We start from the raw sequence: 60,948 nt of genomic DNA on the forward strand, positions 1-60,948 counted from the left end.
GAAAATGCTTCCTCTAAATAGAGGGGGAAAGACTTCTTATAGAAGATAGAATTTTATCAGGGACTTAAAAGAAGTTAGGGAAGCTAGAAAGTGGAGATGAGGAAGCAGAGAATTCTCAGAGTAGAGTGAAAAAGTCCAAAGTTGGGAAATGGAGCATCTTGTTGAGGGACCAACAAGGAAGTTAGTATGCCCAGATTGTACAGTGTCTGGGGAAGCATAAAGGTGTGAGAAAATAGAAAGATATGAAAGGACCAAGCTTGGAAGGATTTTGAGGTTCCTGGAGGTGATAGGGAGTCACTAAATAAATATGGAGATTATTGAATATGGGGATGATATGGTTGGACTTGTGCTTTAGTTATCAATTTATTAATAAATATTTATAAGCACCCACTATGAACTAGACACTGCTGAGAGCTCTGAGTACAAAGGAGAGTAAAAGACAGTCTCTGTTCTCAAGGAATTAACATTCTAAAGAGGAGACAACTTGAAAATAACTATATACAAACAAAGGGGGGGGCGCGGTGAGAGGGAAAGCGGAACCAAGGACAGTTGCCAAAAGGAAAAAAAAAAAGGAAGGAAAAAGAAAAGAAAGCAAAGAGCATCATTGAAGTATTTTTAAAAATGCATTGAAGAGAACTGAATATGCAAGCAGGACAACTTTGAAAGATACATCTTGAACTTGAAAAACCATAATGGAGATTCCCAGTTTCACGGATGTGACTTTTCTGTTATACTATATATAAAGAGATATCTCTATCTATCTATAGATATAGGCATATAGATATCGTCTTACTTGCCAAGTTAATGAGTTTTTCTCAGCCTTGATTTTCTTGACTCTGCAACCTTTGATTGTATTGATCACCTTTTTCTTCCCAATACTCTCTTCTCTCTAGGTTTTCCTAACACTACTCCATTTTGATGTGCCTTCTCAGAATCTTTCTCTACCTTTATCCAGATCATATCCATTAGGTTCAGGAGCATAGGAAAACTGTCCTTTTCCCTTTACATTATTTTACTCGCTGATCTTATCAGTTCCCAATGATTCTACTATCATTTCTATGCAGATGATTCTCAGATCTATTTATATAGCTCTCATTCCTCTCCTAAGGGCAGTTAGCTGAAGTGGATAGAGTGCCAGGCCTGGAGTCACTGTGTCAGGAAGACTAATTTTTCTGAGTTCAAATTTTACTAGCTGTGTCAACCTGAGCAAGTCACTTCATCCTGTTTGCCTCAGATTCCTCTTCAGTAAAATGAACTGGAGAAGGAAATGGCAAACCACTCCAGTATCTTTGTCAAGAAAACCCCAAATGAGGCCGTGAAAAGTCGGACACACTTGAACAAAACCAAAAAATTTCTTTCCTGACCTCTAATCTACCTCTCATGCCTTACCATGCACTCTGTAATCCAGCGACACTCATCTCCTGGCTGTTTGTAAAACAAGACACTCTATCTGGGCATTGCCCCATCGCATGGAACGCCCTCCCACTTTCTTTCTGCCTCCTGGCTTCCCTGACTTCCTTCAAGTCCCAGTTAAAATTCTTCTACAGGAGGAGGAGGACCTTCTACAGGAGGTCTTTCCTGGCCCCTTAAATTCTAATGCATTTTCTCTGTTGATTATTTCAAATTGATCCTCTAATATACCTTGTGTATCATTCTGAAGGTAAGAATAAGGTGGAGCCATGAATTGGTCCAATATTTCTGGAAAGAAAACTGGAATTATTCTAAGAAAGTAACTACAGGATCCATACCTTTGGAATGATGTGTGGAGAAAAACAAGTAGGACAGTTTGAATGGGACTTGCTAGATATATATCCCAAGTAGGTCAATGAATAAAAAGAAAGGTCCTATATTATATTAAAACATTTGTATCAGCACTTTTCATAATAAGCAAAAAACTGGAAATAAATTAGCTATCCATCAAAATGGAGAATGACGAAACAAATTGCTTATGGAATTATTCAGTTCTATTAAATGCTATTGAATATCTGTGTGTTATAAGAAACAAGGAATGTGAAGAAGAGATGCACAAGAAGATTTAGACTTACATGACATGATATGGAGTGAAGTAAGTAAAATCAGGAAAACAATATACTCAATGAGTAGGACAAATGAAAATAAAAAGAAATAAGCTGAACTCTATTTATAATGATTGAATTTAGTTCTCCTTTCTTTTGTTTTTTATTTGTAACAACTGCTTCCTTCTCTTTCGGAGTAGAACTGCGAGTACAATAGGGAATTAACCAATGAGCCCAGTCTTTCTGAGTATGTTCAACATTTGTGATTTCCAGGTGAACTTTGGAACATGTGGAGACATTCTCGGTTCCAGTCTGCTAACCACATGGTGAGCAGGAATCTCTTGGATTGGCTGCTGTTCTGTTGAGGGGTAAGATCAAAAGACCTTGTTCTTATTCTTTTGGTTTTGATTCTTTTGCTCTGACAACATCTTGGGAAGAGCCAGACTAATTACCTATGAAATCTCGGGCACGTCTTTGAACTTTCTCTGAGTTTTAATTTCCTTACCAGTAAAACAGAGTCAAAGTCCCTTCTCTCACAGGTGGTTATGAGAATCAACTGAGATCCAGTGCATGGTAATGTTTTGAAAACCAAGCAGTGTTTGTTAGGGAAATAAAAAAAGTGCTACTATTATTTTTAACCTAACATATAGTATCTGAACTGTATCTGATCTGTACTGGAGGTCATTCTCTAGCTTGGAACATCATTCTGGGAGCTAGCCGAAAGTCTCTTCCATTCTTCCACTTAGTGATGTTAAGACGGTTTGAAGGAATGTGCCAAGAATAATACTGGGAATGAAGGGGGTCTGTAACTGTGGGGGGTGAGGAGAGAACCACAGAAACTAGTCAAGAAAGAGTCAAACATCAGTGGGAAAGGCTCAAATAGGGATCAAAGGGCACTGGGACAGTTCACTGCTCAGGACACAAAGATGATTCATCTCCTATGTTTAGGAGAGGAAGTGGACAGAAATAAATCTCTTGAGAAATGGATGAGAAAAAAGCCTGAGGTATGAGAAGAGCTGGACAAACCAGGGAGACAATCATTTTTCCTCTGCCCGGGATACTAAGTTCATGAAGTAAAATTTGTCTCGGAAGCCAATGAGTGAGACATGTTGGTAAATGTTTAACAAGAGGCATATTTTATTTTGCCTTTAATCAGCATTAGTAACATTTTCTCTTTCACTTATTTGAGTCTGGATAATCAACAAAGATATAAGTCAAGACTTGATCTGTAGTTGTTGCTGCTTTCTGAAGTGTTTTTGCTCAACCTGAACATTTAGTAATCAGCTTTCCAGAGAAGACTTGACCTCGCCTTTCATCATCCTGCTGAGAAAATTCCAAAAGTCACACGTCTGAAAAAAATGGAGAACTACTGCTACTTGAGAGCAGGAATAGTTTCTTTCTTTCTTTCTTTTTTAGGGTTTTTTGTTTTTGTGGTATGTGTATGTTTGTGTGGGCCAATCCCGGTTGCTCACACAGCTAGGAAGGCTCTTAAGTCGAGGTCAAATTTGAACTCAGGTTTTCCTGAATTCAAGCCCAAGACTCTATCTACTACACTATCTACCTACCCTAATCAGTGAATGTTTTTGCATCCATATCAGCTACCAAAGTACCTTTCAGATAAGTAGATACCTCCTTTTTAAAAATTCAACTGAATTGAGTTAAGAACTTCAATTATCCTCACTTTAATGAAAGGGAACTGTGGCACAACATAACTTATTCAGCCACCCTCCAAATGCATGGGCATCTACTCATTTTCCAATTCTTTGTCACCAGAAAAGAGTTGCTACTTTGAAACATTTTTGCACATGTGGGTCCTTTTCCCTTCTTTATGATTTTCTTGGGATACAGATTGAGTAATGGCACTGCTGAATCAAAGGATATGCACAATTTAATAGCCCTTTAGGCATAGCTCCAAATTGCTCTCCAGAATGGTTGGATCATTTCATTTTCCAATTCATATTACAGATGAGAAAACTGAGGCAAACAGGGTAAAATCTCTTGGTCAAGGTCACACAGTCAGTGTCTGAGATCAGATTTGAGTTCAGCAAGATGAGTCTTCCTGACTCCAGGCACAGCACTCTTATCCCCTGTGGCATTTAACTGCCTAATTGTCCCTCATTCCATACCAAAAGAAAAGCATAAAGATCAGATTTGATTTAGGGATTCACTTCAAGAGAGTGGTTTCTCTCTTTCACCAGTTGTATCACTTGGAATTGCTCCAACAAAGTACACACTCTATGTAGCGTGAATCTAAATTTCTCTAAATATGGGTAAAGACTCTCTTTAAGTCCTATATAAGCATTTAAAGTTTATATGTGAAGTATAAAACAGCTTTTATTTCAACTTACAGAAAGTGCATAAGATGTTTAGAATTCATAGGAACCCATTAATCCAGGGGTTCTCAAAGTATGGTCTAGAATCCTGGGGATCTCTGAAACCCTTTTAGAAGGTCTACAAATTCAAAAATAGCTTTTATTTCCAATATGGTAAATGTCTAGAAATATCATCAAGATTTTTAATAGGATAAAGATACTGAAAACAAAAGTTTGAGAACCACTGCATTAATCCCAGAAAACACAAATCACTCAAAATACCCATCAGCTTTCTTAGAAAGGAAACAGACTTGAGGCATGATATTAGGACAACCTTTTGACATTCTGGTGATTCATTCTTTCCTTAAAAGTCCTACGCAGTATCCACAAGATTTCTATTACTTTCTTGTGCTTTGGATTCCCTGCCAGAAGATAGATCATATGTTGGGGATAGATCATAGACAAACAATCCCTGTAACTGTTTGAGTAAATCTTTGCTTTTGATCTCCAAGTAGTATGTGCAAGAACTATAGGATTTTGTTCTCCAAGATTCTTGTTCTCCAAAAACATTGTAGCAGGGAATTATCTTTTTTCTCTTTCCAACTTGGAAAATCTCAACCTTGGAATTATCCATGGGGTACTGCCTGAGAAAGTCTCTCCATTTGGACTAGGAAGCTAGATTCTAGGTAGGGTCTTTTTTTTTTTTTTAGGGAATTCAAAATCCCCTCCCCATCTCTTCTAACTCTGAACTTGGGTTTTAGAAGTATTGCCTATGAACTATTCTTTCAGGTCACATGCAAGTATATGCCATTCGTGCTATAAATTATCATTATTTGGTCCTGAAGGGGATAAAAAGAAAAAACTTTTTCCCTCCTTCTTTCCACTACCAAAATTGCTATACTTCTAAAGAAGAAAAGAAGAAATCTTGAAGAGAGTAAAGGAGAGAAACAGAGACAGAGAGAAAGGACAAAGTGGTGAGGAGAATATCAGTTTTTTGTTGTCTTAGGGAGAGGGAAAAAATATTAGAATTCAAAATCTTATAAAAGTGAATAATGAAAATTATCTTTACATGTAATTGGAAAAAATAAAATATTATTAAGTGGGGGGAACAAAATACATACCAAAAAATAAAGAGAAAGAAGAAAAGAGGAGTGAGAAAAAAGAAGAGAGAGTAAGAAAAGAGAAACAGAAGAGAGAGAGAGCTAGAGAGAGGAGAAAGAGAAAAAGGAGGAGAAGGAGGAGAAGGAGGAAGAAGATGAAGAAGGAGGAGACAGACCTGAGACGAGAGAGAGAGAGAGAGAGAGAGAGAGAGAGAGAGAGAGAGAGCTAGTCTCCGATGACTTTTAAATATCCCCATGATCAAACAGTCCTTTGTCACACAATGTTACCATCTTGGCTTGCTCCTTCCATCTACTCCCTTTTGCACTCTCTGTATTTCAGCTATCTTGAACTACTGACTGTTCCTTATATATGGCATTCTATCTCCTATCTCCACACTTTTGTACTGGCTATTATTGTCAGTGTTTAGAATGCTCATCTTTATCTCCCCTTCTTAGTTTCTCTGATTTCCTTCAAGACTCAACTCAAATGCCTTCTGCAAACTTTTCCTGATCCTCTCAATCACTAACACTTTCCTCACTAAGGTTTTTCTCCATCTACTCTGTATATATCTTGTATGAATCTGTATATTTACATGTCTCCCCCGTTAGAATGTAAGCTTCTTGAGAGCAAGAATATTTTTGCCTTTTTCTTCACAGTCCTTAGCCCTGTGGCTGACTGACTGGTCTGTCAAACTTTTAAATATAGCAAATAGTAAGTAATACAGCTACTTTAACAATAATCCACCCTCAAGTTCCATTCAGCCAATCATTTAGGCTTTTTAAATTAACTTTTTTTTTTCAGTGATCAAGAATTTTTTTCCATCCTGCCTCTTTCACATTAAAAAGAAAAAGAAAAACAAAGCCCTTGTAATATATATACACAGTCAAACAAAACATCTTGGTCATAAATGTATGTCTTATTTGATATGGTGAGTCCATCACCTCTTTGTCAGAAATTGGGTAACAGACTTCATCATCATTTCTCTCAAATCAAATTTGAACATTATATTGATCAATATTCTTTAGTCTTTCAAAGATGTTCATTTTTTATGATGTTGCCATTATAGTACAAATTGTCCTGGTTTAAATCCTTTGACTCTGCATCACACAAACCTTCCTAGGTTTATCTGAAATTATCTTTTTTATTATTTATTATAGCACAATAGCACTTAATTATATTCATATGTCACAATTTGTTCAGTCATTTCCCACAGATGGGCATTGCCTTAGTTTCCAGTTCTTTGTCACCACAAAAAAAGAGCTGAGTAAAAATGTTTTCCTACATGTAGCATCTTTTCTTCTTTCTTGCTCCTCTTTAGAACAAAAGCTTAGTAGTGGTCTCCCAGCCAACAATTTTGGCAATGCCCATAATCATCTACATCTTAGATTACTAATTGAACTGCTCACTCACTATGAGAGAGTGTCACTCATATGCCTCCAAACCAAAGCCCTCATCCTGTTATATCATCAAGTTGAGGTCTTTTTTAGATCTAGATCTATGACCATATTATCACATGAACTCTTTGCAATGGCCCTTGGCTACAAGCCAAGAATAAAGTGGAGAAAGAGTTGGTATTTAACTTTTTGCACTTACTGCTACCTCTGAGATGCAAGAGTATGGATTGATTCTCTACTGCTTGTGCTAATTTTGGATGATAATCAACACCAAGAAAACGCAGGTTCCCTCTTTACTATCCAAACATGGAACCATTGGTTACAACAAGTGGAGAAATTGTGGATGCTGTGGATAAGTTCACTTGCTTTGGCAGGATATTTTTCAAGGATGTCCACGTAGATGATGAGGTTGATGCACAAATTGCTAGAGCTAGCTCAGTATTTAGGAAGTTCTTGAAAGTGTGAGAGAGAAGAGGTATTAGGCTGTCTTCCAAACTGAATATCTATGGGAGCCATTATACTGACTTCATTGTTATATGCCTGTGAAACCTGTACCATGCCAGAAAACTGATCTGCTTCCATTTCAGTTGTCTTGAGTAGATTCTGAAAATCATCTGACAAGATAAGATGAGGTCTTCTCTAGCACTAAACTGCCAAATATTCAAACACTACTTCCACGAGTACAACTCTGATGGACTGGTCATGTTGTTGGAATGCCAAATGTATGTTTATCTAAAAGACTGTTTTATAGAGAATTCTTTTTTTTCTGTTATTAATTATTTTTATCAATTATAGCTAGTAAGTAATAAAACAATGGTGATTTGGCCATCTCTCGTGAACTAAAGATCATGGTGGCTTCTTTTTCTTAAAATTTTATTGATGCTCATAATTTTCTTTCCTATTTAAGTTTATTTATTTTTAATACACATTGTTTTATGAACGATGTTGGGAGAGTAAAATCAGATCAAATGGGAAAAACCATGGGAGAGATTAAAAAAAAAAAAAAACAGAAAAAAGAAGTAAACATAGCACGTGTTGATTTACATTCAATCTCCATAGTTCTTTTTCTGGATGCAGGTGACACTTTCTATTCAAAGTTTATTGGGATTGCTTTGGATCACTGAACTACTGAGAAGAACCAGGCCTTTCATACTTGGTTACTGCATATTCATGTTATTATTGTGTATAATGTATTCCTGGTTCTGCTTGTTTCATTCAACATCAGTTCATGTAAATCTTTCCAGGCCTTTCTATAATCAGCTTATTCATCATTTTTTATAGAACAATAATATTCCATTTACAGAGAAGTCTAACAAGGCAAATGCTCACATGGAGGTAGAAAAAGCAGTTCAAAGGCACTCTCAAAGTATCTCTGAAAAACTTTGATATTGATTGTGAGACAAAGGAGACGTTGATCCAGGTCCACTGAGAATAATGTGCTACATCAAAGAAGGTGCTGGGATCTAAGAGCAAAGTAGAATCAATCACAGTAACTTAAAGGGAAAATGAGATGCACAAATCTAGAGACACTTCCATCTCAAATGTTCAAACATTATTTGTGCCTTTGGTAGAGCCTTTTGAACTTTTATTGGACGATCAGCCATAAATGAACATACTATATCTTGAACCCAACATTGTAATGTCCTTGGTCCTCTTCAAATTCAGAGAATGAAAAATATACAATATTCATCCCACTTTCCTGCCAAGAAAGATGGCAGGGGCATTCTGTGCTTCCTCCTTTGATACCAAATTTGATCATTATACAAAATTCAGCTTATTTTTTGGTTCTTTCCATTTGTATTGTCATAGTTTTGCATATGGATTTCCTGATGCTCCTTCCTTCATTCTGCATTAGTTCACACATACCTTCCCATTTCTCTAACTGGAATGACAGCCAGAGGCAACTGCTACTGCACCTCATACGGCTCAATGTACTCAGTCCTGGCTGCTCTGTACCCAGCCATTGGGTTGTATATATTCATCATTTGAGGAATCCAGCTGACTTCTCCTCAGGAGATCAGTTTTCATTTTCACATTCATTGCATACTCATTCAAACCCCAACTATTCTAAGGAAAATTCTGGTTTTTGCAATAGTCAAAGAGATCCTTCCCCAAAAGGGAAGAATCAGCACAAAATAGAAAATTTTGATTATATCAAATTAAAAAGCCTTTGTCCAAACAAAACCAATGCAAACAAGATTAGAAGAAAAGCAACAACCTGGGAAAATATTTTTACAATTAAAAGTTCTGATAAAGGCCTCATTTCCAAAATATATAAAGAATTGACTCTATAAGAAATCAAGCCATTCTCCAATTGATAAATGGTCAAAGGATATGAACAGACAATTTTCAGATGATGTAATTGAAACTATTTCTACTCATATGAAAGAGTGTTCCAAATCACTATTGATCAGAGACATACAAGTTAAGACAACTCTGAGATACCACTACACACCTGTCAGATTGGCTAAGATGACAGGAAAAAATAATGTTGAATGCTGGAGGGGATGTGGGAAAACTGGGACACTGATGCATTGTTGGTGGAACTGTGAACAGTTGGTTGAATCTAACCATTCTGGAGAGCAATCTGCAATTATGCCCCAAAAGTTATCAAACTGTGCATACTCTTTGATCCAGCAGTGTTACTATCCCTGGGCTTATACCCCAAAAAGATACTAAAGAAAGGAAAGGAACCTGTATGTGCTAAAATGTTTGTGGCAGCCCTGTTTGTAGTGGCTAGAAGCTGGAAACTGAGTGGATGCCCAGCAATTGGAGAATGGTTGGGTAAATTGTGGTATATGAATGTTATGGAATATTATTGTTCTGTAAGAAATGACCAGCAGGATGAATACAGAGAAGATTGGAGAGACTTACATGAACTGATGCTGAGTAAAATGAGCAGAATCAGGAGATAATTAAACATTTCAACAACAATACTATATGAGGATGTACTCTGATGGAAATGGATTTCTTTGACAAAGAGAAGATCTAATTCAGTTCCAATGGATCAATGATGGACAGAATCAACCATACCCAGAGAAGGAACACTGGAAAATGAATGCAAACTGTTTGCATTTTTGCTTTTCTTCCTGGGTTATTTTTACCTTCTGAATCCAATTCTTCCTATGCAACAAGAAAACTGTTCGGTTCTGCACACATATATTGTATCTAGGATATACTATAACATATTTAACATGTATAAGACTGTTTGCCATCTGGGGGAGGGGGTGAAGGGAGGGAAGGGAAAAGTCAGAACAGAAATGAGTGCAAAGGATAATGTTGCAAAAAACTACCCATGCATTTGTTCTGTCAATAAAAAGTTATAATAAAAAAAAGGGAAGAATCAATAAGAAGGAAACCTAATATACAAATGTGAAGGACCATGGAATAGTTACTATTACCCATATATCACACTTTGTTTAGTTATTTCCCAATCAATGGACACGTACTTTCTTTCCCGTTCTTTACAACTATGAAAATTGCTGCTATAAATATTTAGATATCTATGGGTTTTTTTTATTTTATCCATATTCCTGAGGACTATATCTATCTCTGGATCAAAACGTATAGACTTGTTAGTGTCTTTCTTAGCATAATTTCAGATTGCTTTCGATTAACAGCTTATTTGCTTGTCTTTTTACAAGCCTCCTAGCAATCATTTGTTAAATTTATACTACATGCCCAGAAGATAATTAGGCTTAGTTCTAGAAGTATAAAGTCAACAATAAAATAATAATGGCCTTCAAGAAGCTTACATTCTATTGACATGCATTATTGTAACACACAATGTTACATATTAACTAAGTATATTAGTTTTAAAAGTATGTACTTTGGAGAGGAGGGAAACAAAATCTTTCTTTTTATACAATAGCTTTTTATTTTCAAAATAAATTCAAAACAGTTTCAACATTCACTCTTGCAAAACCTTGTATTCCAAATTTTTCTCCCTCCCTTCCTTCCACCCTTTTCCCTAGACAGCAGATAAACCAATATATTCAGGAAAACAAAAATTTAAAGGAAGAGTTAATCTCTGAGTTGAAGTTTAATAGATGGGCAAAGATGGAGAGCTGTGGGTGAGTTTAAAAATTTAAGAATAGTCTATGCTATTCAAAGTCTATGGTAAACAAAGATGGGGGTAGGACCATACAGATCATGTTCAGGTATGGAGGACTTTCTAAACTGTCTAGAATAGGGAGGTGAGTAACAGAAGATAAATCTGGAAAAGTTAAATGCTGCCAGATTATGGTGATTCTTGAATTCCTGGCAAAGGAACTTGAGTGTTTTTTATAATCATTAAACATAATTCATGAAACTCTAGTAATGCCCAGCTTCAGTCTCAATCCGAGATTTTAAAATAATAGCTTTTTATTTTCAAATTACATGCAAAGATAGTTTTCAACATTTACCCTTACAAAACCTTGTGTTCCAAATTTTTCTCCCTCCCTTTCCTCCTGCTCCAGACAGCAAGTAATCTAATATAAGTTAAACATGTGCAGTTCTTTCCTTCATTTATCAAACTGCACAAGAAAAATCAGTTCAAAAAGGAAAAAAAATGAGAAAGAAAAAAAAATCAAGCAAACAAACAACAAAAAGGGAAAAAATACTATTCTGTGATCCATATTCAGTCCCCATGATCCTCTTTCTGGATGCAGATGTCTTTCTCCATCACAAGTTATTGGAATTGGCCTGAATATAGCCTTTTAAAAACAGTTGCTGTCACCTAAGACTTTTTTTTAAAACTCTAGTTGTCATATATGGTGCCTCTGGTACAGAGTTAGGAAGGCTGATCCTGCTCCCTGGGAGGCTGCCTCCTAAGAGACAGACACTGTCATAGATACAGAGGTAGAAGAGTTCCAAGTAGTTGAATAATGAATGCTGAACAGCCACTTAGTTTAGGGCGAATGTTCACATTTTATAGAAACGAAAAGCTAAGAGGAAAAGAGTAAATAAAAGAATAGTAGAAGCTTAAAAATTGGGATTGGGACCAGTAATAGAATAACTTCATAGAATTTTAAGACAAAAAGGTAGCTCAGAACATAAAAGGATAGAGCTGGACATGATCTTACACTAGAGAAATTAGAACACTGTGTTAAATTATAGGATATAAATATAATGGAAAACTATAGTGTTGTGAGAAATGAAGATGGAAGGGAAGAAGAAAGGAAGAAAAGAAGGGAGGAAGGAGAAAGAAAGGAAGGAGAAGGAAGAGGAGCAAGAGAAAAGGAAGGAAAAGAGAGAAAAGAGAAAAAAGAGAAGATAGTAAAGAAAAGAAGGAAATAGTAAGGAAGAGAGAAAAGACAAAAGAAGGAAAAAAGAAAGAAAATTAAGGAAATAAAGAAGGTCATAAAGGCAGGAATGAAGAAAGAAAAAGAAAAAGAGAAGGAAAGAAATGAAGAAAGAAGGTAGAAAGAAGAAAAGAAGCAAGGAAGGAAGAAAGAAATGAAGAAGGAAGAGGAGCAAGGGAAAAGGAGAGAAAAGAGGGAAAAAAAAGAAGAGAGGAAAGAAGGAAGAGAGAAAAGAGGAAAAAAGGAAAAAGGAAGAGAAAAATGAAGGAAAGAAAAAAGGATAGGAAGACAGGAATGAAGAAAGAAAAAGGGAAAAGAGAAGGAAAGAAATGAAGGAAGAATAAGAAAAAAGGAAGGAAATAAGCAAGAAAGGAAAAGAGAAAGAAAAGGAAGAATGGAGAGAGGGAGGAGAACTAGGAGCAGGAAAGAAAATAAACAAAGGACAAAAAAGAGGGAGGAAAGAACAGAAGAAAGGAAGATAGGAATTATATTAACATAGTCAAGCAAAACAAATTTCCATACTGGCTTCATCCAAACACGTGTTTCTTATGTTGCCTAGTAGTTTATCATGTCCCTGTCACAAGGTGGGCAGTATTCTTCATCAATCCTGAGGAATTAGGGCTGATTGTTTTATTGTTCAAAGTTTAAGTCTTCTGGAATTGCCTGTTTTTACAATCTTGATATTGAACTATAAATTCTTTTAGGTACTGCTCATTTAACTTCATATCAGTTCCAAGATTTCTCTGAAACTGTCTCTTTCTTCATTTCTTAAAATGCAATAACATTTTAGTACATTGGTATATCATAATCTGTTCAAATTGAAATAGGCACCCTCTTCATTTCTACTCTTTGAACATTCCATCACTGGGCCTCTTGAACCCTAAATTGGTAATATAGGTTGGACCTTGCAAACCTTGGCATGGTTTTGGATGCGATAGGGTCAGTGGGGGGCCAGCCAGGTGGCACAGTGGATAGAACACCTAGCCCAGAAGACTTGAATTCAAATTTGGCCTCAGACATGTAATAGTTGTGTGACCCTGGACAAGTCACTTAACTCTGTCTGCCTCAGTCCCTCACCTGCAAAAATGAGCTGGAAAAGGAAATGGCAAGCTACTCCACTATCTCTGCCAAGAAAACCCCAAATGGGATCATAAAGAACCAGACTTGATTGAAATTACTAAACCACAACAGCAACAGTCAATCCTAAACCATGATGAGGAATTGGAGAAGCATTGTAGTAGAGAAATATATGGTTCTTCAAAGTTCTGTTTAAAGACTAAGCTTTTCCCTAAGGAATCTATATCTTGAATTTAAATGCCAGAGATCCTGAGCAGACTTAGAACAAGAGAAGTAGAAGAGCATGATCATACTAACAGCTAACTTTTAGATAGCAGGGCAAGGTTTGTCAGGTCATACAAAATCATTACAAATCTATACAAATATTATCTTATTTTAAGCTCACAATAACCTTGAGATATAACCTGGGGATATCCCCATTTTACATGTCTAATCTCAAATTTGAATTCAGGTATTTTTGACTCCAGATCCTGAACTCTACCTTTTTACCTACCTCTAACTCTAGGTACTTTACAAAGTGATAACAGCTTTGACTGTTTGGATAGGCTAATCGATTTGGAAGAAAATTTCAATTCCATTATAAATTAAATTAAAAAATTATCCTGGTCAATTGAAATTTCAAGGTATGAAGACAGAACCTCACACTTAGCAGGTCTGTGTTAACAACAGAGAACATAGTTATACAAAAAAAAAAAAAAAAAAAAAAGTACAGAGCCACTTTAGTTCAGAGAAATAAAACAGCACCTGTAATTATTATTGAGTCTATCCTATCTAGACACATCTTAACCACCAGATGGCCCATAGGTGTTGGGAACTGTCCAGTTAATATATTAAGTTTTTGTCGTTATTCTTTGTTTTTTGTTCTTGAAAAGGACCATGACATCAAGAGAGTGATGCCATTTACATGCAAGGGAATTGGATTTCAGTGAGAGTGAGCTGTGCAAGTCACCAGCCCCAATCTCTCCTCCAGAGCCATTTGGGTCCTGGTAGCCAGTTGTATATCAGGATGTCTGGAGATGGCCCTGGATGCAGTGGGAGACCTTGGAAAAAAGGCCAAAGTCTTTAGTGCGTCTCGGTTTGATTGATTAAATTAGTGACTAAGGTTAGGTAAGAAATGAGTTAAATATATTCACATCACTAAAATTCAAGTAATAAGACAATAAAAAGCCCCAAGGTTTCAGTGATACAAGCTCAATGGATTTAATATGATTATGATTGTAATTATTTAGCATTTGCAACTGAATCCTACCATTGAATCCAAGGATTCTGACTCCAAATTCTGTACTTTTTCCATTAACGATCAGTCACCTCTAATTTCTACACAGGGATGAGAATTTAAACTAGTAGAAATAAGCTGTTAACATTTTGTAAGGGAATTTGTTCTTGAAAATACACGATCTCATCATAGGAAAATGGCGATAAGGAGTTGTTTAACTGTTAAAAGGAAGCCTCACAGGATGTCACACAAGATGAGCAGACACGGATGGACTGTGATGTGCAGATACCATGACATTATCTCCCCAGACCCAAACCCACTCCACTATCATTTTTTCAGGCACTCTCATCCTTGCAGCCATCTCACAACCTCAAAGCCATCATTACTCTTCACTTTCCCTTACTTTTCATCATCAATCAGTTTCTACATCTTTACCAGTTTCAGAGCACATTTCCACCATCTCTCCCTTTCTCTCCATTCACACAAACACTACCCATAAGTTTAGCTCCTCATCATCTCTTCCTGGACATAATTTTCCATTTGTTCTCTTGGTTTAAAGACGGGAGGGACATTACGCTCTTATTTTCCACTATCTGTATGCTCTTGGTTTAAAGACAGGAGGGACATTACGCTCTTGATTTTCCACTATCTGTGTGCCCTTGGACTGGATTCCATCATCACGTTCCTTGGAAACCTCTTCAACATGAAACAACATCATCATCAAGATTACATGAGCTTTGGTATTCAGACCTCTGCAGAATTGCCGAATATAGTCACAAAGCCACTTGCGTTCCAGGATACTTCTGAGTTCGGTCACAATCAGATTAAAGTATCTTTGGGAAATATTTAACAAAATAAATCAAATGCAGTTTTAAAAAAAAAAAGATGATATTATATTTTGTCTCAGAACCAGTAGGGAGCCCGAGAAGTTGACTGGGGAGAAGAGTCCCACTCAGAGATTCCTTTAGGAAAATCTGTTTAGCAGCCAGCTGAAGGGTGGTTTCCAAGGTGTGGAAGGACCTTAGAGGTACTGGTCCAATCCCGTTACAGATGAATGGGGTCATGCTCAAGGAGAAAGGGGAGGAAGATTGGGATTTGTTTGCTCCCAAAAGGATCTCTGCTAGCACATGCTGACTTGGGTTTAAAATAAATAATATTATCTATGTTTTACTGTATTTGATTTTTGTTAAATATTTCAAATAATATTCATCTACATCTCATCCTTAAAAATGTTTTAATTTCTATTTTTGGGGTTTAGGGTCTACATCTAATGTAGTACATTATAAGTATTAGTGTATTGTAGTAATGTATATTAAATACACAATTTGTAAATAAGTATAATACATATAAGCGTACGCATACACGTGTGTACGTAGGTATCGTGTGAGTATGGGGGTGGGGTCTATATGTATGCATTCATTGCAAAAACCCATTGGGGGGGTTGGATGTTTTTTTTTTGAGTATGAAAATCATGTTTATTTTCTCAGACATAAGTCTTGCAGCTTGATTTTACTTTTTTAAAAAATTATAATAACTTTTTATTGACAGAACCCATGCCAGGGTAATTTTTTACAACATTATCCCTTGCACTCACTTCTGTTCCGATTTTTCCCCTCCCTCCCTCCACCCTCTCCCCAAAGATGGCAGGCCGTCCTATACATGTTAAATAGGTTACAGTAGATCTTGGATACAATACATGTGTGCAGATCCAAACAGTTTTCTTGTTGCACAGGGAGAACTGGATTCAGAAGGTAAAAATAACCTGGGAGGGGTTGGATGTTCTTAAAAAACTAGTTTACTCAAAGTAGCTTCAGATTTGGGAGAAAGCCCCGCCCCTGTCCTGCCCCAGAGTGGCCGCCAGGGTGCACCAGAGTGCCCAGTCCTCCCCAGCTCCTCTCCCGGAACCGGACTGCAGGCCGGAACGTTCGTGCAGAGCTCTAGAGCCGGAAGTCCTCTTTTAAGGGAGCAACTTCGCCGGAAGTCCTCTTTTAAAGGCGCAACTTCGCCGGAAGTCAGGCCCCGTGGTTGGATACGCGGTGATTTCAACATGAGTTTCCCGGGCGTCCTGCGTCTGTTCCCGGGAGGTAAGAAGATCCTCGGCCCGTTGCGGGCGACGCTGTGTCCGTCCTGTTGAGGCTCTTGTGCGCTCCGCTGGCCGTCAGGCCCGAGAGCGAGAGGGGCGTGAATCCCCTTTCTTCTCCCAGGCGAGGAATGCTCACCCTCTGCGCTCCCTCTCCTTCCCTCGGTCCTTCCCCGCCCCTCCTTCCTCCTCTTTACCTCCACGATCCGACCCCCTTCTTTCCCTTCCCTTCCCCCTCTCCCCTTTCCCTTCCCCTCCCCCTCTCCCCCTTCCCTTCCCCTCCCCCTCTCTGACTTTCCTTCCCCCCCCCCCACGTGGAGCGTTTGCACGTTCCCCTCCCCCCCATTTCTATTTATTTATTTTTATCCTTTACTTTTCCAACAAACGTTGGAAATTCTTTCCCTGCTTCCCGCTCTCTCCCCACCCAGGGAAAAGACGCGCGATATTTCCATTATACATATGAAGTCACAGAAAACGTTTCTGTTGTAGCCACATTTAAAGGGCAAAATAAAACAAAAAAAATAAATTAAAAAAGTGAGAAAATCATACTAAGGTTCGCGCTTGGGCTTCACCAATTCTTTCTCTGGAACTGGGCAGCCTTTTTTTTTCCTTCCTAAGACCCCTGGAGCCGCCTGCGTCCTTGTAGTGATCAGAGTAGCCCAGCCTTTCCCAACTGATCATCACACGCCGGTGCCGTTACCGGGGCCAGTGGCCCCCTGCTCTGCTCCCTTCCCCCATAATCCTACACCACAGCTTATTCAGCCGCTCCTCAGTGGGTGGGCAGCCCTTCAATTTCCAGTTCTCCGATAGCACAAAAAAGCTGCTAGAAATATTTTTGCGCATATAAGCTGCTTTCTTTTTTCTTTCATCTCTTTGGATACAGACGTAGAAATGGTATAAGTTTTTATAGTCTTTTGGGTCTAAATCCAAATAGTCTTCCAAAGTGGTCGGAGAGTTAGTTCCCTCCAACAAGTCCTGTTGTACCTGTGCTTCTCTCCTCCCCTCCAGCATTTGTCATTTCTGGTAATTATAAAGTGGTATCTCAGAGATGTTTTAATTTGTATTTCTTTATTCAATAGTGATTTAGAATATGTATTTATATGACTAGATATCTTGATTTTTTTCTGAAACTTCCTGTTTATTTGACCATTTATCATTTGGGGAATGGCTCTGATTTTTATAAATTCGATTCAGTTCTTTATACAGCATATATATATATATACACACGTTTAAGAAATGAGGATTTTATCAAGAAGTATTTGCTATTAAAATTTTTAATATTTCTTCATTATATATGGTATCTTTTAGTATAATGTAGTTTCCCTGACTATCACTTTTAATTAGGCATGTTTAAACTCTTGTTGACTGATCTAGTAATGATAAAGTACTTGGAAGTTCATATATCAAATTCCCAAATAGGAATGTAAACAGTTTAATTTTATTGACCTTATGATTATTCTTTTGTGTTTACCTTTCAATGCTTTCTTGAGTCTTGTGTTTGCATTTTCTTTTCAGCTGTTTTTTTTTTTAATCAGAAATGCCTGAAAGTCCTCCATTTCTTTCTTTTCTTTTTTTTTTTTTTAATAACTTTTTATTGACATAACCCATGCCAGGGTAATTTTTTTTTATAACATTATCCCTTGCACTCACTTCTGTTCCGATTTTTCCCTCCCACCCTCCACCCCCTCCCCTAAGATGGCAAGCAGTACTATATATGTTGAATATGTCGTAGTATAGCCTAGATCCTCCATTTCTTTAAGTATTTTTTCTTCTGAAGGATTAGACTCAGTTTTGCAGAGTAGGTAATTCATGGTTGTAATCCTAGTTCCTTTGCCTTCTAGAATATGATATTCCAAGGCCTGAACATGAAAGCCACTAAATCTTGTGTGATCTTGACTATGATTCTATGATATTTGAATTGTTTCTTTCTGGCTGCTTGAAATATTTTCTCTTTCACCGGCAACTCAAGAATTTGGCTATAATATTTCCGGGAATTTTTATTTTGGGATCTCTTTCAGGTAGATTCTTTCCATTTCTAGTATACTCTTTGGTTCTAAGATATCAAGGGAATTTTCTTGATAATTTCTTGAAATATGATATCTTTCACCGGCAGCTCAAGAATTTGGCTATAATATTTCCGGGAATTTTTATTTTGGGATCTCTTTCAGGTAGATTCTTTCCATTTCTAGTTTACTCTTTGGTTCTAAGATATCAAGGGAATTTTTCTTGATAATTTCTTGAAATATGATATCTAGCCTTTTTCTTTGATCGAGTCTTTTAGGCAATTCAGTTATTCTGTTTTCCAGATTGGTTGTTTTTCTGATGAGAAGTCACATTTTTTTTTCTGTTTTTGCCTTCTTTTGACTTTGTTTTATTGTTTCCTGATGTCTCATCATTAGCTTGCATTTGCCCATTTCTAATTTTTAAGGAATTACATTCTTCAGTGAATTTGTATAACTCTGTCTATTTGGCCAGTTCTGCTTTCTAAGGAGTTCTTTTCTTCAGTGAATTTTTGTATCTTTTTCTATCTGGCCAATTTTGCATTTTAAGCTACTTTCTTCAGTATTGGGGGGGGGGTGCTCTTTTACCAAATAGTTAACTTTCTTTTCATAATTTTCTTGCATTATTCTTGCTTCATTTTCCAATTTTCCCTCTACTTTATTATTTTTTCTTTAACTCTTCTTGGAATTCTCATTGGGTTTGGTTCCAATTAATATTTTTTTCTTTAAGGCATTTTATGTAGCTATTTTCACATTGATACAGTCTTCTGAGTTTGTGTTTTGGTCTTCCTTGCCACCATAATAGCTTTTTGTAGTCAGATTCTTTTTTTGTTGTTTGCTTATTTTTCCAGAATAATTTTTTTACTTTTAACTTTATGTTAAAGTTGGACTCTAATCAGGGAATTTGACATGGAGACATTGAACCAAGCCATGTTTTCTCATTCATACTGGTATTTTCACAGCTTGTACTTCCAGGGTATTGTGATTAGGGAATGATGTGATTTGCACTCTCGTCTTTACACAGGAAAGGCCTCTGCCTGCAATTATAAGTTCTAGTGATCCTTATTGTTTTGGAACAGTGACTAGGGCCCCTGCTTTCTTGTGTCTTTTTTTTTTTTTTTTTTTTGCCCTGGAATTGTGACCCAGAACTGCATATTGCCAATCAGCACTGGCTTCATCCAGTGCTAGCAGAGGGTCCCCAGTATTCTCTTTCTGACTAGTTATCTGATCCCTTCATCATCTCTGGGTTGAGAACTTGGAAAGCTTCTGCTGCTGCCTCTATTGCCACTACCACATGTCTGACAATTCCACCCCAATGCATACCCTTTTAAAAATTTATTTTAAATAATTTTAAAATTATTAAAGCTTTTAATTTTCAAAACATACACATGGATCATTTTTCAACACAGATTCTTAAAAACGCTTGTGTTCCAAATTCCTCCCCTTCCCTGACCCCCTTCCCTAGATGGCAAGTAATCTAATATGTGTTAAACCCAACATATGCATACATATTTATACAATTATCATGCCAATGCATAGACTTTTAAAAGTTTTCTTAAACTGCCTTGAAAATGTCTGAAAAATGTCTTGCTCTAACTTTTGTTGGCTAGGCTGTTCCAAAATTTGATTTGAGGCGATTTCCAGTCATTTAGAGGGGAAGGTGGGGGCGGGGGCTGCCACTAATCCACTCTCTTGGCTCTGTAGGTCCTTTCAGCAGACTTGCCCAGTCCAAGGTTGTTTTGCATTGAAGATAAAGCTCTTTAGAGGGAATCAAATTTAACTTAACAGATTCTCCTCCCTACCATGTGCACAAAAATAAATATATGACTAGATAAGGAAATAAGGTTTAGGGCCTCCACCTAGTGAGAAAGGAGAGAGGAACTTGTGGCAGGGGACCACACACCAGAGTAGTTATCTGGTGAGAAGAATGCTAGATCTGGATTAAGAGGGCTCAAAGTCTGGCCCTGCCATTTATAATGTTGCTACTGGGCGACTTTGGGCAAATTCCTGAAATTCTCTGTTTTGTCTTTAATCATTCGTAAGATAAGAAGGCAATTTTTGACCTTTTTTTGTGTCAGGGACCCCTATGGCAATCTGGTCAAACCTTCTCAGAGTCATGTTTAATAAAAAACATGAGATTACAAAAGAAATGAGATGTTGAAGTATGGTTCAATATCGATATATATATATTTTAAATCACAATTAAATTCACAGACTCTGGGTTAAGAACTCCTGGATTTGATAAACTCTTAATACTTTTGGCTTTAAATATATGATCCTATGATTTCAATTATTTTTTCCCATTTTAGGAAAGTGGAAATATTTTCAGGTTGCAATGTGTCCATCTTTGTACCAGCCTTTGTTCTCCTGCTGTCAGAGAAAATCCATAGCACCAATGAAGAAAACAGACTTTGTTTCAGCTTCCTCAGATGACAGCTTAAAGGACACTGGGGAAAAGTTGGAAGACCTCTACTCTTCTGAACAGAAATCAGCTATTTTGCACGTGCTCAACACCGCATCTGTGAATGAACTTGCCGCTTTTACATTTCTTCGAGGAAGGAAGTCTGTCAACATTGTAAAACATAGGGAAAAGTATGGACCTTTTCAAGACTTGAAAAGCTTAATGGAAGTGCCTTTGTTTCAGTTTAAAATTACAGTAAAAGTGTGTAACTCAATTCTACTGCCAGAATCGAAAAGGGAAAAAAAAGAGAAAATAGTACCAGAAAATCGGTCTTTAGGAAAGGTTGTTAAACCAGTAATAGAAAGAAAGAAGCTTCAGGTATGCCCGTTTCTTAAAATCTGTCTTAATTTTTCCATGTAAATCAGTGTGATGGGTGATTCAAAAAAACAAAAACAAAAAATTGTCCCTGCCCTCAAGAGCTTTTGATCTATTTGGAGATCCAAGATTTATACATAAGCACTTAATATATACCCATAAACTATTCATTAGCAATATGTGCTGAGTACTAAGAAACTAAGTGTCATTAGTGAGCCAGGAAGTGAGACAGAACTGTGAGCTTAATTAGTCAGGGAAAGCTTCCTTGATCTTGAAGCAAAGGCAAGATTTGGAAATGAGAAGGGAGTGAGAAATAAAAATAGCTTGTTTAAAGGATGGCAAATAGAGGATTCAAAGAATGTGGCTGGGACAAAGTGGCAAGGTATTACGAGAGGGGTATTGAGAAACTAAGTTATTAAAGTATATTAGGGCCAGATTTCAGAGCACTGAATGATGCTAAAAGGATAAAAGAAAGAAAGAAACTGTGCCTGTCCTTACGTTTATATTCTAATAGAGTAAATACAACATAGAGTCATAGATTTAAAGCCACAAGAGAGTTTAGCCAAACCCTTTGTATTACAGATAGAAAAACAGGCCTAGAGAGGATATGACTTGTGCAAAGTTACATTTGTGTGTAGAAAATTAGACATAAAATACATGAAGTGTAATTCCTAGGGGAGGGGCACTAGCAAGTGTTGTGACTATAACAGATTTCCTGTAGATGTCGCTTTGGCTGATAGCTAAGGATTCTAAAAGGCAGAGGTGAGGAAGACGTGAACCACAGCCTGGGCAAAATCACAGAGATAGATAGGAGATGGACAGTTGTCGCTGAAATGGAGCGTGAAGGCAGAAGAATAATGCAGGATGGAACCAGGTTAGGAGGGTCCTGGAGTTGATCCAACAGGAAAGACATTAAACAGTCATTGAAAGAGAAACCATTAAAGAATTATTTATCCCAGTGGTGTCCAACTTGATGGCTGTGCCATTACTGCAGAGTGTCTGCAGATCTGTGCAAATTAAGTCTTGTTGTGTTTATCTGAATTGCTAACAAACAAAAACAGGCTAACAGCCTGACTTTCCAATAAGCCCATGGACTTTCTGTAGATTCAATGCCTTGCACATTTTTGTATATGGTTTTCAAATATGCATATAATTGTGATTAATAAAATATAAATTCATAAGGGTTTCTTTTAGTTTCTCTATGTCTTCTCAGTAATTGGTTCCTTATAGGTAAGGATACCTGCCATCACTTGTGGGCATTTGAAATGTTTTGATATTAAAGAGGTTCTGATCTTAAAAGAGGCCAGGACCCACTGATTCTGTCAGCACCCAAGACCTGTTAGAAAGGCAACTTTTCTTTTATATCTCCTGTTTCTCAGTAGAACTTTTGTATTGTTTCCAAAGCAAGATTTAGTTCTTTTACTTCCTACCAATTGAAAAATTAGTTCCTATCCTTTATTTCTGAATACGATTCCAAGGCTTACTACAGTGAAATGAAAGGATATCAATCTTGTGTCTTTCAGTTGCATCTCTGGAGGCAAGGCATGACCATATTCTAAAGCTTATATTGTAGTGCTTTTCAGGCCTTAGAAATGTTATGATGACTTCTTTTTATGCTTGGCATATTATCTATATTATTTGTGAGTAACAAAAGACTAGACATTTAGAAGGTGATTCAGGTGTGACATCTGTAGAAAGGGAATCTTTTACAATGTGTACGATCCTCAAGGATATTAGCAGTTGAACCATATTTTTTTATTTATTTTAGGAAGCTGATAGTATTGTATCTATTGTTTTTGGCAAAGAAAAAATTGCCTGGACTCATCTTGATAACAGACTAACAGTTCTTGGCTGGCAACAAAGAAATAAATTTAAGTTGATGAAAGAAACAAATAGACCATCTATGTATCTGGAAACGGTAAGTTGTCTTTCCCAGAGTCTAGCTCCCAAAGCCTTCTTTGTCCTATTCTTCCCTACATTGTGAAGACACAGCAGAGCGTAGTCAGTCCTTGGATTCCATCTAATTTTTTTATGTTTGTCTTCACCTAAATGGTTGGATCCTCCATCCCTTTGGATCTTCATTCATAGTTGGCTCTAGAAATAGCAATTTTACAATTTAGTAGGGACTAAAGTTTTTATAAATGAGCACAAGAAAAAATGGTACTAAATTATAAAATTGTAAATTTTTCAAAATGTCCTCACCACCTTATATTGTGATAATTGACATTTACACAAGACTTTAAAGTATACCATGCTTTCTATGTATGTTATTTAGTCTAAGCCCCACAGCAGTCTGATGACAGTAGTAGCTGAAGGTTCTGTCATTCCTGTTTTACAGATGAGAAAAATAAATCCCATTTTAGGTGAATTGATTTGGCTGTGGTCACACATTTAGAGTTAAAGGTGGCATATGTTCCTAAATCTTCCTAACTTCAGGCATGTTATCCATGTCTTAACTTTTGAAAGAGCCTCCATATTTTTATTTACTGTTCCTTTTGAATGGAGGAGATGGATAAGATAAGTCTTACTAATCACTTTGTGGTTGTTTTTTCCTGTTACCATTAGAGGCAAGTGACTTTGCCTGTAAATTAAGAGCTGGCAAAGTGAGGATTAGGACACAGATGTCCTTAGTTTTGTCCCATATTTCCTATTTAAAAAAAAAGAAATTAGGAGAGCATGGAAAAATTTTACCTTTTAGATCTGTGGATAAGGGTGCATCATTCCCTGCTTCAAATGAGATAGAGAGGATCAAGGGAAGTAAAATAGATAATTTTGATTTCATTCAATCAAAATGTTTTTAAAATGTATAACATATCATCAGATTGCTTGCTATCTTAGGGGAGGGGAAGGGGAAGGAAGGAGAGACAAAAAATTTGGAACTCAAAATCTTACAAAAATGAATGTTAAGCATATATTTTAACATATTCAACATGTATTGGACTACCTGCCATCTGGGGGAAGGGGTGGAGGGAAGGAGGGGAAAAGTTGAAACAAGGTTTTGCAAGGGTCAAAGTTGAAAAATTACCCATGCATGTTTTGTAAATAAAAAGTCAGAATAAAATAAAAAATAAAACAAGTGAATGTTAAAAACTATCTTTACATGTAATTGGAAAAACAAAATACTGTTAAGTGGGAAAATAAACAAAAATAACATTTTTGTACAAACAAAATCAGTGTAGGCAAGATTAAAAAGAAGGTAAAAAGCTGAGGAAAAAATTTTACAGTGGATTTTGCTGATAAAGGTCTCATTTATCAGATATATAGGGAACTGAATCGAATTTATAAAAATATGACTCATTTCCCCAATAACACTTGGTCAAAGATTATGAACAGTCAGTTTTCAGAAGCTATTAACAATTACATGAAAAAAGGCTCTTAAGTCACTACTAATTAGAGAAAGGAAAATTAAAACCTCACACCCACTAGGTTGGTTATTAAGACAGGAAAACAATAAATGCTAGAGGGGATGTAGGAACACTAATTCACTGTAAGTGGAGCTTATGAATATGTCCAATCATTCTGAAGAAGAATTTAGAGTGATGCACAGAGCTATAAAACTGCATATCTTTTGACTCAGCAATAATATGTGTATATACTGTAAGGTCTGTATTGCAGAGAACAAAGAAAAAGGAAAACGACATTTTTGTACAAAAATATTTATAGTAGCACTTTTTGTGATGGCAAAGAATTGGAAATTGAGGGGATGTTATCAGTTGGGGATTGGCTGAATCAATTGTGGTATTTAATTGTGATAGGATACTATTTATTATGCAGTAAGAAATATGAAGAGAATAGTTCTGGAAAAACCTGGAAAGATTTATATGAATTGATGCAAAATTAAGTGAGCATAACATTCCACATAGTTACAGCAATGTTATAACGATAATCAACTGTGAAGGACGTAGCTATTCTGATCAATACATTGTCCTAAGACGATGAGAAAAACTGGTCATTCTGAGTGCAGACCAAAGCATTGTTTTCACTATTTTTTCCTACTTTTTTTTTTTTGGCAACATATGGAAATGTTTTGCATGATTTCACATCTAACACCTTTTGCCTTCTCAGTGGATAAGGAAGGAATGGGAGGGAGAGAAAGAATTCAGAAAGCAAGGGGCAGCTAGTTGGTGTAGTGAATAGAGCACCAGCCCTAAAGTTAGGAAGATCTGAGTTCAAATCTGGCCTCAGACACTTAACACTTCCTGGCTGTGCGACTCTAGGCAAGTCCATTTAACCCCAATTACCTCAGCCAAAAAAAAAAAAAAAAAAGAATTCAGAAAGAATTTAAAAAAAAAGAATATTAAAATTTAAAACACTTGTTGAGAAAAAAAGAAAGAAAATCAAAGTCAACAAATATTGATTTAGAAACATTTGATAAATAGCCATTTTAGACTGGCATAAGAACCATGATTATATTGTTTAGTTGACATCCTATTCATGAAGTGACTTGTACTCAGGAACTTGCCCATATTTTCTTGAGCTAGTTAATGACAGAGTTAGGACTAGTATGATCCAGACTTGTAGCTCCTATGGTGTTTTTCTTTTATAAATCCACTTATAAAAATTTAGGCTGATTATAAATGTACCATTTCTAGATGCAACTCTGAATAAAAATCCAGTTTTAAAAAAGAATACAGTGTGCAAACAGCACTGATGGATAACCTAGTCTTTTTATCTCAAATATATACAGTTCCTAAAGTCAAGGTGTTGTTAGGAAATAATGCTGTGCTGAAGGAAAAAAGTGACTCGCCAATAATTGTTGATTTCAGTGATTCTTCCTTGCTTTTAGATTTCTTCAGTAGTTTCAGAAATTCCTGAAGCAGATTTCTATGTTTTGGAAAAAAGAACATTTTCTCTTCAGCAGACAGCTCTGTTTCCAGTTGCATTACACTTCCACATCGTGGAGGCCATGCTGTATTCCTTATTAAATAAAACGTTTGCTCATGATGGCCACCATCGGGTGTTGAGCATGAGCCGGAATGTGGTGGGGAAACACTTTGATTTGATGCTTGGGTCTATGCGGACTAGCGGCATGGCTGTGGTGCAGCAGTTTCTCTTAGACTCTACGTTGAAAGCAGAGTCCCGTGTGTTCTTTCCCTCTGAGAGTGTGGTGCGCTATAGAAACCTGATGGAGACCAATGGAGGAGAAAGGAAGGAAGAGTTGTGGGATTCCCTGCTTCAGGCAGTGGCTTTTTATGAACTCTTGGTGTTCAACCCTCATTAACAAAAGTTTTCCTGTATGCAAGATGGCGCAATGAGGAGGCTCTAAAAATGTCTTGCTCACGGTACCGGACTTGGAGTCCAGAATCTCTTTGTTCAAATTCTGCCCTGTACACTCTCCCTGTGCAAACCTGGGCATGTGCCCTCAGCTTCCCTTACTGTGAAACAAGGGGGCCGGACTCGATGGTCTCCAGTTTTAAGCCTTCTGGCTTTACATTGATGGCCTTCCGACTTGGCCCCCTGGGCCGCTTCCTGGAGGGGCCTTGGGATTCCCCACCTTATTCCCTAGCAGTCCTCCAGCAGCCCAGTACATGCCTTCTTACTTCTCTGCAGCTAGAGCTGACCTCCAGCCAGGAAGACTTTTGGGCAGAAGCAAGTTCTAAGGCTGCCTGGCACAGAGACTCAGTTCTGCCAGCTGGGTGGTCTTGAGCAACACTTTTGGACTCAGGGTAGGACCCAGGTCTATCTATGTTGAGAGAAGAAAAAGGCACAGAAGGTTTTCCAGACCTGTCCCTCAGCTTGAGGTGCAGGGAGCTGAGGTCTAAGCAGGTGAGGTGATATTTAATACTGGATCAGCCGAGGCCCACAAATCTAGGGTGTTTTTCCCCTACTCCGTACTGATTTGGGGGTCAGTACGGAGTAGGGGAAAAACACCCTAAATGCTCATTTGTAAAATCAGAGTGGGTGAGATTAGATCATCTCTAAAGTCCTTTCCATTAGCAACATTCTTGATTCTCGGCAGCACTCCTAAGACTGTACAAATTATCAATCTTTTGATTTTTCATGTCAAAGACTGAGGAAATCTGATTAATTGATGTTGGGATTTTAGATACCTGGATGGCTTCTAATTTTTTTTTAGTAATCATCTAAAAAGTAATATCAGATCAGTTCTTTAGAATGCCTGCTAAGAGCTCACTGCTAGAGTCACTGAGGTGCCTTTACCTGTCTGTCTGTCATCTCAGTAATGGTGCCCGAAAAGCAAGAAATAGACTATTACTCTCCTCCTTGAAAGCTGTGCCATAGGTACTGTTACACTACAGATCGACAAATGAAGTGTATTCCCATTGTGGATTTTAATGTTTGTGAGGCTCCAGAAAATACTGAAACAATAAAAACTGTTGCTCTCTAATCATTATTGTGTTTTAATTAGTTGTTTCCTTTTCGCCTTTTTAAGATTTTTGATTTTTAAAAAAACCTTTATAACCTGATTCCTTTCTCCATTTCTGGTTTTATACTTGACTTCTCTCCAGGGCCTCTGTGACAGGAAATTAGGCTCCTTGCTGCGGTTAACAGGAAGCTGTACTTGATGTAAAGAAGACCTGAGTTTAATCTCCTCCTTTTGGCTGTTTAGATCCTCATCAAACCAGTTCATCTCTCTTTGTTCTGGGCCAGACACGCCAAACAGCCTGCTCACAGTACTCTGGAGTGTCTCAGAACAAGATTAAAATATAACTGGGACATATTTAACAAAACAAAAATGCAATAAAATATAGGTGATATTAATATGTGGCTTTCTAGGTCAGTCTGCTGTCACAGGGATCCTTATGTATGGCTGGTTGTTTCTATTTGAGTTTGACATTACCTTAGGTACTCTAAAACCGAGTTCAGGGAAGGTTTGGACATACACTGGTAGAGGGAATTTTCTTACCTGGGGAGTTTCCAATCTCAGTAAAACCATAGATCGAGTTCCAATCCCCAAAATACCTTTTATAGGAGGCCATCTGGAGGAGTGAAGAGTGGAGAAAGAGGTGCAGTAGAATACGTGGCTGATGTGAAAACAAAAGTTATTATTAATCTAAATTTAAAACCATTCAAAAACTTTATGATCAGTAGCAGCTTCCAGTATAGTCTTACTACTGGAGTCCCTGGGAAGGAATATGAACAGTTGACAGCCTTTATTGGCTACTACCATATTGTTCTACCTATAGCATATTGATGAGCCACTTGTAGTTTTATATATTTTTGAAATTATTGTGTTCCGACCCTACAGAATCCACTAGGAATATAATTTTGTTTCCTAAATTTGGGTTCTCTAGGCTGGAAGTGCTGGAACTACTCACAAACTCCAATCTCACTCCTTAAAGTACAGGGATTTTTGTTCCACTGGTTTACCCTGCTTCTTTAGTCAAGCTGGTACATATACACTGATTTAGTCAAAAAACATTTATCTAGCACCTACTATGTGCCAGGTAATATGCATTGACTGGTTAATGCAAATTTAGTATGGCCCACTGCAGCTCAGAATTCCAAGCTCTAAAGATCCATCACCACTCTCGGTTTCTCTTGCAGTAAGTATTGCACCTCCTGTGGAGACAAGGTCCTTTATCCTCAGTCATGGTTACTGAAGACCCAGAAAAGACTTCTCACATCAAAGTCCTTGGCACCGCAAAGTAAGGTTTCATCAATCCAAATATTTAAAAAAAAAAATGACACGGCATATTATTTCTCCCTTATACACTTGCCAACTTGGATTGCTTTCCAACCCCACAACCAGGCCCCACAACCAGGCTTTGGTCTGCCTGGCTCATCACCTTGCTGTAGCTCCATCCTCAGGATCATCGGTCTTTTCCGTCTGCACTGAAACAGAAGCCTTCTTTACATTTTGCTTCTCCCTATCAGAATATAAACACTTTGAGAGCAGGAATTATCTTTTCTATTTGTATACCAAACACTAAACATGGTACTTTGCAAAGTAAGCTTTAACATATATATTTTTTTTATTATTCATTCATCTCCAAGGCCATGGAGTAAACAAAAACTTTAAAAAAGTATCAAATAAAGATTTCAGAACTCTGGTAAATGTAGTGAGACCAAATATGATTTCTGGAGACTTAATGGTAAAGCATGTCCCCAACAGAGGTGCTGGTCAACAGATGTGGAATGAGGTTTAACTATATTTATTAGAAACGAGAGTTCTATGGGATGACGAAGGAAGCAGGAATCATTGGGAAGTGATGATATATATAAAATGCACCAATAAAACATTTTTTAAAAGATATATAAAAAGGTATGAAGGTTTTTTGAACTACATAGTACCTTCATTGAGCCAGTGCTCTATCCACTGCACCACCTAGCTGCCCCTGAAAAACTTTTTCAAAGAAGCCAAGAACCACAATTCACAACTTTGTCATACATTACTGATCAACATTTAAAAAGCTACATTGTTTTTCTCGAGGATATTAAAATTGTCCAAGCCAGTTTAATTGTATCCCTTTGCCCTATTTTCTTTATTTCACTAATATGGCTATTCCTTCTACCAAGGTAAACCTTGCCTTCTCCTCCAGGTTTTCTTAATAATTCTCCTGAATTGCTGTTCCTACCCTCTCCTCCAAAACCCCAGGGAAAAAAAAAAGGATCTATCATTTAAGGAACAAATTTGTAGGTATGAGCCTTTCTGAAATTACCTAAGCTGTTAGGTAAGGAACCTTAGATGCCGCTAACCTGGCACGTCTCTTCAGAACCCAAGCTCATTTCCACATCACAACGATTTAAGGGGCTTGAATGGGGTATTAGGAACCAAGCTGTTCATCTGTAAAAGTATCCATCACATAAGATGCTTTCACAAGATACAGAGAACAATACTTTTTTCCAGATGACATAACATAACCAGTGATGGAATAGAACCTAAGAAAATTGTGTTTAAAAAAATTCTATTAAGTTCTATTATTTTATTAGATCACTTTAAGTACCTTCTCTATCTAATTATTTTACTAGAATTTACTATTGGTCTTCCTATAGCCTTTTATTGTCTTGAGAAAATACTTATTCTTAACTACCAGAGATATCATAGAAAATAGATTGTCCTCGTTCCTGGGAGCCTGGGATTCATGTCCTATGTCTGACTCATGTTGAATGTATAATCCTGTCTAGGTCCATGACCTGTGGAAGCTTTAAGCAGCCTTCTACTATAAGTTTCAAGTAAAGTGCTAAGCTGCTCTTCACTGGTAATATCCTACACTAATAAAATCATAGGTACAGAGAAAGCTCATTTAACAGTATCAAAAGAGACTATTCCAGCGTGTCACTTACTTGTCCTAACCCTAAAGTGACTTGTGCCTCACAAAATTATTACACAACAATAGTTCTTTTCTAAGTACCAACCAAACTTTCTTGTGGCCATTAATTAGACCAATATACTAACTTGATACTTGGATATTTAAGATATTGAAAAGGTCAGGAAATGAGTACAATGATCAAAGATTTACACTATTACATTAAGATCCCTTTCTCCTTTAATATTTAGATACCAACTAAAGAGAGCTCAATTATTCAATTAATAGTAATTTTGTTTCATTACTGGTTTTTGAGGATTACCAATGGGTTCAATTCAGATTTTGGCTGCTTTTTAGTGGAGTTTTTTTTTTTTTTCTTCTCCCAATTACAATACTGCAGTCATGGATAATTTCTTTTATGTTCCCTTTGTTGATAAAAATTTTCCAATGTGTCTTTGAATGGCCCTTATTTATCATCATAACTAATCTAACAAAGTGTCCCTGAATATGAATTTTATAACTGTATAACTTGTTTAGTTAACCGAGATGCCTAAGTCAAAGGGCTGGCACATAGTATTGATTAATAAAGGCATTTTTATTTAAGGGTGAAAATCGGGAAGGTAATTCTAATTTACGATCCATTTAAAAGTAGAGTTGGTTAAACCATTTGCAAAGTAATTTCAAGTAAAACTTGACCATATTTTAAATCATTTAATTACATTTTCTGTCTTTAATCAGAAAGCAAAATCTTAAAAGGAAAAGCCTTAACAATTATATGGAAAAATACAGGAATTCAGTCATCTCAAGATACAGAAAGACTGATCAAGAATAATTCATCCAAATATGACCAAATTCAATTAATTATGAAGATATATAAAATGTTCAGTCACTTGAAATTTTGTTAAAATCTTTGTGAAATATAACACATCAAAGGTAGAAAAAGATAGAAAAATGTACAAAGCAACTTGTAGGTTAACAAAATAAAGCAACACATAAGATGATAGTAGAAAAATATTTATAAACCTCCACTGTCTAGATAATCCAATGGTAGAATATTGCTAAATATCAATACAATAGGAAAAACTTCATTAAAGTCATATTCCTTGACGCTTAAAATTAAATTCGCTTGAAAATGTCATAAGTGACTCTAAAAGTTTTAAATTAGCAACATAAGTGGGAGTGAATTTTGCAAAAATCTATTTTGGAAGAAATTCTTCTGATATTGAAGTTCATTATTAAATTAAAAAAAGTCCTGATCATGTCAGTAGAACAGGGAGGCAGTGAGGGAGAAAATGTTTGAGAATGACTTGAAACACAAATATCTCGACACATATCCATTAAATCTACACTCCAGTTATTTCCAGGAGAAATAACTTAATCCTTTCACAGAAAAACAAAGTTTTAAAAAAAATAAAAGGGTCAAACTAGACAAGAGAAGAGCACAAAAATATCAGCCTATAGAAGAGGTATCACAACCAAATATACAATGTATAAGCCGGACTTTTGGTTATCTTTAAATACTTGCACACAAATATAAAATATACAAAGTCTATTTTTACTGTACATGAAGAAAAAATTTAATGACACAGAAAAATCTATGAAATATTCAAATGTAACAAGTAGCTTTTACTGTACATGGCACCATTAGCATAGAAAACTAGGGGAAGTCAGCTGCCAAACTGCTCACAGTGTCTTTGGGTATGTCGAGATGAATTCCTTCAAAATAGTGCAGGAATCTGTCAAAAGAGAAAGAATAAGAAATAGTTTGGTAATGTTTCTTTTCATCTAATGGAAACAGATCACAGAAATGTTACTCAGAGCTTTCACCTTCTCTTATTCTTTTCTTGCTCTTTTAACTTCTCTATCCTACAGATGCATCGAAGGGTCGGTAAATATTCTGCGAGGCTGGCCTGTCTGCTGCTTCCCAGGTTTAAAAGAGATTTCCCAGAAAATACAGTTTTTACGACTGCCAACCTCTTCTGTGCTTTGCTGCAAGTTAAAAAGGAAATAATTAATATATATATATATATACACACACACACACATACACACACACACACATATATATATTCAATAAAAATGGAACTGTACTACACAAGCTGATTTCTCTCTCATCTTAACCTGCTACAAAAATGAACTTCCATATATTGCTTTCAACATGTCATTCCTCTGCTCAAAAATTTTCAATGGCTCTTAAGTGACTGTTGTATTAAAAAGATCACACATCTACCTAAGACTTGAGGTTCCTCTCTATCTGGGCCTGCTCCTATTTATTCAACCTGGACTCTTATCTGCCTCAGCTCCAGGCAACAAAAACATCAGCCTAAAGAAGAGCTATCTATCACAACCAAAGATATAGTTTATAACCCAGTTTTTGGTTATTTTAAAGACTTGCTCACAAATATACAGTCTTTTTACTGTACATCAAGAACAACTTAGGAAAATCAATGAAATATAAAAATGTAATTAGTATCATTTACGGTACATGATCCAAATTAGCATAGAAAACTTCATCTTCTGCAGTGCAGTAATGAATTCACAATAAATGTCATAATGACCTATGCTTTTGCAGTTTTCAAAGATTGGAAAATTCAACCCAAGGGGTGGATTCCACCACATAATTCTATTACATTCAAAAAGAAATTGGATTCTTATTGTGCCTCTATTATTATGCCCTCTCCAAAGAAAGACCAGGAAGGAATATACTGGAAAACAAAGGAGACAAACCATATAAACCCGAAATTCATCTAAAAAATGGAAAACAGACTTACTCTACATCTGCAGCAGATTGACTGAAGTACACATTATTTCTTTGTTCTGAAATGTACAAAGTGAGGTCCCCGTTTGGATCTTTTCCTAATTTCTTGCAAGAGGCCAAAGAGGTTTCCAAAACTTTTGAAATAGTGGAAGAGCACTTGGTAAAACTGAGTGCTTCCACAACTGCCTTCAGCTCCTCCAAGCCTTGGCAAGTCCAGCCATCACGAGGCTCTTGTCTAAACTCATCACAAAGGCCATTCTTGACCCTGCCGTTTGTCCAGTTAAAGTCTTCGTTTTTACCAAACTCTTTTTGCTCCCTTTGATTAGGTGAAAGGGAATCTAAGAAAGACATATCATCCATAAATTCAGTCAGTGAATTTAAACAGTGAGAAGCAAGAGGACATTTTTGTTGACTGAGAGTTTCAGGAGGACGAGACACAAACATCATGTCAGATTCCAAGGTTTTCTTACTCTTCCCTTTTGCACTCGGTTTGAGGGCAGAGCTACTCTCTTCTGAGCTTGAGGGTGGAACAGCTGAGGGCAAACTAATGTCTTCATCAGAATAATTCAAAGCAGTGTCAAACAAGTCGCTGTCATCCAATGTGACCATCTTCTTCTGACGCTTCACTTTCTTGGCCTTTACCAAAGAAGGGTCTTCTTCAGAACACTCAGCATTCAGGTGATTCTCATTCTTCCTTGCTGGGGAAGCATATGAAGTTTCAGGCAAAATACAAAGGTCTTTTGACTCTGGGATGACGTGAACTGGCAATGGCAGAATGAATTCAAGATTACTATATAAAAAATCAACATTCTGTTTTTGGAATTCGGTGAGGAGCTGAATGAGTTTATTCCATTCTTCCTGTGTTGTGAGTTTATGCTGAAAAACAAGTGTATGTTAACAAATGTTTACACAATCACGACATATACAATTTTCAAATTTCCTACTAATGGCAGGTGTGCTCTGTTAATCCACCTTCCTAATGCTTGACAACGTCTTTCTGCCATATATTCCTCTGCACGCCAACAAAGAACTGTAGCTCAGGCCTAATTTTTGTCTGGTTCTTATCTGGTGATGAAGAATAAACATTGCTCCATGGACTTCACAGTGATGAGCCAATCTATGTCAAAGTGAGGTTTGAAATGACTTTTCATAAGAAACATCACAGCAATTTTATCCTAAACATTCTAACTCTGAGGTCCAACCCTGGAAAAATATTTGACTTAAGGGGAAGCTTTTAATATGGCCATAGCTATAAAATCAGGTAGTCTGTAACAAAGAAAAATCTTAGACTTAATAATTCAGGCACGTTTAAACTATGGGTCAGGAGGGAAGGAGAAGAGAAAGAACTCAAGCTAATATTCTGATTTTATAATACCTTTATAAAGGAAAACAAATCTTCAGATGGAAGGACTATGTTCTTCATGCCAAGCAGACTCTCAGCAAAGCCAGTGTCACACTTTGGAAGGTTGGCAGGATCCTGCTGAGGAGCGTGGGGATGGTTTTTAGGATGAGCACCATCTCGAGAGTAAACAAGTTTGGCATTCTCTCCTAGGGAGTTATAATTTAAAAGAATCTATTAACATCATTTCCCCTCAAGAGTTGCATGACAGCAAAACGTAACTTCAGAGTGAGGTCACTCTTGGCCACATTCTACTGACCTACACATACATACACAATAACTTCACCAACAGGCCTGCTATATATTATTTTTTTTAAAAAGTTTTTGCCATAGTAAACATTATTTGTGAAAAGACTAAACTTTATTTGAATTCCATTAGTTAAAAAAAAGTAATGCTATTAGTATGACAATTGTTCACAGTTAATTGTACTTGAAAAACCCTCTAATATTCTAAAAGGCAACCAGGTGTAAAGGAAGATGTCTTAATCTGAGGTTAAGATCACTGCATTTCAATATAACTGGTTTCCTTTATAATTCAATATATCTTATTTTATGCATTTAATGTTATTCTGAGAAAGGACGCACAGGTTTCCCAGACACTGCCAAAGGAATCCAGAACACAAGTGAAGAATTCCTAGAGAGAAAAAAATAATGAATTTTGAATCAGGAGACCCGAGTTTCAACCACTGGCTTAACAGGTTATGTGTCTTAGTTTCCTCATCTACAAAATGGGAATCATAAAATGCACTCTATTTACACCCACAATTAGAAGGAAAATTGCTTCAGAAATCTTTATGCATTATGATAATGACTTATTATGGGTATTGTAGGACTATCTCTTGAAGCCTGATGAAAGCAATTTTCAAGTCAAATATAATCAAATACTATCTTACATAGGAGTGAACTTGTGGAATTTATTACCAAGAGAAACTGAACAATCTGAAAATATAAACAGATTCATTAAGTCTTTTGAAACCATTTCTGGCAACCTAATGAATAGTCCCAACTACTAGTGTTGGTTTTCCAATCACAGTTTTTCTACAGACTGTCCTTTGATTCAACATGACAAAATGACAAAACAGACTAGATAAATTGTTAGTTTGATTCAATATGAGTGATGTTCTTACCTGTAATTTTTATTAGTCATCTCATTCAACTTTAACATAATGCAAAATATAAACCACATAATGATCTCTTCCTGGGTCAGCCGTTTCTATCATGTCCTGGAAACTTAGTTCAAGATTTGTCTTTCTGCTAAGAAGCTTTTCTTACTGAATCCCACCTCTGTCCGGGGTTTCTATTCACCGTTTAGACTATACGTAATCACTTTTATTTTACAGTTGCTTCTATCTGTCTCACCTATGAAAAGCCTGACTTCCCCACTAGCTGTTAGAATCAAGGACAGGGACCAGCTCTTACTTATCTTATAGTTCTTATCATGCCCCTTAGGTAGGTAATATTTGATTATTAATTAATTTTATTCTGAAGTTTCCCCTTAGGTTTTATCCTGTTCACCCATGATGAATACTTAGTAAGCTTAATCAACTTAAGATATAGGGGGATCTCCTTTTAAGAAAAAAAAAAATCTGAATTTATTAAAGATAAATTAAGAAGGGATATTAACATCTTCAAAGTTTCACCTTAATGACCAAGTGTAGGCCCAAAGAAGCGATACAAGAAGATCCCCCACTCATCCTGCTTCTTGGCAAAGGTAGAAATGCTATGGGTGTGATATAATGTATGCATTATTGATAATTTGGTTGATTTTTACTTAACTGTCTTTTTTCTCTTCTTTGTTATAAGAGATGGCTTTTTAGGAGGAGGAAGGAGAAGTACAAGGAGAAATGTAAATGATATATAACTAAAGGATATCAATTAAAAAACTTTTTAAACACTTCAAGAGGGATGCCTTCAAATAGTGTACTTTAAATATATTTAGGTGTTATACAGGAGTCTCATTTATTCAAAAAGAAGCTTGGGAATCCATGTTTAAATTGAAAGCTGAGCATCAGGAACCAATGCCATCTAAATATCTATAAGAAATGTAAATATCATCACCACAACAATATTAATGGAGGCAAGTGGAAGGAAGGAGAAGCAAAAAAATTTGATTTTTTAAAAATCAACTTAAAATAAAACTTTTTAGTAACAAATCTACTACATCAGATAAATCTAGCCTGGTACTTTTACATAGTAAGTACTTAATCAATGATTACTAATTCAATTTATCTTAGATGACAAAGGAGATAATACATGATAACTGAAACAGATCATGTTATTAACTGCTGATAATGTCCATACTTACAGTTGGACACATTTTTTTAAACAGATCAACTCACCATGAAGTGATAACGGTTTTTCTTTTAAGAATCCGCCTCCACTTCTAACCCAGAATTGTAAATAGAGAATGCTTCTTCTGATATCACAATTATTAATAGTCAGCAAGGTGACAAAGTCTTTTAAGTCAGTTCTTAAATTTTCTGCCAAACAGAGTGTCTGTAGATAGCTGGCAACATTTAGCTATAAAATGTAAAAGAAACATATAGAAAAGTATTTTTCAATTAAATAATTTCTTTTTAAAAATTCTAACAACATCACAAATGCTTGCTATCATTAAGAATAAAATGAAATTTATGAATTTTTCTAAAACATTTCTAATGTTCTTGCGAGTAAAGAAATTGCTTTAGAAGTAAATATTCAGGAATGTATTTTTATAATTAAAAGGATATGACACCCCAAAGAAGAGATATGAGAAAGCAGCTCCCTGAGAATAGAACCAAGGCTAAAAACAATCACACACAAACAGACCACCTTGAAAGTTACAAGTTGAATTTGTTAAAGCTGTACATGAGAGATTCCAGTTTCAGATACAATACTCTCCTGTTCTACATTTTATTGGCTGTTCAGAATAAATCTGAAAAAGTGTATCCCTGCTTCCCCACACACTCCTTTGCAGAGGTAGGAAATCAAGGGCATGAAACAATGCAAATAGTGCTAGACTTTTTTTTTTTTTTTTTTTTGCTATTTTGGTTAGTTTTACTAAATTGTTTTTTCAACACTTTTGTAACAAAGGATAATTCTATGGGAAGGAGGGGGTAGTAGACATTTAAGAGATGCAGGTAACATAAAAAACAAAAGATATTATTAAAAAAAAAAAAAAAAAAGGCAAAAGCATATGGCCACACATTGCTGAAACAAGGAAATTTTCATCATTATTTGTAGGAGATAGTTAACATGAATTGGATCCCTATTCACAAATTTCCTAAAGGAAAAAACTCAAATATATAAATTAAGTTTCAGTTTACATTCATTTGAAACTATACAAAACTATTTAAGAAAATCCTTTCAATCTTAATTAGAGCTCCACAGTAAAAGTTAATGAATTTACATTTCACAAATTTTACAAGGCTCAGTTAATACATTTTATATACTAAAAGCTCTAAGTAAGGTAATATGATCAAGGAATTTCTTCTAAAAAACTTGAATTTTGTAGGACTGAATGTTTTTGTTTATAGTCAGGAAGTTAAAAATTTTTAAGAAATCTAATTTCTATGTTTGGTCATAGATCTTTTGGTACAATATACCGATCATTCTTTTGAATCTTTTTTAAAAACACATTACCAGATAAAAAGAACAGTTTATAAGCTAACCAAGTATCTGGATGGATCAGGTCCTCCTCATCCCCATGCCCACATTACTTAAAGCTTTCTGGTTAATGCTCTAATAGAGTAGGAAGCTCCTACACCAATAACAGACACAATTTCCTTTAACCCACAAGCTTTTGGAAGTACACACAGAAGGCAAAACATTACAGGAGAAATGTGTCCTGAAGTTTATAGAAATGCTGGCATCTTTTTAAATTCATACAACTAAAAGGATCTTTGGCTTTTTGTTGGACCAGATAATTGCCAGTATCAGTTTCTATTTCTGACATTTTCTGATTTCTTACTATATACAAAATGCCATGTTTACTATCATGTAATTTTTATGATTTAAAAAATAAAACACATACCAAGGAGGGAGTTTTAAAGTTGATTTCCTCAAAGCATCCATCAAATGTTAAACTAAATGTTGGATCTGCAAAAAGAAAGTTCTAAAATTAAGAGTTATCAATAAATTGGATAGTTATAGTGAGTTTATCAGATATGCAGAAGACCCAGAGCTGGGTGAAATGGACAATAAGTTGGAATCCCATCTCCCAAAAAAAGGATCTTCAGGGCTGGAATATTAGGCTAAAATTGCTAAGGTTACACTTGTCCTTATTAAATTTCAAGTTTAATATCTAGGTTCAAAAATTCAACTTCACAAAAATAATGTAAGAGACATGAATAGACAGTCCAGTTAAAAAAGACCTGGGGGACTGTAAGCACAATGTCAATCAATAATATGTTCAGGCAACCAAAAGTGAGTGCGTGAAGAGAGGCCTCGTGTCCAACTGCTATGCTGGTATTCCAGACCCTCTCTAAACTACTGTGTTCACTCTGGGTGCTGTATTTTTAGGAAGGCAACTGATAAGCTGGAAGTGACCGATATGGCAAATAAAAGGACTTGGGGTCTTGCTACATGAAAGTTTAATGAAGAAAGGGGAGGGGTTTATCTAGAGCAGAGAACACAAAGGGGATTAGCTTGGTGCTGCTTGGCCTCCCAGGGCAGAAATAGGACAAAGGATAGAAACTGGTAGTGAGGTTCCTTGTCCACATATGTCTGAGTTCTAAAACAGCAGCCAAAGCACTGGTCCTTTCAGAATGTACTGTTGTCAGTAAAATACAATCTTTTGAGGAATCGAAAAACTCTTTACTAACCTACTCATCAAATCACTGGCAACTACTAACAAAATTGGCTTTCTCTATATGCTTTAACATTTACAAAAAACTTCCCATACATTTTTCATTGGATTCTCCCAACAGGTAAGCTGGGCAGTGCATGTAGCACTAACTCAGACATACTGGTAATAACTAAGCAGACCAAGGTCTTGTTGCTCCTAATCACAGGCTCTTTCCAGTTTTACCCCAATGTTCCACTCCTCCCTGTGAGATTTTTTACCCAATACCTTTAGGGATATAGCAGAAAAAACACCAGATGCAGATCCATGAATATATTAAGAGGAAAAAAATCATCCTAAGCAATTAACTTCAAGATGGATTTCCTAACTGGGGGGAGGGGAGGGAAGCACATTGCTAGAAAATGTTAAATCAGTATTAACAAATTTTGCTCATCTGTTTTACCTACCACTTGTAGTAAGAATCACAGGCCTTTTGGTTGTTGCCATGAAGGTCTTGATAGCATTTAGAAATCCAGCATCTTCATCAAATATCACATCGACCTAGGAAACACACGCCGCTGTGAATGTCAAGTCCAGGGACAAGGGGATGAAAGTTATTTTATAAACAGTCATGTACCTGAGTTGGATTAGATAATCTCTACTAGCCTAAACTGTAAAAGGTTTTTTATAAGTCATTTAGTAAAAGTGTAAGTGAATTACTCTATGTTAAACTAAGAAAACACAAAGCTTTCTAAGTGAAAAGTTTAGGCTCATTCAGAACACTTTCTAGCATCAAGGGCATCATAGTGAGTGGAGCTCCAAGTCTCTAATCAGAAGACCTGACTTCAAATCCAGCCTCACACACTTACTAGCCATGTGCCTCTGGTCAAGTCAACCCCAACTGTCTCCCCCCGAAAATACTTTCTAACATCACTGAGTACAGATTGATGATATTCCAACTCCACAAATATTCATTAAATGGCAGACACTATATTCAGTGCTGGGGAACAAAGTGACAATGGTTTTTACCCTCAAGTAAATTACATTTGACTGGGGGCAAATATTGCAAGCAGATAAAGACAAAAAAGTAAAATGTGCAGGGTTCTGCAAAGGCCACAGTCAAAAAATGACAAACTGGAAAGAAAAAACAATAGGGCGAGTAAAGTGGAATGAGGCATTGTAGGAGTTGAAATGACAGAGGCACCTATATTTTATTGGAGGCACTCCCCCACTTTTAATAGGAAGGTGACAGGGTCACCCTCATTTGTGGGAGAGGTGAATGGGGCCAGAGAAGACCAATGAGCAGAGGGGATGGCCCCAGACCCAGGTGATGGCCATGGCCACGAGAGTGCAAATAAGGGGATGGCCCCAGACCCAGGTGATGGCCATGGCCACGAGAGTGCAAATAAGGGCATGGACAAGTGGAGCAGTGGAGGGCAAGCCAATCAGACATGGCAGCTGATGAGATGGGAGACTCCAAGATGGGAGGTAGAGATATGGGATGGCTGAGGTTAGGAGACTTAGTATCTAGAAGGAAGGCACCAGGCAGATGATGGCTAAGATAATGGAAGAAAAGAGAGTGAGAGAATGTGTAGGAACAGAAGTCAACAGGGTCAAATACTGCAGAAGCAAAGGAGGAGGACAAGGAAAAGTCAACAGAAAAGGTCACTGGATTTAGCAATGATGAGATAAGTAGAAATTATAAAGAGAGTAGCTTTAATTGAGTGCTGGTCTCAGAAGCCAGAAGGCAAGGAATTGAGAAATGGAAGAAATGAATATAGATAGGTTTGGGGTTTTTTTGGGGGAGGGTGGGGTGAGGAAGAACATGAGGTTTGGTCTTGAAAGGCAGGAAATACTTTCATTTGAGTATGCTACCTTCTTCAAAAAAATTATTTCCTTAGGTTTTGACATTTTCATTTGCTTTAAAAAATATAATTTCAGTTTCAATATTTGATATTATTTGTCATTTTTTATATTTAGATACCATCTGTAACATAAATGTGTACTTTTTAGGATTTTAAAGTATTTAGCCACAAAACAAAGGCACCAGTTTTATTTTTGTGGTATCAGTAATTCATAAATGCACACTCTTACCTCCTCAAAAAGAATGAGAGATGTGGCATTTTTCCGATTGGATTCCTCTAATTCCTTGACATTTGAGCTGGAGATGTTTGTTGATTTTGTTTGAGTGTCTTGTTTCTCTTCAGAAGAAATAATTTCTACAAAGATGTGATATAAGCATATCAAGAAAATCCACTAGTATTATTACTATTCTTGACAGAGAATTGTCAATAGAATTCATGTTTTTATTGAATAAACTAATAAAAACAGAAATAAATTATCAAAATGGAATCTACAGACTATCTAGAGTTTAATAAGTGACTCCTAGGAACTTAAAGAATGTTTCATAATCTCTTTCTAATGTGTTGAAGATACATTCCTTTAACTTGTATTTTATATTATGAATTCTTACCTTTCTTATTCTTCTGGTGTTTCATCACTTCATCATTACTTTGTTTGGAAGACACTTTAAAATAATTTGCCAAAGTTCTGGGAGGGAGCCCCCGCTTTGCAACTCTTGGTGAAAGTGGAGGTTTCCTTGGTGATGCAAGAATTTTCTTAGGTGAACTTAATTTTTCTACCAAAAACAAATATTAATTTAATCTTATTTAAAATTAATACTTCTTAAATTAAACTTTAGATAGTCTACATCCCATTTCAAACCCACAACAGATGAAATCATTTCAATCCCAGTCTACCTAAATTGTCACTTGGGCAAGGAGGAGTAGAATGGGGTCAGAACAAAACAAAGGCCATTATTTAAGTAAAGTTTATAAATGCGCTTAATTTTCAAGATTAAAGAAAACTAGACTACAGAAGGAAATAAGTCATTTAGAAAATGACTTATTAATTCTTTTATGAGGGTTAGTTTTGCACTTTGAAACACAAAAGAAAAACCAGTGCTTGAACTTGTTGCTTTTCCCTAATCCTTCCAGAATTCCATTTGCTGCCAAATCACACTGTCCAGCTACTGTCAAGCCCAGCATGCTGCTAACGGCTCATGTAAATTCACCTCTCAGGAACTTCCTAGCATATTCAAGGGCACCATCATTCTGCAAGTAGCTAGTGGGAGGTCCTTCTGATAAGGCCCCCTCTTCACTTGAATATGTCACTGTCCATCTTTCCCTTCCTCTCCAGAAAGTTGTTCCTCAGAAGCCTTATTTTGAAAGCTGGCATGCCCTCTAGTGCTCTGGATCCTAAAGTCTGTCTCCCCTTTCAGCTTCCACCTCCCCGTCTCCACAGGCTCATTTCCTTTCACCTTCAGCATTCAAAAATGCTGAGATCTTTATCTTAAAAGAAATCCTTTCTGTTGATTAGGATCTTAGGAGCCTGGGTCAAGCCAGTTTCTGGCTTCCTAGAAGTAAAGAGAGGCTGCTGGTCATTACATGCCCATTGACATAAGCTCTTGGAGGATAGGGATTCATCTTTGACTTGTTACCCCCCACCACACTGCTACCCAACTTCTTAATGCTGGTTTTCCACTACTCCTTGCTATCCTCCTCCTCCTAAAATCAGACTTCTATGGGATCTATTCTCAGACATTCTCCTCCAACCCAATAACTCCTTTCCTATCCACAGACTTCTACAAAATTCCCCTTTCCAGTGGCTTCTGGGATCTAACAATTCCTGATTCTCCATCACCTTGAATATGGACTCTTCATCCTTTGCATCTATCTTTAATTCTCTTAACTTTTCTATTTATCTAAAGCTGAGCTCATCCATTATCACTATTTCAGCATCATATCTAGGCTGCCACCCCCTTTTTTAAATAATGGCTTCCCCCCATTACCATTCCCTATTGCCAAAATACACGCAAAGATAGTTTTCAACATTCTCCCTTGCAAAACTTTGTGTTCCATTATTTTTTTCCATCCCTTTCCTCCATCTTCCTCCCCTAGACTTGGATTGAAGACTTCTAAACCTATATTTCCAACATGGACTTTTAAAAATTCAATTTTATTTTATTTACCATTCCAAATTTTCTCCTTCCTTCTTTCCCTCCCCTCACCCACTGAAGCCAAGAAAAACAAAACCTGTTTCAAATATATATAGTCATGCAAAGCAAGTTCCTAACTGGCCATGTTCAAACATAAAAGGGAAAAATAACAAGTTTCCATCTGCACTAAGTCCATCAGCTATCAATCTGAAGAGAGTATATTTTACCATGAATTCTTTGGACTTGATGTTGGTCACCTCCAACACTTGACTTTTCATGTGCACTTTCAACTTTTATTAAACAGTTCCACACAAATGCTGTGCCATTATCTAAACTCAACATGTTCAAAACTAACAAACCAATTTCTCTTTGCAAACATTCCATTTCTTCATTGTTCATCATAATAAAACCTATAGCCCTTAAAAGTTTACAAGCATTTGATGTATTGTCTCGATTAAGCCTTAAAATAACCTGGTATTAGAGATATTATTTCTAAGCCATGGTTTCCTCAAGTATATCCTTTAGAGATAGGAAACCATGCCCATTAGAGAAGGGAATCAAATCCTACTAGATTTCTAGATTGCAAAATCACCACTCTATTCACTGGACTATGCTGACACTGTAGAAATAAAGCCTAATTCTTCATTCTTCCTTCTCCTACATATTCTATACTTAACATTCATCAAATCCTATTCAATTATTCCTTCCCTTTCAAATCTGTTCAGTTTGCCAGACCTCCCCATTGCTACCATTCTCATCTAAGCCTTCACTGCCCACAATCCTAGAGTATTATAATTACCCGGCTTTCCACCTTATATACAGAGGTCAGCGTTGATAAAACACAGCCTTCACCATGAAAGTCTCTGCTTCAAAATTCCCACTGGTGCTGTCTCTAAAAACCCAAACATTTTTGTTTATGATTTTCAAGTCTTTTAATAATCTGGTCCTATTCTATACCAGAAAATCATATTTCCTAAGGTTCTCCAATTATGTACATTACATATTGCCCAGTTTAGGGATATACCATGTTCTTGTTCCCTCCAGCTCATAGCAGTGCCCCTGCCAGGTATTCTCATCTTCTTCCAACTCTGCCTGTCAAAAGTAAAGTCTATTCATTCTTTAAAACCATTAAGGTCAAGTCCTATTATCTTTTCAAGATACCACGTCTAATTACTTCAACTTACACTCTTATCTTCTTTCTCCTAGTTTAATTCCATTTTAATTGCTTAGGAGTGCACTTGCTATCTCTCTTTAATGACATTTTACCTTCCTTGAAGTTAACAGCATTCTTCTACCTTTTTCCATTCCTGTCTCACCCCACCTGTCTCACCCTTGTCCCCATCCCTGGCGCTCTTCAGGAACGCCATGTACATGCAGCATTACTTCCTGGCTGCACCTTGCTAGTGTTCTGACAAGATTTTTTAAAAATTTTACTTTGAAATACTACATGTAGAGCTTGAAAATAGATCATTGACTTACTTGGTGATCTGCCTACGCTGTAGTTGTTAAAGAAACAAGGCTTATGTGAATTTACACCTTGCTTGTCAACTTGATGAGACTGAGTAGCTTCTTTGAGTTGGGAGAGAATTTGTCTACCACTGCGTTGCGAAGAAGCATTAACTTCAAATATCTGTTTTAAAAAAATGAAATTTTAAGAAGAGGGAACTGAGAATTTGAAAATCTAAGATAACTCTTACACTGAGGTTTTCAAATATTTGAAATGAACCTTAAAGCCAAGTTCTTGAGCACATGCGTATACTGCAGCAGTCTTCCCCACTCCTGGTGGCCCCGTGATGAGAACAGTGTTACAAAAAGAATTCTCTTCCTCATCATCAGAAGTGTCCTTAAAGTCCATGCTAAATGAGAGATCTAAAAATATGAACAAATGAATATATATAAGATGACTGGTAAAATTATCACTCATCACTAGACTTGATGGTTAAATTTATATTTATTATATATAGGCAGGAACTTTCAACCAATAAAAAATTTAAATATCCTGAAATGCTAATTATAAATCTAAATGAATTAATTGCTAACCTAAAGAACAGCTAAAGGGTGCAGTGGAGAGACTTCAGTGCCTGAGATCAGCAAGAATCATCCTCCTAGGTTCAAATCTGGCTTCAGACACTTACAAACATGTGACCCTGGGCAAGTCACTTAAACTCTGTTGGCCTCCATTTCCTCATCTGTCAAATGAGAAGGAGATGGCCAACCACTCCTTCGATATCTCGGTCCCCAAAAGGAGTCATGAAGTCATGAAAGAAGAAAAAAGCAACTGTAGGAAAAGTCTTCATTCATACCTTGTTCTTTGTCATCACTTCTGATTTTCTGATTTCCTTTTTCTTCCAATTCAGCTCTTCTTTTCCAATCTTTCAACCAACTGTGATAAGAAAATATGAATTACTAAAAATAATTCAGATTTAAATATCAGAATATATACAGGATGGATGTGAAAAATGCATTATTTTAAGTCTTACAGAAAACTCAAAACGGTGAAAATCATGGCAAGACATTTTAAAATAAATAATACTATCAATAACTTTCTATATTATAATTGATCTCAGATGAAATTTTACCAACCTGTGTAACTTCTGAATTGCTAGTTCATTGTCTATAAGTTCACTAGAGGCCTGAGGTTGGTATTTTTCTGTCCAGAGCATGTCCTCAACTCCAGAATCTAAAAGCAAAACATTCTGCATTTACTGGGTGAAATATTTTTTGTTTCAAAATGAGAGGCAAATTAAAAACTTCAAATCCTATAGATACATTTTGAAATCAAGCTACAACAAATGCTGCACCAAAACAACAACAATAACAAAAATGTTAATTACTTAGAAAAAGTTACAGTTTAATGACATCGCCAAAATTGGGGGAAAATCTAAGTATAAAGTATAGCAAATAACCCAAAGAATTTTTAAACAGAAGGGGTGGGAAAGAGTATATAAGTGAGGAGATATTTTTGACAACTATTAAAGAGACCAAAAGATTCCAAATCACTAGGGGATATTACCAGAGCTGGATGTTCCCTCTGATGGAAATTTCTTATCCACATCTATAATCACATCAGAATCCTGGGCTAGGCTCACTTCCTCCTTACGTGGCATACTTCCTAGAGCCTCCTGCCTTTTCCTGGAGGTCCTAGAACACTGTCCTTGGCCAGATTCCCTCATTCCTTCCAGGGAGCCAGTGCCTCCACTTCTGCTGGGGGAGGGTCCCTCAGGTAAGTCCTCCCTCATTAGATCCTGATCACATTCAGTTGGTTTTCTTTTCTTTGATTTGTGGTTTTCACTCTCTCCTCTCTTTCTCTTGGTTTCCCTTCGACTGTCAATGGATTTTATTTGTAAATGTCCTATATAAGGGTTCAAAAACAACATACATCTTTAATGAGTGACAAAAACACAATTTTAATATTTTAAAAACATTCACTAAATCTGTGACAACCACTGGCACAGGGAAGCCTGAAACGTGGTGCCCTGAAATCTGCCTTCAGAACTTCATTCTTTTTTGGACAAATGGTCTATTAGACCCCAGCGGCACCACTTTGGCCTTTCCTATGTGCCTGCCCAACATAGGTGCAATCCCTGCTTCAGACAGATAGCCCAAATCTTTTATTTAAAGATAACTCTTTTATCAGTCATTCCCAGAGCCATTCTTTGAAAAATGCAAATTCAATATAAATCACAGGAGTTATAAGAGGTCACTAACCTTGTTTACTTTGACATCCAGAAAGTGCCACGTGCTCAGTTCGTTTTTTTAAAAACTGTGTAAAAAATCTTTTTAAAGGAAATTGAGGATTAGACCACTTAATTTCCTCCAGCAAAATCTTCCTTATTTCTTCTGTAAAATCTTTTCTTACTCCCCGCTGCAATAAAATGTGAAATATTTAATGGAAACTCCATTTTAATGATTTTTATTAAACTATACATCAATACTAATGTAGCCCCCTGGTAACCAAATCTTCCCCTTCAGAGAAGCCAATAATGATGCATGAAGTTTTCTGCTGAATTTGTGGCAAGTTTCAGTTTTACTTTTATGTTCATATTATCCATGTTTTGTCTTCTAATGAAGGGGTAATTTCCCATAGTATTATTACATGTGTTTAAATTCCATTAAAAAAGTACTACATTTGAAAATAAATTCAAGTCCATAATTACTTCCTACTCGACTAGTGGTACGTATGTGTCAAAAACAAAATAGTCCCTGCTCTTAAGGAGCTTACACTCTATTAGAGAAGTAGAAGTCCTGAGATAATGGAAACAGGCTACTAAGGGTAATAAGGCTCTATGACACTAACCACAACTGCAGAATTCTTGGTATCAAGTCTGTAATTCAGAGCGGAGAATTCACCAAGGGCAATGACGCGTTTGGTCACATCGGTTATGCTGGTACTTGGGTCTTTAAGATTAGTTAAGAAAAAGGATGATGGGGGTGTCAAGCTCCACAAACGGTTCCCTAAAGGAAAGGAAGAAACCAGAGGCTTATACTTTCATTTCATATTTGCCATAAATGAATATTTGATGAGTAATTATTGTACACATATGAAAAGACTTGAGAACAATTAATATAGTAAACATACATGTGCCAACAGGAATTGAAAGAATTTGTTAAGGTCACACAGGTGAGTCAAAAGGTCAAAATGCATGATTTTCTGATAAATTCTCTATTTTTCCATCAGTCTGTCTGTGTTGATTAATGTACTTTAAAATTTCCTGCGAAACTGCCACAGGTAGTTATAATGAAATCATAACCTTAAAGCAAATAAAAGAAGTAAAATTGGACATGCAATCTGATACTGCTTAAAATTAGATACTTATGCAGAATAGAAAGATCCACCCCAATAAACAAAGACTTACAATTGTCCCGTTGCTGTACATGAACAACCATCTGAAAACAGGAACTTATCACAGAGTAGGCTTCTAGGGCAGCTGCTTTCTTTGCAATATGGCGCTTCAATGAATCTGGCAAGCCACTCATGAGAAATTCACGCTTTGCTTTAAATTGTTCATCATCCTGAGAGTTTTCAGATGCATCTTGACTTTGAACAAAATTAATAACTTAATAAAGGAAAAATCTACCTTGGAGCATAATTATCTAAGAGTGAAATCAGTGTGCAAAAGGTTTTATTTTTCTTGTTAATTTCAAAAACTGCAAAACCAATCTCCTGAAACATGAGATACCATCAAGCACTTTTCTGTTACTAGGAAAAACAACTGTGAATTTTAAAAATTAACAGGACACTGATGCATGATTATGTACCCTAATAGGTCAGTAGGATTCCTCTTCAGATTTTTAGTGGCTAGAATTTGTGCAGTTCTGATCAAAGCTTGTGTTCCCTCTGTTTGCCTGCCCATAACAGCTATAAAAATCCCTTCTTCTTGAGTAGTCAGCTATAAGAAAAGAGGCTAAAAGAATGACCAGCTTCTGCTTTCCTCTCTCATTCTGCAGGTGTACAAGTCAATAAGACCACAAAGTCATACAGAATAGACAGGTAATGAAGAAAAAGAGAACAGAGAGCAACTCCCAGAGACTAGATGCTGATTTTCCACTAGGGATGTAGATGCCGCTGCATACAAATGCCTAGGGCTAAAAAAAAGAAGTTCATAGAAAATAAGGAAATATTTAGGAATTTAAACCAAAATTAAGGTAATTGGGCAGTTAGATGGCAAAGTGGATAGAGCACCAGCTCTAAAATAGGAGGATCTGAGTTCAAATCTGGTCTCAGGCATTTAATATTTCCTATCTGTTTGATAATGGGCAAGTCATTTAACCCCAATTGCCTCAGTCCCTCCTCAATAAATAAAAGTAAAAAATTAAATTAAGGTAATTCTGAGAAACATATATAAACATTTCAGAATTTTCTACTGTATTTTTCAAAGCACCCTGTAAAAAACTGCTAGGTTGGCCAAGCTTAACCAACCCACCCTCCCCAAAATGGGGAAACCATAAGCAGAAAGGAGCATAAGGATATCAAACCATAGACCTTTAGCATAGTCTTGGACTATGGATAATTAAGAGCTTCCAAGAAACTGCCCACCGTATAAGGGATATTGTGTTTTTCCTCTCTTTCAATGCCTTAAATCTCTCCACAGTCAGGGGAAACAGTAGAATCAGAAATTAATGGTAAATTCTTTAACCAGAAGCAAACCTGATAACAATTTACATGTGCAACATATATCTAATTAGCTAAAAGCAAATAAAACACATTTACACTTTTCCATTAATTAACCCATAAATAGAACACTACACAATTCACATGTTTGAATCCCAAGCACCACAAATATTTTAAAAATACTTTGTACAAATTCTTTTTAAAAGTTCTTTAACTTGCATGAGACTGACCTGTTGTCATCAAAAATCACAACAGGTTCAGTTGTTTTCTGAGGTTTTTTAGCCAGGAATAGAGGAGCCACTTTTATTTTTCCTGGAAAGAACAAAGACACAGATTAGCATTCAAGTTTTCTATCCTTATTCATACCCAAATGCTTTCAAAATTAGTTCCTCTCTCTTCCCTTTATTAGGAATAAACTATGGTAACACACTAAGTAATGTCAGGTGAAAAGTATGTGGTTATTTAATTAGACTTCATCATGCTTCTGCTTTTAAAGGTCCACTAATGGACAGCTTTTCTTAGAATTATATTAAATATGAAGGGGAATAAATATTAAAGGGGAGAAATAGTGTTCATTTCTAAAAGGCATTACCAACAAAACCAAAAATTTTTAACATAAATATTCTTATGAAAGCAACATACCACTTAAATTCTTAGCATTTTTGTTAATTTTTTTTCCCAGTACATCATTCAAACATTGAATTTCCTTCTGTTTGTTTTCTGCACTCTGGGAAGGAGAATTTGAATCTATAATTATAATTGAATCCTAAAATGAAATAAAAGAGATTAAAGACTTTTTAACCAATTGCATGCAATGACTTGCAAAAAATTTATATGCAGAATCTAAAAGTTGATTGAGATAATTACAATAAAACTCAATTGACCAAACTGTTCTCTTTCCCCCTTCCTTTCAGATTAGGCCCGGATAAAAGGTAGTATTTGAATTTTGTTTATAACACAGATTTCTGTGCAATGTGGCCGCACCTTAGATCAGAGCTTCTTAAACATTTCCCATTCATTTACTCCCTTTCACCCAAGAAATTTTCACATGATTCCAGATATGTAGGTAGATAAAACAGGTATGCAAATCAAACATTTACTGATGATAAATCATAATTTCATTACCCCCACATTCAGTTATGAAACCCCATATGGGGTCATGACCCACAAGTTAAGAATCTGAGCATTTAGATCATTAGATGCAACGCCATCATTTCCCATCATGCAAAGATGTCATTTCCCACTCTCGTAATGTGAATGAATGCCATATGCATGTTTACATCAGTAAATCTCTGGAGTGCACTTACCTCCATCTCTAATAACTTTTTCCTTTCAGTAAGAACCTGCTGTCTGGAGGATCGCCGCAGAGGGGCAGACCCTTCTTCACTCATCTTTGATCTGCTCTGCTGGATGGCCTTGGCTTTTTCAATCAACTGCTTTGCTTTTGATATGTTTTTAGAAACATTGCTTGCCTAGTAATAAAAATCCAAAACAATATTCTATAACATTGGGTAAATAACTCTTATAGAACATTCACTAAAGAACTTGCCAGCTTACTACTTTGAATATGGATAGAGAAGGAAGACAGAAAGATTTATGAATTTTTAACAAGGAACTTTTATCAAGTTTTGGGTCTAGTTATATTGGGCTTGAATTTGTTTGGATGCAAATAGTGTAATATTGCAAATATAGTTTCTGAGTTTCTAACCAGAATATGAAATTTACTATAAATAAAAGGATGTTTCTCATTATCTTAAAGTTATCTATTCTCTGATTTGGGCCACCAAAACCAGGAAAAGAACAAATTACAAATATTAAGTACAATTAATCACCAAGCATTTATTAAGTGCCTACTGTGTGCCAGGCACTAGGGATAGAAAGACAAAAGTGGAACAGAACTTGTTCCCAAGGAACTTACATTCACTGAGGGAAACAATTTATACCGTGCAAGTATATACACAATACAAGGTAGTTTTAGAAGGAAGAAGGATGGTAGCTGAAGAAATCAGGAAAGACTGAGTCTTGAAGGAAAGTAAGGGCTTGTATAAGGCAAAGAGAATGTATAAGAAAAAGAAAAGGAAAAAAATCTTATCTTCTGAATACTAAGAAAAAAACAGTTACACATTAAAAAAGCAAGACGAGGTAGTGAATTATAAGTGCTAATTGATGGAAAATGCTATAGTTTAGAACTGAGGAGAAAGAAAAAGCAAAAAGAGAGAAAAAAATTCTCTCCTCTGGTTTAGGTACATTTGGATTGGATAGACACAAGATAAGAGCTCAGTCTAATATGATGGTTAGAATTTAAGGTTAGAGATTTAATGAGATGCGAGAGGGAGAATGGGGGATATTTTAGAACAGAATGGTACAAGGCAGGAAAGCCCACAAGATAACTAAGGGAGAGTGAGAAAACAGATTTTTATATAGAACTGAACTATTAGATCATAGGCCTTAACTGCCAAGCTGGGCAATCTCATGACATTGACTCAAAAGTTTTAAAGCAAAGAGAGATATGAAAATCCATGAAAGGAATATTTAAGGGGTATTTATGAAGGTTGCAGCAGCACGAAAGACAGACTGGAAAGGGCAGACAGAGGTTGGGAGACCCTCAAAACATTCTGAACTCTTCTCTTAGAGGGGTGACAGTAAGAATGGGAAGAAAAGGATAAATAGAGACCAGATTACAGAAAAAAAGCAGCAACTGAAAAGATATTAAGTATTTGCCAGATCCTAGTCAGCCCACATTCCAAGTCCTAGTGGCTTGCATCTCGCTATGTCAAAGACAGTGGGGCTGAGGAGGCAGCTTCAGGGAATGAGATCTGTGAGACCCAAGATCACCTGCCCATTTCTCACCCTTAGGTGCCAACTTTAAAGTGGGAAAGAGAACTGGCAGATAATAATCAGGATTGACTCCTGTAGGCTCCCCCCTGCCCCCTCCCCGTTGTATTCCAGATTAAATATTTTTCAAAATGAAAATGCCCCAGGACTAAAATGTTCTGAATACAAAGGGATGTGTTTCTAGGTCCTATAAAAATGACCAAATTGCCTGAGAGTATGAGAAGGTCCCCAAATTTGTAAACTGACAGAGATCACAAGATGAATAATTAACCCAAAGTCAGAAAGCCCTGGGTACAAGCAGCATCTGTGACCCATAATAACTGTGTAACCCTAGACAGGGGGTGGCTCTAAAGCCCAGGCCAATGCTGTCAAGCTCCAATAAAAATGGGGGCTATGGATCCTTATGTTAGGATCCCTAGGGGCTCTGCAGTGACAATTTTAAAGTAAAATATTATATTAATTTTGTTGTATTTTGATTTTATTAGGTATTTCTCAATTACATTTAAATCTGATTGGCACAGAGTGGAGAATGCAGTGGGCAGGCAGGGTGTTAGATACCTCTGCCCAAAGCAACAGAATTCCTCAGACTGTAAATTACAGAGGTACATGGGAGAGGGAGAGTCAGTTGGGGGCTCTCTAAATCCACTTCCTCAACCTATTCAAAATAATTCAAATTATTTTTCCTGAGATAATAATAAATTTCTGAATCAGTGATTATACATAAGCTAAATATGGAAAAGGTGACAAGACAATTATCTCGGAGACAATTTTTGACCATTTCAAACCTATTATTTTTAAGGGATTTTACTGTCGCAATAAAATGTCTTGAGAAAACTAAAAAAGAAATATAAATACTATGAAAAAATGTTTCAGAATGATACCTAACATAAGTCTATAAAATACACATTGATTTTCTTTCAATTTATTTCTGCGGGTGGCAGTTTTTTAAAAATAAACAGAAGATAGCAAATCTCATATTTAATTACCTTTCTACTCTTGGGAGTAAAATCTTCATCTGTTTCATTTTTCTTGGATTTAGAGGGTGACCGTATTCTGGTAAATTTCATCCTGAAAAAGGAATGTCAAGAAATATTTTATTCATCATATTATGTGAAAACCTCAATATTTAATACAGAAATAAGCCAACTAGAGATTTGAATGAAATAGGAAATAGGAAAACAAAAGGTGACTAATCATTTTCAAGTTATCTACTCAGAGGAAGAATTAAATTCAAGTAAGTCAAGACAAGTTAAACTTTTGTTTAAAGATTTCAAAATCAGGACGTTAAAAAACATTAAATGAGTTTTGAAGTTAGTCTGCCCTTAAGGTCACTTTCTTTTATTAAGTGAAGGTATGATGTAACTAACCCATCCAACAAATAAGTCTTTACATTTTATTTCTAATCCAGACCTTAAATGCATAAAACTCATATTTAAAGGATAGTAATTATAAAACATTATAGCTTAGCTATCTAGTATCCTACATAATGACACATAATATATAAATAAAATTTATGCGATATGCAATAAATTCTTCTCTTTTGGTTTGATTAGCAAATTAGGTTCAAGGGAGAATAAAACAAAAATAATTTAATATTAGCTAGAGCTATTCTCTAGCATACAAAACACTCTAAAACAAAAAGACAAGCTTTTACCTAATAGGGCTCTTTGAATCAAAGGGTACTGTTATCAATTCCGCCATATATAAGCCATGCTGTTCCAAAGAAGTGTGGATGGCTGCTTTAGTAGAAACCTTTCCAGGACTGTCAACTTCAGAATCAGGCTCTCCAATCATTACCATGCATTTTCGGGAAGATTTTCGGGAAGATTTTGGAGTGAAATCATTTAACAAACTGTCATCTGATGTAGTGATTTTTCTTGATGATTTACTGCTGGCTTTGGGAGTAGAAACATGTAAAGGACGATCATCTGAGATATCTTCAGAAGAAGAATTTGTAATGCTAAGGGAGAAAGTGTTTTTGAAAACTGTTTTCTGTTGTCTCAAACTTCTTCTGATGCTATTTGGATTTTGCTTAATATTTACATCACACGAAGTATTTTCTTTCTTAATAGCATCCTCAGTTACCAATACTCTCTTACCTTTTTTCTGAAGCTTCTTACTTTTTCCTTTGGCTGGGCTTTTTTTTAAATCACAAAGCTGTGAATTGTCTTTATTTGAATCTATCTGCATTTTAGAACATTCTGTTACTTTAACTGAATTATCTTTACCCGTTTCCTCTTTCAAGGAAGCATCCTTTTCCTGAGCATCTTTGTGTCTTTCCGAGGATTTTTTGACTCCACTTTTAACAGCATCAAATGCAGGCTGCCTAAAAGCATTCATGAACTGCTGTCTTTCTTCCACAGTACATTTTGGCTTTATGGCTTCAGGGCCTCCAGCATCTAACACAGCTAACTCTAATTCTTCCTCTGCTATAACTACATTGGATTTTCTTTTCTGAACTGTCTGTTCATTTTCAGGCTCTGAAAGAATATTTCCAATTTCACTTTCCTTACATTTCAAAAAAATTGATGGTATTTTCAAAGTCTTTTTACCCTTTATTCTTGAAATAGGCTTTGGTGGCACAGTATGGATTTGTGCAAGAACAGTCACTGTTTTAAGGGGCAGCTGCTGAGAATTTTCACTCGTTTCAAGATCACTAGTGTTCCCACTTTTATCAACTTCATCAGCTGACATTTCTGGTCCACGTATCTGGTCCAATGTGATTATTTCCTGACTCCTTAAAAATTCTTCATAGGATACAGTTACTGTATTATCATTAACCTGGACTGTCTCAGACATATGAACTCCAGGAATGGAATCCCTTACAAGATCCACAACTTCATCAATTTGTGTTCCTGTTCCTTGTTTATTGCCGTGGGGCTCCTTTTTGGATTGTGGGCCTTTATCTTCTCTGTGCCTCCTTTTCCTTAATTTTTTGCAGTCATTTTTTGCATTATTTTGTTCAGAGCTTACTTTCTTTCTGTCCTTTTGAGAAGATATTGTGCCTGATTGCTTTTTGCCTTCTGAGAAGGGCTCTACATTTTTCTGGGTAAGAAGAGCAGAAGAATCACTATTATTATCCACAAAAACATGATTTAAGCTCATGTCCTCTCTGCTGTCATCACTACTAATTATTATGGACTCATTTTCCAATTTTTTAATCTCATTCAGTTGTTGAGATAAATTAGTTCTCTTTCCCTTCGATTTAGACTCTAACTTGGAGGAACTGTTGAAAAGTGTTTTCAATTCTTTGCTATCATCAACTTGCAATGGTTTAGATGATTGTATTTTATACTCTTTAGGCAGAGAAGGGTTTTCATTTATGGGTGAAGTCCTTTTAAAATAATCCAAGATGTTATTAGATTTTGGTGGAGAAAAAACTTTGTCCCCAGTCTTCCTTATTGGTGACATATATTCAGTAATGGTTTTACAAGAAATTCCATCATCTTCTTTCCTTTGCTTCTTGCATGGCTTTAAGTTTAAAAGAAAAGAAAAAAAACATGTAATTGGGGAAAAATAAGAGTTAAAAACATAAGTCTTATTTGTAGTAATATGGAAAAAGAAGCTTATATGCTTACCTAAATAAACAAATGAAGAAAAAAAAAGATTTCTGAGATAAAAATCACTAGTTTATGTATAACAAATGAGAAAATTAGATGTGAAAATAAGAAAATATTAGAAATGCTTAGAACAAAGAAACTTATAGAACTAATGGACTGTTTTGGGGGGAAAACATCTGCCCCAACTTCAGTCTTTTAAATTGTCGAGTTTTAATTCTCCAATTGATAAATGGTCAAAGGATATGAACAGACAATTTTCAGATGATGAAATTGAAACTATTTCCACTCATATGAAAGAGTGTTCCAAATCACTATTGATCAGAGAAATGCAAATTAAGACAACTCTGAGATACCACTACACACCTGTCAGATTGGCTAAGATGACAGACGGAAAAAGTAATGATGAATGTTAGAGGGGATGGCGGAAAACTGGGATACTGATGCATTGTTGGTGGAGTTGTGAACGAATCCAACCATTCTGGAGAGCAATCTGGAATTATGCCCAAAAAGTTATCAGACTGTGCATACCCTTTGATCCAGCAGTGCTACTACTGGGCTTATACCCCAAGGAGATACTAAAGAAGGGAAAGGGACCTGTATGTGTCGAAATGTGGCAGTCCTGTTTGTAGTGGCTAGAAGCTGGAAAATGAATGGATGCCCATCAATTGGAGAATGGTTGGGTAAATTGTGGTATATGAATATTATTCTTCTGATGACTACAGAGAGGCTTGGAGAGACTTACATGAACTGATGCTAAGTGAAATGAGCAGAACCAGGAGATCATTATATATGTCAACAACAATACCATATGAGGATATATTCTGATGGAAGTGGATTTCTTTGACAAAGAGACCTAACTCAGTTTCAATTGATCAATGATGGACAGAAGCAGCTACACCCAAAGACAGAACACTGGGAAATGAATGTAAACTGTTTGCATTTTTGTTTTTCTTCTTGGGTTATTTCTACCTTCTGAATCCAATTCTCCCTGAGCAACAAGAAGGTTCTGCACACATATATTGTATCTAGGATATACTGCGACATATTTAACATATATAGGACTGCTTGCCATCTGGGGGAGGGGGTGGAGGGGAAAAATCGGAACAGAAGAGAGTGCAAGGAAAAATGTTGTAAAAAATCACCCCGGCATGAGTTCTGTCAATAAAAAGTTATAATAATAATAATAATAATAATAAAAAACCCAACAAAAAAATAAAGAAATTGTTGAGTTTTAAAGCAGTGGCCAACCATCTTCCAACACAGTAGTTTTTAAGCAGGATCTGAAGTAACATCTTTTCATTCCTAGTATAAATTCGTGATCTAGTTATCACATTTAACAAAAGCTAGGCATCACAAGCAAAATCAAGAGTATCTTTTTGATTTTAGCTTCATTGGGAATTCTTAAAGATATGTTTCATCAAGTTTCAGGTACTTATCTAAAATTTTTTTGCAAGTTTTTAAGTAGAGGCAAAACCAAGATCAAAAAATGCCTTTCATGACATCTCATCTCGTCTATGTTGTAAATGCTAGCCGAGTGTCCAAAAGACAGGCAGCAGATAGGGAGAACCTCGGAGCTTCACTGATCTCCCGCTTTTTAAGTGAAGCTGATGTCTGGAAACTCCCGCATGTGGACCAGAAAGGAAGCAAACAGCTGCTCACCAAGTATTTCTCAGATAACCACAAGGACGGGGTGACAGTTCCAAGGGGAAAATGATCTCTCACAGGGGTAAAGATATGCTCCTCTTCTCTTGTTTGCCGTCAGGATCCCCAGCTCCCCACGGCTGGGTGACCCCCTTCCCCGGAGCCTACTCTAGCACCCCCAGTCCTTGGGGAGAGACCTCGGTCCGCATTCTCCTCCCCCCTCCGGCCGGACTTTGTCAGGGGGGGCAGGCAGCCCCTCTTCTCGGTTACGGGAGGCGTTTAAAGGCTGCTCGGAGAGGTGGTCGGGGTGGGCAGGGCCCAACAGCATCAAGAGCGCCCAGGGCGGGGGTCCGAACCCTAGAGGGGAGAAGCGTCTGACTCCGGGGGGGAGGGGGGAAGTGCCTTGGGGACCCTCTCAGGGAGGGGGCAGTCCCATGGTTGGCGGGCATTGAGGCCATCGAGCGCGCATTAAGCACTCACTGTGTGCAAGGGGGGGGGGAGCAGAACCCCCCCCCCAGGAGATTGTACCCCGCGCCCTGCCCACCTCCAGCTTTCCACCCGCGGCTCTGGGGCGGCTTCTCCTCCCCCCGCCCAAGAGCCGGGGGCCGGCTCGGGAGAGGGTGCGATCCAGGCCCCGGACAGGGCGCAAAACTCACCTGAAGGTCCAGGTCCTTCCCGGGCGCTCGGGGCGGAGCCGCCGCCGCCGCCGCCATGGCCAGCACCCCGACCATGGCCCCTGGCTCGGCTCCTGGGCTGCCACGCCCTCAGGAGCTGCTGGGGCCGGGCCCGAAGCGAGCCTCCGTGGGGGCCATGACAGGTCGGGCCGGGCCCGGGCGCGGGAAGAGACCCCGCAGAAAGGGCGCGGGCGCGAGCCCCCCAGGCCAAAGCGCGGCGCGGGCGTCTCCCCCTCCCCCCGCCGGCGGGCGACCCTCGAGGAGTGGGCGCCGGGGCTGCGCTGGGTCGGGGCTGGGCGGGGGGGAGGGTGCAGGCAGCGAGGGAGGCCCGAGCTCGGCGGGCAGAGATTCTTGTCAATTGGGTTTTCGCGCCGTCCGGGAGCGCCGGAAGCGGGGGCGGGGCCACGACGCAACGTCCTGGACGGGGGAATCAACGGCGGCTCGCGAGGGCCAAAGCTACGCGCCGCGAACATTGGCAACCCCCGCTGTCGATCCGCCGGGGTCTGGGTCCCTAATCTCCCGCCCCCGCGCAGGGGCTGCTCGGGCGCAGGGAGCCGGCGCCGTCTGCTCCAACGCTGGTCCCCTGGCCGCCCGGCTCTCGGCAGCGGAGCCCGCGACGGGCGCAGGAAAGGCGCCTGCGGCCGGGCTCTTCTCCTGACCCCCTCCCGGCGGCTTCGCAAGGGCTTTATTCCTCGCCTTTGTCGCGATCAGCCCCCTTGTGATTAGTGCCATGGGAAGCATCTGTCTCAGAGCCTCCGGTCTGACGCTGTGCGTGCTCAGTCTGCAGCTGGGAGAGCTGCCCTGAGGCGAGCAGCGAGGGACTTCTGGCAAAGTCAGCTCACGGTCGCTACCGAAAGCAGTCAAACCACTACTTTGATTTTTAAAATTCTGAATATAAACAACAAAAAATAGGGCTTGTTCATATGTGCGTGAAGAGAGCCTAAAAATGAATCTCCTAAAAGTTTTTTACTTATTCACTTTATAGTATTTTAATTTCCCATTTACATAGAAGATAATTTCCAACATTCATTTCTGTGAAATTTTGAGTTCCAGATTTTCCACCTTCCTCCCTTACCTCTTCCCTTCCCAAGAGCTCAAACAAGCTGCAAATTTTAAACAAATTTCCACCTTAGTCGTGTTGTGAAAGAAAAATCAGCAAAAGAGAAACACTATGAGCCAGGCAAAAAGTGAAAACAGCCTACTTCTATCCACATTCACTCTTCATAGTTCTTCCTCTGGGGAAAAAAGAAAAAAGATTCTTCATGCAACAAATCTCCATTCCATAAGTTTGCTTTTCTTTGGATATCTAATAAGCTCCACAAGTTATTTTCAGAACTGTCCTGCTTGGACTTCCATCTCAAGAGCCCTTTCTTGTTTTCATCTCTGCATTAAAAAAAATTTTTTTTTTCTATGATCTTCTTAAGGGGACCATAATATTACTTTTTTTTTTTTAATTTTTTTTTTATTTAATAGCCTTTTATTTACAGGATATATACATGGGTAACTTTACAGCATTAACAATTGCCAAACCTCTTGTTCCAATTTTTCACCTCTTACCCCCCCACCCCCTCCCCTAGATGGCAGGATGACCAGTAGATGTTAAATATATTAAAATATAACTTAGATACACAATAAGTATACATGACCAAAACGTTATTTTGCTGTACAAAAAGAATCAGACTCTGAAATATTGTACAATTAGCTTGTGAAGGAAATCAAAAATGCAGGTGTGCATAAATATAGGGATTGGGAATTCAATGTAATGGTTTTTAGTCATCTCCCAGATTTCTTTTTTCTGGGCATAGCTAGTTCAGTTCATTACTGCTCCATTAGAAATGATTTGGTTGATCTCGTTGCTGAGGATGGCCTGATCCATCAGAACTGGTCATCATCTAGTATTGTTGTTGAAGTATATAATGATCTCCTGGTCCTGCTCATTTCACTCAGCATCAGTTCGTGTAAGTCTCTCCAGGCCTTTCTGAAATCATCCTGTTGGTCATTTCTTACAGAACAGTAATATTCCATAATTTTCATATACCACAATTTATTCAGCCATTCTCCAACTGATGGACATCCATTCAGTTTCCAGTTTCTAGCCACTACCAAAAGGGCTGCCACAAACATTCGTGCACATACAGGGGACCATAATATTACTGACCCTGATTTTATTTCCCACAATGAAAACAGAGAAAATGGAACAGCAAAAAGCTCAGTGAGCTGCCTAACATAGTTCCTTCACAAAAATCTAGAACATATATCAAAACAAATTCTAAATACAGGTAATGAAACTTGCCAAGCTCTCCAGAGCATTCAGATCCCCAGTCTGAGCTGCCCCTGACATATTAGAGCAACCCAAAACTCAATACTTCAAAAAAGTCAGCACCCAAGAGCTCATAAATTCAGCCCAGACATTTCCTCCAGAATTATGAGATTGGATCTCACAAAGTCTGAAGTAAGAAAGTAGGCTGAAAGAATGGTTGAATAACAAAAGAATCTTACCATAAAAAGATATTATGGTGGCCAAAAAGCTTATGGCATGATTTCAAAAAAAGATAATGACTCTAGAACATCTACAAGAAAAGCCTCAAAGGAAAACACAGTTTAGGCATAAGTTCAACTACCATTCATGAGGAATATAAACCAAATATATTTTTTTAAGTTTTAAAATTTTTTTATAAGTGGAATAAGAATGGGAGAGTATGAGGGGAAAAAAAACCAAAGAATTAGAAGGGGAATGAACAGTTT

General features: G+C 37.1%; 3 protein-coding genes across 3 annotated transcripts; 2 read left to right on the top strand and 1 right to left on the bottom strand.

The window, feature by feature from the left end:
* The first annotated feature begins 16,375 nt into the window (after positions 1 to 16,375).
* On the top strand, positions 16,376 to 27,602 carry TEFM (transcription elongation factor, mitochondrial). The gene is made up of 4 exons (XM_031967632.1): positions 16,376 to 16,484; positions 20,790 to 21,259; positions 23,025 to 23,174; positions 26,043 to 27,602. The coding sequence occupies exons 1-4, from the start codon at positions 16,448 to 16,450 to the stop codon at positions 26,475 to 26,477; spliced, it is 1,092 nt and encodes a 363-aa protein (XP_031823492.1). The 5' UTR covers positions 16,376 to 16,447; the 3' UTR covers positions 26,478 to 27,602.
* A 3,436-nt stretch (positions 27,603 to 31,038) lies between these two features.
* ATAD5 (ATPase family AAA domain containing 5) lies at positions 31,039 to 58,555 on the bottom strand. The gene is made up of 23 exons (XM_031967631.1): positions 58,186 to 58,555; positions 53,983 to 55,799; positions 53,315 to 53,396; positions 50,801 to 50,965; positions 50,136 to 50,259; positions 49,724 to 49,805; positions 48,238 to 48,419; positions 47,679 to 47,836; positions 47,090 to 47,246; positions 46,395 to 46,733; positions 45,965 to 46,061; positions 45,685 to 45,764; positions 45,108 to 45,250; positions 44,861 to 45,011; positions 41,858 to 42,022; positions 41,479 to 41,603; positions 39,852 to 39,945; positions 38,635 to 38,699; positions 36,962 to 37,142; positions 34,599 to 34,771; positions 33,237 to 34,099; positions 32,293 to 32,454; positions 31,039 to 32,201 (listed from the first exon to the last, which is right to left on the bottom strand). Exons 1-23 carry the CDS (start codon positions 58,258 to 58,260, stop codon positions 32,123 to 32,125), a joined length of 5,559 nt encoding a protein of 1,852 aa, XP_031823491.1. The 5' UTR covers positions 58,261 to 58,555; the 3' UTR covers positions 31,039 to 32,122.
* Positions 58,340 to 58,929, top strand: LOC116423657 (translation initiation factor IF-2-like). Its single transcript, XM_031968730.1, is given in 2 exon segments — positions 58,340 to 58,487; positions 58,490 to 58,929. Coding segments are annotated over 2 exon segments (588 nt in total).
* Positions 58,930 to 60,948: the final 2,019 nt, after the last annotated feature.

Source organism: Sarcophilus harrisii, chromosome 4 (assembly GCF_902635505.1).
Source record: "Sarcophilus harrisii chromosome 4, mSarHar1.11, whole genome shotgun sequence".
Taxonomy (NCBI): domain Eukaryota; kingdom Metazoa; phylum Chordata; class Mammalia; order Dasyuromorphia; family Dasyuridae; genus Sarcophilus; species Sarcophilus harrisii.

Bases quoted from the DNA above. Each gene is read 5' to 3' on its own strand.
- TEFM (XM_031967632.1), top strand. From the start codon at position 16,448: ATGAGTTTCCCGGGCGTCCTGCGTCTGTTCCCGGGAG. The intron at 16,485-20,789 runs GTAAGAAGATCC...TTCCCATTTTAG, and splicing joins CCTGCGTCTGTTCCCGGGAG to GAAAGTGGAAATATTTTCAG. The intron at 23,175-26,042 runs GTAAGTTGTCTT...CCTTGCTTTTAG, and splicing joins CATCTATGTATCTGGAAACG to ATTTCTTCAGTAGTTTCAGA.
- ATAD5 (XM_031967631.1), bottom strand. From the start codon at position 58,260: ATGGTCGGGGTGCTGGCCATGGCGGCGGCGGCGGCGGCTCCGCCCCGA. The intron at 48,420-49,723 runs GTCAGTCTCATG...TTTTGTTCAAAG, and splicing joins GTGATTTTTGATGACAACAG to TCAAGATGCATCTGAAAACT. The intron at 42,023-44,860 runs GTAAGTCAATGA...TGTTTTTGGTAG, and splicing joins CAGCGTAGGCAGATCACCAA to AAAAATTAAGTTCACCTAAG.